Source organism: Coptis chinensis, chromosome 3 (assembly GCF_015680905.1).
Source record: "Coptis chinensis isolate HL-2020 chromosome 3, ASM1568090v1, whole genome shotgun sequence".
Classification (NCBI taxonomy): Eukaryota; Viridiplantae; Streptophyta; class Magnoliopsida; order Ranunculales; family Ranunculaceae; genus Coptis; species Coptis chinensis.
Window position 1 is genome coordinate 82144980 of NC_141458.1, and position 72089 is coordinate 82217068.

At 37.2% G+C, this 72089-nt stretch overlaps 2 protein-coding genes and 2 pseudogenes across 3 annotated transcripts; 2 read left to right on the top strand and 2 right to left on the bottom strand.

Annotated features, from left to right (window-relative positions):
- The first annotated feature begins 21777 nt into the window (after nt 1-21777).
- On the top strand, nt 21778-22296 carry LOC147511107 (heat shock 70 kDa protein, mitochondrial pseudogene; annotated as a pseudogene).
- Nucleotides 22297-27328: 5032 nt separating this feature from the next.
- On the top strand, nt 27329-32589 carry LOC147511108 (ras-related protein RHN1-like; annotated as a pseudogene). Its single transcript, XR_015219207.1, has 7 exons — nt 27329-27670; nt 29724-29801; nt 29895-30062; nt 30290-30338; nt 31656-31732; nt 32096-32191; nt 32417-32589. The product of XR_015219207.1 is annotated as a ras-related protein RHN1-like (transcript).
- Nucleotides 32590-36007: 3418 nt separating this feature from the next.
- Nucleotides 36008-41159, bottom strand: LOC147511109 (uncharacterized). Its single transcript, XM_086598363.1, has 5 exons — nt 40741-41159; nt 39183-39320; nt 37990-38697; nt 37060-37307; nt 36008-36774 (listed from the first exon to the last, which is right to left on the bottom strand). The coding sequence occupies exons 1-5, from the start codon at nt 41157-41159 to the stop codon at nt 36008-36010; spliced, it is 2280 nt and encodes a 759-aa protein (XP_086454489.1).
- A 6683-nt stretch (nt 41160-47842) lies between these two features.
- Nucleotides 47843-48683, bottom strand: LOC147511110 (uncharacterized). Its single transcript, XM_086598364.1, has 2 exons — nt 48141-48683; nt 47843-47980 (listed from the first exon to the last, which is right to left on the bottom strand). Exons 1-2 carry the CDS (start codon nt 48681-48683, stop codon nt 47843-47845), a joined length of 681 nt encoding a protein of 226 aa, XP_086454490.1.
- Between the last annotated feature and the right edge of the window lie 23406 nt (nt 48684-72089).

A 72089-nucleotide genomic window follows, 5' to 3' on the forward strand; every position in this document is an offset into this window, starting at 1 on the left:
GCATGGAAATCCTCCCTCATATATCTTTCTTGTGATCTGGCTGTTGGTTTATGTACACGTATTCCTAGATTTACTGCTACGTTAGCAGCAACTTAATTAGGCCTACGTTGTTCACTTCGAATGCTTCAGAAAATAATAAAATTCACGTAGTAATAAGTTCCTTGTGTGCATAAGATCTAATTTTATGCTTGCATGAGATTAAGGTCTGGTTCTACTAAATAATTTGAACATACTTATCGTAGGAGAAAATACGATAAGCATTTGCGTAAATTCTCACCTCCACAGAGTTCTTCATCTATTAATCAAAATCATCAAGACTATGGCTGACGAAAATCCACCAGCTGAGAAGCCCTTTAGGACTTCTATACTTCATTACAGGAAGGACCTTCTTCCTGCATCAAACTCAAGGATATTGCCGGTGATTTTTGAATCCTGCCTAACGTTTTTGGATTGTTACCTGTTTATCATGGTCTAGATCATGAGAAACCGTACAATCACCTCAGTAGGATTCAGCAAGTAGCCATAACATTTCACCATCATCCCGCCGTCTCTACCAATCAACTCTTGCTTAGGTTGTTTCCTTTCACATTAGCTGATAAAGCGTCAGTTTGGCTAGCAAGCCAACCGCCACAATCCATAGACACATGGAATAAACTTGTGCAAGATTTCATGCTACAATTTTATACTCAAAAGAAAACTATTGAAATGCTTCAGAAAATCCAATTATTTCATCAAAATCCTCATAAATCCTTTATGGAAGCATGGAGTCGATTTACTGATCTTCTTTTAGAATGTCCTCATTATCAGCTCGATACCGCTGTCCTTGTTCGTTCATTCTTTAATGGACTTTCCGATCATCAAAAAGAAACACTTGATATAATGAACGGCAGTTGCTTCATGGACAAAGGAGCTACTGAAGAGTATAATTTTCTTGAAAAACAAGCAAAAAGAGGTACACATTGGGGTACCACTGATTCTTCTAGGTCATCTAAGGATACTGTTACAAAAGCTACATCTATTTTTTAGGTAAAACCCAATCCCAAATTAAAAAATCTGATAGAATCTCACTAAAAATGTAGATGCCCTCGCAGTTCAAGTAAACGATCAACTCCCAAAATAGATCATGAACGTTAACACACCCCCGTGTGTTCTCTGTCTCAGTCCTGACCATCCTAATACTTATTGTGCCTCGTTATATGCCCCCCCCCCTCCCCAACAATCAGAAGAGGTAAGTGCATTCAACATTCCTAATGCACATTGGAGACAACATTCGAATTTCGCTTGGCGCCCGAATAACCAACAAATGGCTCCTCTAGGTTTTGCTAATCCACCCGTTCAACCACCTAACAACTTTATTCCATACCATTAAGGAAATAATCAGCAGTACCTGTAAGAACCGTTATGGTTTCATGTAATGATTTACAAACCACGCAAACCCATGCGCAGCGGAATAAAGGGTTCTCACGATTTGTTTAGGAATCATACCTTTGATCAACTGTGATTTCTCTGAGAATCCAAGCTCTACGAATCAACAACCTCTTGATCTTCTGTTGTATTCCTATCCTTAGAATGGACGTTGTGTGGGCAACGATCTACCAACCCCTTCTTTCTCTCTTGGCCTCTCTCACTCACAAAGTTAGAACCGATTTTGGAACTCTCTTTTCTTGAGCAAAACCTGAGTTTCTCTTAGTGTCAAAAAACGGACAAGAAAGAGTGGTTTCTTTTTATAGGCTACAATAGGGACCATGAGGATAAATTAGGGTTGGGCCTCCTGACGGGCTTGGGCTTCCCATGTTCACCCAGAACACACAGCCCAAGTCCGTCAACAAATGGCTGATTCCACTAAAGGTCATTGTTGCACTACTGCCCTAATCCCAAATCGTGTATTACGTTTATGGGCTCCATATTATATGCTTGTTGATCTCCCCGTGTTTAAGATATTGAATGCCCATTGATTAAGTCAAGTTATTGACAACTACATTAATCAACTTTTTATATCCTTGACATGTCGGATATAAAAAGTACCACTCAACCTCATTGTCATGTAGAATTAAATCTACCTGCAGGGTTTACATGACAATCTTTATGAGCTCCTCAAGGGGACATCATCAGCCCGACTTCCTGTGGGTCACGTATTCTTTCTATAATCAACAACATACCTTACATACAATGTCATTACCCAATCCATCTAGTTTGTTGATTCACAAATGAATCTCACTCATTGATGATTTAAAGCAATGTACAATGCACATAAGTGCCCGTTATTATATCCGGATTAAGAGGACAAACATCCATAATAACAGAGGTGTTTGTTCTCTTATATAGTCAGTATAAAGAGAAACAACCTCACTTGGTCTTGTTCAATACACACAAAGTGTACTAGTGTAATCCTGTAGTCAAGATAGACTAATACCATATTATACTACAACCGTACCAATGGTTTGTCTAAATCCATCTAGTTTGTGAATATTTACTTATACTTTATTAGGTACTAATTATATGATCTTCTGTGTGTCACCACACACCATATCATCTACAACATAAAGTATTAGACGCATGCATATAACTAATAACATATATAATATGCATAACATTTTCCCATATGATTCTCATTTAAAATATAAAGAATAAAAGTTAATACAAAAGTAATGCTTTTAGTATATAACCCTATCAGTACCAACAAAATCAAAATCAGTTTCAAAGTAATTCCAATGCTAATTATCAAAACAACCGCAGCCTTGTTCCAGCTAATCCCAATCCCGGCTATAATCAACAACTTCTCAGCAATAATCGTGAACTAGTACCTGTTGCACAACCTGCTCCACTCGTTACGGATAGGACAAACGAGACTTTCTTCGCTTACATGAACCAACAAGCTCAAATATTAACGTCTATCCAACAATCACTTCAATAATTAGTGCAAGAAAAAAGTCAGAAAGGCGTGTTTCCTGGACAAGTAGTTTTGAACCCTAAGCCAACAAACACTGCCTTTGAACTCACCAATGCACCTGGTACAAGTACTCCAAACCAGGGTAAGGTTCACGCAATCACTACTCTTCGCTCTGGCAAAACTGTAGACAATCAAATACGTATGCCAGATGACCACCCAAAGGTATCTAAAGGTTCCAATGAATATGTTTCCAATAATGAACCTACGATGATGGATACACCAAGTCCAACAAAGTCAACAACTCAAAAATTAGGAGACGAGCAAACGGACCCTTATGCCAAATTCCACCCTAAAGCACCGTTTCCTACCTATTTGGCAAAGAATAAAGCTGATGAAAATTTTGATAAAATTCGAGAACCTTTTAAGAATTTGACAATCAACTTACATTTTCTCAATACACTCAAACTATTGCCAAAGCATGCAAAGTTTCTGAAAGACATGTGCACCACTAAAAGGAAAACCAACGTTCCTCAACAAGCGTTCCTCACTGAACAGTTTCCATCCATCACCGAACACAATGGTATAGTCAAATACAAGGACCCTGGTCGACCAACAGTTTTTTGCACATTAGGGGACAAATATATGGATACTGCACTACTAGACTTAGGAGCTAGTGTGAACTTACTTCCATATTATTTATTCAAGCAACTAGGTCTTCATGAGCTTAAACCTACCACCATGACTTTGCAATTAGCAGATCGTTCCATTAAGTATCCAAAAGGCATTGTCGAAAATGTCCTTGTAAAAGTTCAAGACTTTTACTATCCCGTCGATTTTGTCATTTTGGATACAGAAGTTGCATGTGATTCCATTCCTATCATCTTAGGACGTCCGTTCCTAGCAACTACTAATGCTCTCATTAACTGTAGGGATGGTTCCATGACCATATCCTTCGGAAATCTTTCGGTCGAGGTAAATGTATTCAAGTTGATGAAACAAATTCCAGAGGTTGACATTGAAGGTGAGGTCAACATGGTTGACAACCTTGTGCAGGAATATTTAACAAACTCTTTTCTTGACGAGGAAGTACACCAATTTATTTCCTTTGGCAGGTCTGAATTTGATGTCGATGATTATACTCAAGAAGTAAATGTGCTATTAGAGTCAATACCACTATTTGACCCTACTACCATGCTGTCCAGCCACCTGGACGATCACCAATCTATTTTCTCCATAAAGAAGACTTTCCTCAAGAATCTTTAATACCCACTCCTCCCGCCCGTGACTTAAAGCATCTTCCTTTGGATTTAAAATATGTACATCTTGATGCAGATGGTAGTCACCTAATTATCATATCATCATAATTGAGTGACGATCAGGAATCCCGTTTAATTAATGTCATTAAACAATATCGTTATGCTATTGGATGGTCTCTCGATGACATTAAAGGCATTGACCCTAGTGTGTGCACCCATCGCATACATCTTGAAGATAATGTGAAGACGTCGAGTGAACCGCAATGTCATCTAAACCCCACCATGAAGGATGTGGTACGGGAGGAAGTTTTAAGGTTACTCGATGCCGGTATTATATACTCTATCTCTGATAGTGTTTGGGTGAGTCCAGTACACGTTGTTCCCAAGAAATCTGGCATTACAGTTGTGCAAAATGATAAAGATGAATGCATCTCCACTCGTATTCTAGTGAAATGGAGAATATGCATCGATTATCGGAGACTTAATGCCGTCACTCGTAAGGATCACTTCCTACTTCCCTTCATCGATCAGATGCTTGAACGGTTAACGGGTCATGCATATTACTGTTTTATTGATGGTTATTCATGATATTTTCAAATAGTCATAGATCCTTCTAATCAAGAAAAACTAACGTTCACATGTCCATTTGGTACATTTGCATATAAATGAATGCCTTTCGGCCTTTGCAATGCACCTGGTACTTTCCAACACTGTATGCTTCACATTTTCAGTGATATGGTTGAACGTTTTATGGAATTCTTCATGGACGACTTCTCAATATATGGTGATTCTTTCGAGAGCTGTCTATCAAATCTTGAAAAGGTCTTTACACGTTGTGAAGAGCAAAATCTCGTTATTAATTAGGAAAAATACCATTTCATGGTTAAAAAAGGAATAGTTCTAGGACATATTGTTTCGAAGGACGGAATCAAAGTCAATAAAGTTAAGATTGAAAAAAATTGCTTCCTTTCCTATACCAAAATCAGTTCGCGACATTCGTGCCTTTTTAGGACACGCAGGTTTCTATAGGAGATTTATTCAAGATTTCTCAAAGGTTGCTCAACCTTTAACCAATCTCCTGCTTAAAGATGTCGTATTTGATTTCACTTTCAACTGCAAACAAGCTTTTGAGACCTTAAAATCCGTCCTAACTACTGCTCCTATAATTCAACCACCTGATTGGTCTAAACCTTTTGAATTAATGTGTGATGCTAGCGACTATGCTATTGGAGCTGTCCAAGGGCAACGCTGAGATGAAAAGTCAATTGTCATTTATTACGCTAGTAAAACTCTCAATGAAGGTTAACGTAACTATACTACCACTGAGAAAAAGTTTATCGCTGTGGTATATGCCTTGGATAAGTTTCGTCCTTACCTAGTTGGTTAGTCCACAATAGTATACACTGACCATGTAGCGCTTCGTTACCTATTAGGGAAAAAAGATGCAAAGCAGAGGTTAATCCGATGGATTCTCCTCTTGCAAGAGTTTACTCTAGAAATTAGGGATAAAAAAGGTTGCGAGAATATGGTTGCAGATCATTTATCAAGACTCATCAGTGATGTCAATACGGATACCGAACCCATCAGTGATTCCTTTCCGGATGAACACTTGTATTCCGTCTTTTCATCTCCTTGGTACGCTGATATAGTAAACTACCTAGTCACCGAGGATGTCCCTTCATCTTGGCCTCGTAATGACCGAAAAAAGTTTTTATCCACTGTGAAATTTTATTTCTAGGATGATCCCTACCTCTTTAAGTATTGTTCCGACCAACTAATCCATCGTTGCATTCCCGACTGGGAACACAATGACTTGTTATCCTTCTGCCATGAACAATCTTATGGTGGTCATTTCAGTAGTAAGAAAACTGCGGCCAAGGTTCTACAATGTGGGTTTTATTGGCCAACACTGTTTAGAGATACACATGAGCATTGCAAAGCATGCACCCGCTGCCAGCAGCTAGGACGTATTACTCAACGCAATATGATGCCCTTAAATCTAATTTTAATTATGGAATTTTTTGATGTGTGGGGCATCGACTTCATGGGTCCCTTTCCAAACTCTCATGGCTTTCTCTACATACTAGTAGCTGTTGACTACGTGTCAAAATGGATAGAAGCAATGGCATGTCGTGCAAATGATCATAAGACTGTCATTTTGTTCGTAAAAGAAAATATTTTCTCTCGTTTTGGTGTGCCCAAAGCTATCATTAGTGATGGGGGAAAATATTTTTGTAATAAAATATTTGAGTTGTTAGTAAAGAAATATGGAGTCACTCACAAGGTGGTCACTCCGTATCATCCTCAGACCAGTGGCCAAGTAGAAGTCTCTAATAAAGAGATTAAATCCATTTTGAAAAAAATTGTTAATCCATCTAGGAAAGACTGGTCTCTGCGATTATCTGATGCCTTGTGGGCATATAGAACGGCTTTTAAAACACCTATAGGCATGTCTCCTTACCGCCTCATTTTTGGAAAACTTTGTCATCTGCCGGTTGAACTTGAGCATCGTGCTCTATGGGCCATTAAAAGCCTAAATTATAATACTAATACAGCAAGCGAGAAGCAAAAATTGCAGTTAAATGAGCTTGAGGAGATTCAGAATGATGCCTATGATCTCTTGAAATCCTATAAAGCAAACAAGAAAAGAGTGTATGACAAACACATATTGAGAAAAGATTTCAAAATTGGTCAAAATTTTTTGTTATACAGCTCAAGATTACACATTTTTCCAGAAAAATTAAAACCTCGATGGTCTGGTCCTTTCATTGTCTCTGCTGTCACCCCTTATGGGGCTATCTCTTTGAAAAATTTAAACGATGACAGCGAATTTCAAGTAAATGGACAACGCCTTAAACATTATCATGAGCTGCACTCTCCAGATGTTGAGAAGACTCTTCTCCAAGATCCAGTCTATAGAGACTAATAGATTCGCTAGTATACTTCCTTCCATGTGTTTAAAATAGGGAAAGTACACCATTAGGGTAGCCGGGCCCTCTTCTATTTTCTTTTCTCAAATCCCCTAGAGTGTATGGTTGCAACCGCCGGAACCTTAGTCCACAAAAACTCTATTCATAACTGAGTATAAATGTCTTCTGATAATCGAGTAAACGTGCCTTCTGGTAAACAATGGGTACCAAAAATTTCCCGTCCTTCCTTCTCTTCCCTTTACTATTCTCTTCCTCACAAACTTCAGCTAATCATTTGGTGGAAATCCCACCCATCTCTAATAGGAAATGGTCGTAGTACTTTTGCTTGTAAGCGACTTGCGTGTAGGATGGGGTGGTGTATGAATTGTCAAACACCTTTCTGTCCACGTCTTGAATTACTATCTGATATGAGCCGGTATAAGGTATATTTTTATTTGACACCAGCTCAGCAGGATAAACTTTGTCATCGCCCCGTTGCTCCCACAGGTTGGGATTCGTCTTGAGGATCTGACATTAAAAGACTCACATTCGTCTTGAGGATCTAACGTTAAAAGACTCAACATGTATACATTCGTGTCTTTTATTTTTCCCTTTGTACTAAACATTGTGCACAAAGAGAGTCATGATATGCATCATCGGTTGTTCCCTAATTCGTACGGGCAATGGATTCCACCAGGCCAACCCCTAGCAGTTGCTATTTGATTGCATTGTGGGGTAGTTTGAGGCTATATCATATGTACTAAGGGTAATATTATTACTAGACCATTGCACATTGGTCAGAGATGGTACCGTCCTGAACCCTAGGCCCCCAAAGCATAAAGGTTAAGCCATAGTTTGGCTGGATTGGGTTCGCTCCAAAGCCAACATGACAATTGCCTGATTTTACTATTTGTGGTGTTTCTTATGGACTTCTGGTGTTGTTAACACGTTCATCTCCCCTTGTAAATTTGTACATAATAAAAAATAAAATAAAAAATAAAATAAAAAAGTTGTGTTCTGTTCTTAAAAGACTTAACACCCCAAAATAAAATAAAATAAAAAAAAATTGAATGAGCCTTTGCCATATTCCATTGGATGACATTTTTAATGCCGATCATTTTGGCAGCCCATTCATTCCATTTGGAGTTGAAACGAATTGAGATTTCATGTTTGAAGTTTTCGGACCAATTCGGGACATAATGGGAAATTATTTATGTTATTAGATTATTGTATTCCTAATATAAATAGATTAGTTTGTTCCTTTATGCATTGGGCCTAATCTTTAGGCCCAACGGACTAATAGTAACTCCATCGGATTTATTCACTAGGCCCAACGGTCAGATATCCCAACGGTCAGATTTTCAACTATAAATCTGACACTCATCAAACTTCACTCATCCCATTCTCTCACTCTCCACAACTTCATCTTTACAAATTCTAACGTTTTTCAACATAATGGATCTGATCGAGAAATTCGAAAAGGAGCAACATGACGGGGTTTTCACAGTCATCCTGATAACAGTATTTATCGTTGTGATACTGTTAATTATGCATAACATCATCCAGAATATCTTATGTAATCTACATATCTATTTTCCTTTGTTGTTTTGTATATTAGTGTGGTGTGTTAAATAATTCTCAAACATTGGTACGGGTTACGTATTAAATGGAGAAGTTCCCTTTTTAATATTTGTGTGTATTAGTTGTATTTTTACCTTCTCATCAACATTAAAATATATATATATATATATATAATCAAACAATAACAAAGAAGCAAAACCAAGAACTCACAAAAATAATTCAATCTCAACTCATTGTGTTCTTAGAAGATTACACACGCTACAAGGTATGCCTAAAGCTTGCCGCACACATAGCTCGATTAGTCTATCCATCTTCCATTATTGAGGTATGATCATCAATTCAGAAATTACCTATAGGTCTAACTGCCATGTGAAACCTTCATCCGTATTTTTTACCATTAGAACACCTCATTAATTGTTTTTGAAAATCTGACATGAAAAGACATATTATGGATACCCATAGTTGCTGTTACATAATTATGTGAAACAATATCACATGGTTCACTTGTGTTTTCACAATTTAATTCTGGATATGACTACACTTGGCATCCTGATTCGTACAGACTCATATATTGGCTATAAATCTCTTCTTTTTAGCCAGTTTCTTCTCACGCATTCTTCAATATCCTTCCCTCACTTATACTTTCAAATGGATCAACCAAGAAAGATAGTGCACGAGAAAAACTACCTGAATTTTTTTGATGGTGGCCAATTTTCTCCTTATTTTGACACAGAAATTGTATGTCGAGGATGGATGCCTCTTCTATATCATGCAGAAGTAGCTTATTCCAGAGAATTGGTCTGGATGTTCTACCGATTTAGTGGACCTGAAAATGGAAAATTCTATTTCCATGCCTATGGACAACGATTTGAATTGACTAGGGAAATTATCTCCGACATACTTCAAATTCCAATGAATAACTCGGAGTTCCATCTTCCAGAGTCCACATTTGATTTTGTCAAAAATTTACTACGGGCCACCGTATCTCGGGGCGAAGTCGGAAATAAAAATCACGTTGTTCTTCAACGCTCTTTGAAACAAAATCAACAAGCTGTGCTCCACTGGTTGGGACACAATGTGGTGGGTACGTCACACCAATCTGAAGTCACCAAGCCTCAACTTTACCTACTTTGGATTATGCATAATCAAATGGATGATTTTTGCATTATCCAACACCTCTGGAACGCGATCACCAGGAAAACAAAAAAGTTAGCACCTCTGCCTACTTTAGTCATGAAAATTATGATGCGTTGGGGTTATCCAGCAGTTTCTCCGGAAATACCTCTTCAAAGAGCGGCCATTACTATACTTCACAAAGACTGTGCCGGTGATTTTTGGACTCCAGATACCCTGACAGATGAACTGGACCGACCAAAGCTCAAACTCTGTACATTTCTTTGATGAAAATGTCATGCAGAACATTTTTAATCCCATGGAAGGCATTCAATTTCTTCATCAAGGCATGAGGAAACTACACGCACGTCAGGAAATCCTCATCAAATCTCTTATGGATTTCCAAGAACGTCAAGCAATGCATGATGTTGAACAGGAGGACATCTTAGAAAATCATTCTCAGTCCTTGCAAAATCATGCTCTCCTAATGGAAAATCAAACTACATTCTCTATCAACCAGGGGGACATCCAGCTAAAACTCAGCCAACAGATTGATGAACTAAACAGTCTTGTGCACGATCTGAGTCTTCATAGTCATCATCATGATCCGTGACTTTCTTCTTAAAATAATAATAAAATAATAATTATAAATAAATAAATAAATAATCTAGTAAATTATTGCGTTTTTCGCTGTGTGCTATAATAATCTAAAATTTGTTGTTATCTTTGTATCTTCTTTTGTACGAAATGCCTACTAGGATTGTCATATTTCAAGTTGTGATATGAACAATTTTAACATATTATTTTAAACTTGATTACCATAGGTTCTATCTTCTTCCATACTCATTCATCCATCCAGTCAGACTTTATTGGACATTTTTCTTCTTACATACTTACCCATCTCTTTACTCTATCACATATGGCATCTTCATCAAACATGACACCTCCGAAACTCATTCCTGAGCAATCATTTCATGCTATGATGGATTCCAGTACTTATGGCCATCTTTTCTGTGACTACATCACTAACATCAGGTGGTCTTCCCTAGTTCTTCAACTTGACCAAACTTATTCTCCAAATTTGGCTACATACTTTTATGCTAATATGGAAGACACACCAGCATTCAACCATGCACATGGCTTCTTCTTAGACGGGTTCACAATCCTAGTTGGTGGCACACGACATATTTTTTGAACAACAGCTTGCCCTAACTTTGGATCTTCCCTATCACGAGCCGGCAGCCACATGGCATTATATCTTCCATAATTCTCCCCGTTCATTTCATTGGCCTGCTTTTCGCGCAGCTTACGGTGATAGTCTTGAAATTAAACAAGTAGGAGAAGGACCTGTGTACTGGTGAGACATCACCATTCCCTTAGCAAGCATGACCATGAATATGGGGATTGCGATGTTGTTTATACTCATTGAACATCATGGGAGATTGGCACGTTTCTACTGCCAATGAGGCTGCCTGCGTAGTATTCAATGCACTTGCTCAAGGTCATACATTATTTGATATCTTAAGCTGTGTTATCTCTAATCTGAAATGAGCTCGCACTGTTCGGGATCAGTATATACTGTTATCGGTAACTGCTTGCCAGATTATGAGGACATATTTCCCGCAGTTTTCAGCTACATTTCATGACTGGGTTAAGGTAGATTCTATGTGCCCGACAAACAAAATAATCCACTCATTGAGGTTTCGGCAATGGCGACGTCCTACTCAGTACCTGATGCATGTTCGTTGTTACCCAAACGATGAAAAAATGTTGGCACATTTGAACAAATCCGAAGAACAAGAATGGGCAGAAATTTGGCAGACTATTATCTTTTGACGTGATGCTAAGGAAATGCATTTCACTATAGAGGACGCCAGACCAACACATCCTACTGGATGGAAAATTTGAGTATGCCATTGTACATCTATCTAAACGTAAATAGTTATGTTTCGTGGGCTATTGTTTTTTTTACTTCTGTATAATATATTATGTTATCCAAACTTTCTATTCCAACAATCCAGCCCTAATTTTGTTCATGGTTCTCAGGTAATTTCTTTCTTTATCTATTGATACTTTGAGGACTAAGCATCATTCAGTTTAGGGGTGCTTTAAACCTATAGCAAAAATTAGGAACTTGTAGGTTGTATATAGTTTTTATTTTCTTATTAATAAATGTACTTAGTGACAAAGTCTTGTTTCCTTTTCAATGATGAAAATTGTCTAGAAATCTCACATTAGTATTCGAATTAGGATTTGTTTTTAAGAAACTTAAGATAATATGTACTCAATATTTTTCACATCTTTTCATAAGTATCCATGCACTGAGTATCATCGATTGTACATAGCAGTAAGTTTCTGAAACCCACGGTTAGTTTACTTAAACTATCAATCATGTGAGAATATAACCAAAAAGCCTCGATATGTGTGATATGTGAGTAATGACACAGAAGAGTAGTGTTCCGAGTAGAGAAAGTCACGTGTCTGCTTACTTGATCACCATCTGAACCCTAGGTGAGAATTTAAGCCATCTTTGGATCGACATAGCCAAAAATTCATACATGTTACAAATTCTGCCGCTAGTCACTTCACTGAACCTTTCATCAAACCTTTCATTTTCACCAAAAATTCCTTACCTATCTATTAATCCCAAATAAAATAAACTTACCTAAATGATAAGTATGAGAAATAGGATGAAATGTAGAAAAATAAAGAGAATAACTTGTCCCAAATAAAAGTCAGTTACTTGCTTCAGGAAAGAAAAATAGAATCATGTTCTTAAGCCTTAGGTAAAAAAAAATTAAAAAATTAAATATTAAAAATTAAAAATAAATAAATAGTTCAAAGGCTTAAGAGAAAAGTAGGAAAACTCAAGTAGAAGCAGGAAAATAAGACAAGGATTTATCTAGTGTAAATATCTTGAAGACCATATTCTCTCATAGTTGTCATTTTTTATTTTCCATTTTCATTTTCTTCTACACCATCACCTAAGCCCCACAATACCTAATAAAGACTTCTAGCTCAATTAGGAGTAGGATTGTGTGATATTAAGTAGTAGATGTGATTGATCGACCTCGGCTCCTCTGTTGTCATTGAGATGTGAGGAAAAGTGTGCCACTGCACACTGGAGTTAGCAAAACCTAAGTGGAAAAATTATGAGCGAATTTATGTTTCGACACATACCTGTGAGAACCCATTTAGGTACGCTCTCCAAAGGATCCAGAAATGGCTCTGCTAGTACTTTTCAATGTAAAGCTCACTGTATGCATGTTCATATGTAGATGTTTTAATTATTGTATGCATATTAACTTGAGTTTCAAAGGAACTAATCTTTGTTCTCCGCTAAGGAGATGTATAGATATCTTAGATTAATTTAGGAAACAAGTTTTTGTTACTGAGTCGTTGTAGTATAGATAAAGTTTGTGAGTATCTTCTCTGAAAAACTCTCACGAGGCTATAACTCGTCCACTAGGGAATTCCTATTAGTTTAAGGTCTTGTTGTATACGGTCAATACAACCGCACTTTGTGAAACGAGATTTAGTTAGGACTACACATTTTTTGCCACTTATCTGTTTTAATGTCTCTTCTTTGCTTGAGAACAAGCAAAATATTGTTTGGGGGTAGTGTGATAAGCACCTAAAACTATAATATTAAACCCCATTGAGACATATCAATTTGGTTAATCATGAAATAATTATATTTTCATAATTTTGCAGGTTTTCGTAGTAGACGCGAAAATATTGGTTAAACCTGCGTTAAAGCACGGGAATGATGTATATCTGAAGTCCTCCAAATTAGCCGTGGGAAGCTCAATGAAGACTGGGAAGAAAAGCGTCAACTTTCGGAGCTCATATCTCTTGAACCTAGACTCCGGTTTCGGCAAGTAAGTTGTCTAGATGATCAGCACGACTAGCTCTATCTCAGGCCAGAAATTGTAGAAATTGACGTCCGGGCCCACCAATAGACACAGCAAATTGACCCACTTTTTGGGCCCACAAGAAAAGATGAGTCATCAATCATTGAGCGTGTCAAGACAAAAGTGCCAAATTATTGGCACAAATGGATACCTTGCATGTGGTTAAATGATGTTTATCCAAAATAGTGAAATTTTGGCATGATTTGGTTTTTAAGATAAGCTTGGAGGAGGTGATTTCACGTGGGAAGAAAAGAAGAGAAAGCTTAAGTGTGGGCTGATTTTTGGAGTAAGTTAGCCACATTTGGGAGCATTAACTTTTTTTTTTTTTTTGACTCATTATTCATTTCCTTGTCTTGTAATTTAGTTTTAGTTTTTAGTTTGAAGTAAGAAAGCTTGTAATAATTTTAATGGTAGCAACTCTTGTGTTCTAAATAAAATCCCAATTTCTTAAGGCAAGTTAGCTCTCTTATTCTTCTTCTTGCTCCCTCTTACCTTAGCATAATACTTATCCCATGATCATGAACTAGACTCTCCCTTTATGGAGGGTTAATGATGCTCATGTGAGGAACCCCTTTTGTATTGATTTTCTAGTTAGTTGTTTAGGAAAAACAAACTAGACTTTATATCCTACCCCAAAATGGTAGTGGTGTAGAGTCTAGTTAGGAATTAAGTTGATGACTTAGATATAAGTCATTTCCTTGGTTTCTCATACTAGCAATATAATCTTAGAGATAAGTTGTATTGTTAGGGATCAAAAATACAATCTGATTAGGATTATATTTGTCTATGAATTCTAAAAGAATGTAAAATGCAATAAACTAGAGTCAAACAATAGAAGTTGTTTTCACATGAGGAGAACTAACTCTCCACATCTTTCTATAAATCGATTTTTACTTTGTTTTAGTGTGCATGTTACGTAACTTTAAAGAATCTAAAAAAAAACAACTAAGTAGTTTTAGTATAAAACAATCCCAATAAAGAACTTACTCACTAGTTCCCTAAGAGTATAATCAAGTTGTAGGTTGTCCTAGACTTTAGGTGGAACGAATTCCTACTCGAGCTAAATGAACGAAAATTCATGAGTAAGGAAAAGATTGAGTTTACACCGAACGGAGTAGAGAATATAAATTTCTAAGACCCGCAAAGGTATGAATATCAATACCCACACATAGTGTATATAATCATTGATGAAAGAGACATAATACCGGTTACCTCCATTAGAAGCCACTCTGGAGGGTCCCCAAACATTCGTATGCACATAATGAAGGATGCATGTTGTCGTGTGCTTGCTTGTACCGAACTTGACTCTGCACTGCTTGCCATAGACACAATGCTCGCAAAATTCCATACTTGATTTCTCCAAGTCTTTCAATAACCCTCGCTTGCACAACTCAAACAATCCCCTTGGGCTTATATGCCCAAGGCGCATATGCCACAATTTTGTGCACTCAGAATCATCACCACATGTACCCACTGCTACATCGTCTATCACTGTACTACCCAACAAAGTATACAAGTTTTCATATCTTTGACCCTTCATAATGACTAAAGAGTCACTAAGGATCTTTAGGACTCCACCATTTCCCATAAAATTGTGGCCTTTGGAATCCAAGGTACCAAGGGAAATGAGGTTCTTCTTTAATTTAGGAACATGTCTCACATCGGTTAAAGTCCTCACTACACCATCATGCATCTTGACCCGTATAGTTTCAATTCCTGCCATCTTACAAACAACATCATTACCCATCAAAACGGAACCTCCACTCAAGTTCTCATAGGTAGCAAACCACTTCCTATTTTGTTATTCTCAAACTTACCACTCATCTTGTTATTCTTTTTCGGGCTAGGGCAGTCACATAGATAATGCCCATTTTCCTTGTAATTGTAGCACCGTACATGTTTTAAAGGCTTTTTTGAACTACCCTTCCACTTGCTTGTAGAAGTCATCTCATTCGACATCACCCTCACCATCTTTTCTTTTGCTTCTTTATTAAACTTCTCTATTTCAAATCTAACATTTGATATCTTGGGAGTCTTTTTTGAAGTCACACATGTACTACACCAGAATTGTGGAATTAGGACCACCTATTGAGACATGCATTTCTGTCTTAAATTTAAGACGGGCATTTTAAGACCCAATCATGAGAAAACTTGTCGCGGGCCTTGACCCAAAAAATAGACGACAACTTCTTCTGTCCTTAATCTAGGACGAGCAAAATTGAATCTAAGTGTGTGTTTGTTATGATGGAAACACTATGGAAAGGAAAGGAAAATAAGAGTGGTCCACCTTTTCCATAGTTTATAAGGTGTTTGTTTACCCATGGAAAGGAAATGAGCTTTTCCATATGGAAACAAAATTATTGAAATGGAAAAGGTTTTGTGTCCTTAGCTAACCCCTGAAATTTTTGTGGAAAGGAAAGGAAAGGAAATAAATAGATAGGACTTACTACTAATACACCTATGACCCAACAATACAATTATTCATTTCCATAGCTTTTGCAAACAAACATGATTATTCCTTTCCCCAGTTTTTACTTTCCTTTCCCCAGTTTACCAAACACATACCACTTAAAATTATTTCCTTTCCATTCCATTCCATTCCATTCCATAGTGGACCACCCATTTTATTTCCTTTCCTTTCCATGAGTTAAAATTTAACAAACACACCCTAATTTTCTTTGAAGCTGTCGCCACTCAATTGAACCCTAGTTGCCTCAAAACTAAAGTTTTGCCTTCTTCGTCCAGCCTCCAAAACCTTTGTCTTGCTATTTTTATTTTTTTTTTTTTTTTTCTGAAACTTCTTCAACCCATCAATGATTTCTACACCAACGAAAGTATTCAAACCACACCAGCCGTAGTCTTCCTCCTTATCTCTTCTTCTCTTGGATCAGTGTACTTCATCTCCTTCCTATAATGCTTCGAGGTACGATTTTTCTTTCCTATTGATTGGAGACTCTTTATTTACTAGTTAATAGCATTTGGATCGATTTTTCTTTTAATTTTAGTTTGTTTGTGGGTTAGGGTTCAAAAAATTGGTTGAGCAGTGCTGAGAAATTGATTTTCGTGTTGGGGCTGACATGAAAATCCTCGAATGTGTTGGGTTTACACTCATTTGGTGCAGAAAATTCCAAGGTTAGCTAAACCCTCATTTTGTGTTTTGGTCTGTTACAAGTTTAAAGAATTCAAATACTTATTGAGTAATAGGATGTGATTCAATTGATGAAATTATGCGATTTGTGCTGGATTTCTCAAGGTCTCGTTTTTTTAATAATTCTCATTTCATTCCATTTAGGGGTGGACGGTTTGATATTTGTGTGCATCTTGGAAAGTCTGTATAATTAACTTTACAAGCATGGGGGGATGATTAAGATATGTGTGGCTACTGCCACTGTTTAAAAGATGGAATAATAATGACTAATCCATGTCTACATTGTTGAATTATTTATGACTGATTTACTGATCGATTTGTGCTGTTATCAAAATCAAAGATCAACCAATAAAAATGCTTCGTTTATTCAGATTGAAGGATTGAACACAGAGGAAGAAGTTGGTTATTATTAGGGGAAGCGTGGGTTATATTTATAAGGCGGTATGGAAGTCGTTGCAAATGCATTTTGGAGAAAGTTAATAGGCCTCATGGTAATAGTTATGTTTTTCATGTTAAGTTCAATTCAAACTTGCCTACTAAATCTATTAGAGAGATAGAAATTTCAAAGTAATGATTTGTTTGTTGGGATTTGGAAAGTGATTTTTGTTCGCACTTTGTATAGGAAATGAAGGTTTGATTTTCCAAGCAATATCTAAGGAAGATGATAGGTCCATTGTTTTTATAGAATTACCTTGATGATCTGCTCCTCAAAATTTGTACATATTGGTCATTAGTATGATCTTGGAGTGCAAAAAGTTGAATGAAATTACTTTGAAAAAATCATTGTGATGACACCAATGCTTTGAGGCCATTTTATGTTGCTTTGACACATTGGCCCACCTGTCGTCCTCCATTTTGTCGTTACAGTGGGGCAATGGAGTGAAAGCAACAGTGTGTGATGCCTAGTAAGGAATGTTCTTTGTTGTAATGTTTTGAGGGCAATATTTGTTTAAATTTTTACCCTTTCATTTGCTTGTCATATTAGGTCATTCCTATAATAGTCATTACAATGGATTAAGGAACAAGAAGTAAAATTACCATTTAAACTACACGGCTCTTGGCTATAGTTATATCAAAATATAAACCATTTGCATATTGCATGTGTGATAACATTAGACTTTAAAAGTCCCTATATGGCAACACATTCATGGTAATCACAAAATATAATTCTGTTTTGACAATCTACTGAATTTAGCATATATGGAATGTATGTTACTCATATTTTCATTTTTCAGTTCTAGTTTTATGATTTAAGCAAACTGTTGAATTTCACTGCTGGTTTCCTGAATAAGAATTTGAGAACACACTTTGAAGTCTCTTATACAAATGATGGACAAAAAGAAATGTAGGTAGCTCTTGTTTTGAGAATAAGAGGTTGTCTCCACCTATTCTTTCTTTGTTTTCAGATTCTAACGGTCACTTTTGGATCCGTGTAGAGTGGTGAGCACCTTGAAAGGTTACACCATTAAAGCTCTTGTTAATACGGTGGATTATTTAGATTCCATCACCTATAGAGTGATAGATCTCTTGGATGAAACGGTTGACGAAGTTTCTGGAACAGAGTTTTGAGTTTCTTGCATTGAACAGGTAATCTTTAGTTGCTTTCATTATTATTTAGTTGATATTAAATAGGAATAAATTTTATTTTCCCCCTCCCTCTCTAGTGAATGATGAATCATTGCCTGGTTTATTTGTGGCTGAAAACTATATTCCTAAAAACTATTTCACCAAGTATTGGACACAAAACTATTTTCAAGCTCTTAAATTTCTCCATGGATCAACTAGGGATCCACTGTAATGCTTTGAAGCAGTACAGATATGACTTCTCTCAACAATTTAGCTTAAATTAAACTGCTGTCCTTAGAGACTTTAATGCAATCCTACATTGGATTTCTCAACTAGCATATATGAAAAATACGATTTCGCAATCGAAACAGGCAAAAAGATAGAAAATAGCTAATAGCCCAAATAGATCGTAGATAGCCCGTGAAATCCAGGAAATCTATGAAAAATATGAGCATAGTAATCAACCTTAAGTGCATGCACACATTTGCTACATTACATGTGTATGTGTACACAATTAAATGGAAGAATTTTTATCCGATCCTAGTAACTTAACCTTGAGACCTGCCTGTATGCTAATTATATCCTTGCTTTAAATAAGTAATTCTAAATAATTAATTTAAGGAAGATTGGGCATCAGCATGTTTTTTATGCTTTCTCTATCATATATCATTGATGGTGATGAATTGAGAGGAACTATAAGTCTCGATATATGAGAATCACTCATACCAGCTTTGTGTTGACCCCGTTATTATGATTTTCTTACATCGAGGGTGCGTTCCTATTGGAGCGTGGAAGATGAGTAGTACTAGTAATGATCAAGTCGAGGTTCGTGTCCTTGTTGGAGAACCAACATTTTTGGACATTGTCCAGTTAGAGTTCGGCTTTGGATAATTTTCTTATCTTTTATATATTTGTTAGTTAACTTTTGAGTTATAAGAAACGTTGTAAAAGATAACAATGAGGGTTTGTAATATATTTTGGAAACTTGAGCAATGATGTTGTTCATGTAATAGATTTAGAGACATTTATATGTATCTTTGACTTATTGTATAGGTGTATTATAATGATCTCATTTTGTAAACTTGTTACTTAACTGTTTTGGCATTTGTCGAGACGGTTAAATAACAAAGTTCTCCTACTCAATGTCAAGACGTCATTTGTAAACTTGACTAAGGTTGACTAAAGACATTAGTTATCATCCCAAAATAGAGACGAGATTTATTGTCATTCCCGATTTATTGTCATAGACAAAAGGCGGTAAAGACTTTGTGAAGTAGACTAAATATCAGTCCATTTGTTTGTTATTTTATTGTAGTGATGTGAAAGCTATGGTTTGCAGGCTCAAGAAGATGGTTATGATTGGAGATGGTGCTACTGACCTCGAGGTAAGAGAATTCTTCCAAACCTCCTTTATACCCAGTTGGTGTTTGTTATAAAAGTAAAATACATGCTACCTTGCATATCTTCAAATTTTGGATACTAGGGAAATGAAATAAACAAACTTCTCAGTGGAAGTGGACTCTGATTATGTGGTACGGTGCATGATGGAAGCTTGAAACTACATGCTTTATAATGATTTTTGGATTGCATGCACTTGATACCAGTATATAACTCTATTTGCAAAGAGTTTTTGCCTTGTCATGTGTTGAAGGATAAATTTTTATTCTTTTTGGCAGGAGTTCTTTTTCATATTTAAGGTTGAAAGCTTATTCTCTATGTTGCAAGTGCTAATGAGGCCGAAAGACTCTTATTAGCTTAGTGTTGTGAAGCATTGTTTACTTCAGTGACAATGTCTTTGCTTAGGAGGTAAGCAATTAGCTACATTTCTTTGTGTCGAGTGGTGCTGGACTAATAATACTCCTGCCGTGTTGTTTGTCTCTGCTGGTTCCATCTCTAGAAAACTCTCAAGGTTGTTTACCATCATGAAAGGTTGTGCGATTCACATGCGCATAGGTGTGATGAAGATAGAAATTTCAAATTTCAAATTGTTTTTTCATTATGTTCTTATTCTGCTTTATGCTTTGAAAACTTAGTTGTTGGAAATCAAAAACTTGAGAACATTATAAATTTTGGAAATTATTATCAATGCATTATGTATTAATTTTTGAAATGTGTTGCTTTAGTATGTAGTTTGTATATAGTTGATTTTTTGATTTGAGAAATTTCAAATCAGGTAACAATTAGCAAGGTACGTGTCTAGGAAAAAATAGATTCTACCAAAAAAAATTATTTTAAACTAATACAACGGAGAATATTGTTGTTAATTGACTTTCCAAAAACAAAATGCGGTGAAAATACATGTCCTAAAGTTTGGACACAAAAGTGCGACAGTTGGTTGAGTTTCAGTTTTGAAAATAGATTGATAGATTGTTTTGGTGTAAAGGAAATTTAGGACGGTTTTACATGTCCTAAATTTAACGGCATAAACTATCTCATGTCTGTCGCAATTCTAATTCAACTTATCACGCTGTTTCTTGTTGTAAATATTAACAACAGGACTATTCGCGATGGAGTCTAGAACACTATCTCCCGTCACAAATCTCGATTTAGGATGGAATAAATCGTCGTTTTCGGCCATTTTTGGCACAATAACCAAAATAATATCTCACTCATGAATTTTATCGAACACTTTGTCTACGCAAATTTTGAGCACTATTGATTCTTCACAAAAACTCAAAATCCTAGGTTAGATATATCCGTTCTAATACCAATTGTTATGGATAAAATTAATACAGAAACAACGTTATCCATTACAAATAAATCAACCCTACATAAGGATTGATCATTCTCTCTATATAAGACTTCAACACCCTCCAAGTACTATCCCAACGCTTCTCATTAACAATTTAACAAGCATATAAAGTAAAGATAATAATGCAAAAGAGAATCAACTGCAAAACAAGAATATATCGTGGTTCGACAATTTGTCTACGTCCACACTGGCGAGTTCCAAACTTTACTAGATATCCAGAGTAACAGATTACAAGAGCTCTCAATTCACTCACAAAAAATGAACACTCAACTCACTAATTATAATCTCTCTCTTTATTTCTTTTGGTTAGTTTTGGTTAGCTTAAGTTTTTACAGATAAAACTTATATTTATACTGTTTCCGAAAATAGTCGAAGTCCCTTTGAAATACGATTGAAGTGCTTGGTGCCCTGGCCCGCAAAGTCGAGCACATGCGCAGTTTGCCAAAGAGGAGGAGCTTGCTTGCCTTTGTCGAGCATACTTAGAGCCGGTCGCCCTAACAACTGTTAAGCCAAAGAGAAAAAGAACTTCGTTTTTTTTTTTCTACGGAGGCTTTTTTGCTTTGTGATTTCCTCGGATTGATTAATAAGAAGCGCCTCATAGCGATCTTTGATCTTGGTGGTAGGAAACTTAATGTATCCATACTGGAAATGTCCAAAGGTTGGCTCGATATTTTTCATGAAAAACATGATGCTTTCTTGGGCGGGGATGACTTTGATGATGTCATAATGGAGTATTTGGTGAATGAGTTCCAAAGAATTGAGGGCATTGATGTTCCGGAGGATAAATTAATCCTCCTTCGTCAAGAAGATGAGCTGGCTAAGATAAACCTCTCAAATACATCTGAGGTCGTGGTCGACCTGTCTTATGCAACTGGTGTATCAGGCAAAAAGCTTGTGAAGATCACACTTACTAGATCAAAGTTTGAGACTTTGGTGAATCTTTTAATTGAAAGGACCAGAAACTTATGTAAGAGCTGTTTGAAAGAGGCTGGTTTAACAGCCAAAGATGTAGATGAGGTCCTCCTTGTAGGAGGGATGGCAAGAGTTCCCAAAGTTCAGGAAGTTGTCACTGAGATATTTGGGAGTCCACGAAGTGGGGTAAATGCTGATGAGGCAGTTGCTCTAGGTGCTACTACTGCAATTCAAGCTTGGTTGGTTTCGCAATGATGTTTGGGAGGATTTCCCCAACAATGTCAATTTCCCAAATGATTCATGCATTTCTCAAGGACATTGCCATTTCTCTTCAAGTAAGAGTCCACCGCTTTTGAATTACTTTTATTATCGTAATTTGAGGACAACAAATTAGATTTATTAGTATGAGACATAGACTTTCAACTGTTACGTATCGATCAATGGTAGATGAGAGTTAGATTTCAATATAATTTTGACTCACTAGGTTGGATCATAGTTCTCCATACGGCATTATTAGAGTTTAGAGCGGATTTCAACTTTATATTATTTCTTTTAGAATTGTAGAATACTGTATATCTCTAGCTACATCATAAGTTCATAACTGCACAATGAGGCCTTTGCAGAATCTCATGTGGTTTTGTGCTTCTACTTTACGAAAGATTACTAAATAAGAGAGTTTTGATGGACTCAAAACCACCCCTAACAAGGTGATTTATAGTGAAAGTTACAACAGTTCCCTTAACAATAGGGATATGATATACATCTTATCATAAACTCAACAATATTAAAGAGGGAGAATCTTAGCAACCAACGTGCCATCTTTTGAATTTGAGTTAGTAGACTTGGTCTAACTATCACACCCCTGCAAGCTAATGGGGCAAGGTCGCACCATAAGCTTGTTTACCAGTTTCTTGAAACGAACAGAGGACAGCCCTTTGGTAAACACATCTGCTACTTGATCTTCTGTGCAAAGATAACGAACATCAAGCTCTTTGCGATCCACTTTCTCACGTACATAGTGATAGTCCACTTCTAAATGTTTGGTACGAGCGTGAAACACCGGGTTCGATGCTAATGAAATCGAGCTGATATTGTCACACCAAATAATGGGCATTGAAAGGCAAACACTCAGATCCTTGAATATGGACCGAAGCCATGAAATTTCAGCCGCAGTGTATGCTAATTGATGATATTTAGCCCGGTCTTTGAAACGGTACATTGCTTCTTGGCACTCCATGATATGGGATTATACCCAAGATAAATGCAATAACCTCTTGTAGAATGACGATCATCTGGATTTCCTGCATAATTAGCATCTGAATATGCTTCTAAGCAAAGTGAGCCAAGTCGATAGAAAAGGCCTTGATCATGAGTATGCTTCAAATACCTCAAAATGCGTTTGACTACGGTCCAGTGAGTTGTGGTGGATTGGTGCATGAACTAACATACTTGGTTAACCGCAAACGAAATGTCCGGACGAGTGATTGTCAGATATTAAAGTGCCCCCACCACACTTCGATACTCACTAGGATCGAGAAAAGAGGTTCACCATCATAAAGACTTAATTTCTTGCCGGTTTGACAAGGAGAAGAGATTGGCTTCACATCCACGGAACTTTTTATGCGGCGTAGCAAATCTATAATATACTTGGATTGAGTCAAATATAAACCATTAGCATCTTGTACAGCCTCAATTCCAAGAAAGAAATTAAGATGACCCAAGTCCTTCATCGAAAATAGTCGGCCTAAACCGGTGATAAGCCGGAAATATGAGACGGACTATTTCCATTGATCATAATATCATCAACATAGATGAGAAGAATAATGATCAAATCACTTTTATGAAAAGTGAACAAGGAATAATCCGCCTTTAGATTCTTGAAAACCAAGTTCTTCTAAATAGTCCGAAAATTTCTTAAACCAAGCTCGAAGGGCTTGTTTCAAGCCATAGAGCGACTTATGAAGCTTGCACACATAATGAGGATAATTTGGATCAGTAAATCCAGGCGGTTGACGCATATAAACATCCTTAGATAATTCTCCATGAAGAAATGCATTATGAACATCCAATTGTCGGATGGGCCATTTGAAATGAACTGCGAGAGCAATGACAATGCGAATTGTCGAATGTTTTACAACGGGACTAAATGTCTCTGTATAATCAAAGCCTTCCTGTTGTTGAAAACCATTTGCTACTAGCCAAGCCTTGTAGTGTTCAATAGCACCATTTGACCGTCTTTTCGTCCTAAACAACCACATGTTCGGCAAGATGTTCATATCTGAACGAGCGGGTACTAGGGACCAAGTGCCATTTTGTTGCAATGCGTTGAATTCAGCTCCCATAGCATGTCTCCACTCTGCATGTTTAATTGCCTGGCTAAAACAAGTTGGTTCAACATTAGAATCATACATCACATGCATGGCATATTTGCGATTTGGTTTGAATTTGGGTTTGGAAAGTCCATTTGGCATATCCGGGATTTGGTTTGGAAATTCTATTTTGTCTCCTAGTAACCATTGAATGAGGTAAAGGTTCCGGGTGATGTTGTGGAGCATGGTCTTGGGTTAAGGATGTAGTGGGAATGGATTGGGATGTAGTGGCTTGATTAGTAGTGGAAGGTTGAGTAGTAGTGGAGTGTGAAGAGACTATGTCCATGGGCATTTGGTCGAAGGCTTTTACGGAGGGTGAAGTTATTTCATTTTTCATTTGGCTTTCAGTGCTAGTGAAAGGAGAAAATGTAGAATTTTGTGGAGAAGACATTGAAGTGACATCTGGTTCTATACGGGAGTTGGAATTCAGCATATGGTTGGTAGGCAAGGAAACCATTTGTATCATTGGTACAAAAGAGTCAGGGGAGACGCCCATGATTTCGTGTTAATGATCTCTTTAAAAGGAAAACAAGTTTCATTAAAGACAACATGACGCGATAAATACACACGATTAGTAATTGGGTCGAGACAACGATACCCTTGATGGTTAAGGGAAAAACCCATAAAAACACATTGTTTGGAGCGAAATTGTAACTTATTAGAGTTGTATGGCCTTAAATATGGAAAACAGGCACATCCAAAGACTCAAAGACAGTCATACATAGGAATTTTCTAAAACAGTTTTTCGTAAGGAGTCAAAATACGAGTAGGAAGCCGGTTAATTAAGTATAATACAGTATTGAAAGCATCAACCCAATAAGTGATTGGTAAATGGGCATGTGCCAAGAGGGTGAGACCTGTTTCAACTATATGTCGATGTTTCTTTTCGGCGAATCCATTTTGTTCAGGATGATCAGGACAAGAGGAACGAAACTAATTCCATTATTTGATAACAAGTTTTGGAAAACACGTTTAGTGTATTCGCCTCCCCCGTCTGATTGAAAAGCTTTGATTTTGGTCGAGAATAAATTTTCAACATGCAACTTAAATCGAACAAAAATATCAAAGACTTCATGTTTAAATTGCATAGGAAAAATCCATGAGTATATGGAAAAATCATCGACAAATAAAACGTAAAACTTCGACCCTTTAAAAGAAATAGTAGGAGAACACCAAACATCTGAATGCACCAACTCTAAAGGAAATTTTGTTATTGAATTCGACAAACTAAACGGCAATTTAGTACTTTTGCCTAATGGATATGAATGACAAAAAGAAATTGAAGTTGATCTTTTCAAAAGAAGACATTTATTGGACATAAGTTGTGATAAGGTGTTTGATGCGGGATGGCCTAGGCGAGAATGCCAAACTTGAGCACCAAATGGAAATATTACTAAATAAGAGAGTTTTGATGGACTGAAAACCACCTCTATCAAGGTGATTGTATCCTATATTTATAGTGAGAGTTACAACAGTTCCCTTAACAATAGGGATATGATATACATCTGTTAGAATATGTCAGTATTAGAATATGTCCAACATGGAAAGTCCCACGTTTCTATAAGTGTGGACATCCATATCTAGTAGTTTTTATTATCATGTTTGAGGTTAGTATAAGTATGTAACTCTGGAAAGAGAACAAATCTCTCTCAATATACAAGAACTCTAACCCTATTATTCTAGATTCTAGCCTCCTCTCTTCTAAATTCTTCTTCTTCTTGGTTTTCTCTCATTAGAATAATGTTACAACTCTCCTAACATCACCACTAACATGGAATTCTACAACATCTTATCATAAACTCAACAATATTAAGGAGGGAGAATCTTAGCAACCAACGTGCCATCTTTTGAATTTGAGTTAGTAGACTTGGTCTGACTATCACTTTAAAGTATTGTTGATGGGCATTGAAGTTCATATTATAGGGACATCATGTCTGCTTCGATATAGGAGAACTTGAATTTCAAACACTTTATGTTAATACCAGTGCACAGCATAAGGTACTGTGTTGCGCACGTCCTACTTTCGGATCCATTTATCTGGAAATGTGAACAGGGCAATCACTTCCGCCCAACTTGGCCATCCAGTCATGATACAAGAACTAACTACTTGCTCTTTATCACAATGCTAACCTCTTCTGAAAATGCAGTCAAAAAGCATGTCCTTAATGTGCCAAACTCAAACATTTGTGATGACTCCCTGATCTGTGTGGCTCGTCATGCATTACAGGCTAGCTGATCAGTTGACTCTTACCTAATTATTAAATGGACTAATAGTGGTAGTTCTTGTTGTTCTTACTGTCCCCTGGCAATGACTCTTAAGCTTAATGATGTTTTACTGTGCCTCTTTTAATAGTTTGTATAGGCGAAAGGTTGGTGTAGGTCCTTGTGATCAGGACCCCTGAATAATTATTCTTGACACCACTTATTGCCTTCAGTGTCAAGAAGATTAAAAATGTGATAAATATGGTACACGTTATTATTACCCAAGTCGAGAAGACTTAATTATGACTGATAGATGATCATACAAAGCCTTTTTTTTTATTTTTTGTTGTCTCAATGGAACCTCTAATTTAGACGATGTTCTATTTTGTGCAGATCCATAATTCAAGGTGCCGTAGAAGGACTGGAATTATTGCAGGGAAATTGTGACTTAGGAATATATATATAGTTACTGGTATAGGGTTGAGGTTAACATATATGGAAGTCACGAGATGTCTGTATGATAGGGGTTTCAAACAACTGATAACATTGTAATTGTGGTATATGATATTCGCGAACGTAAGAGCTAAAGCAATAGTTGCGTGTGAGGTGCGGAGTGTTGAGTGCACAGGACAACTGCTTTTGGTTCTACTGTTAGTCTGTTACATACAATTCTTATTTCATTTTTACGTTTGTTGAATTGTACGTGTCCTATGCTTGAGTATTATTCGAGCATAACATAACATATTATTTGGCAGAGTCCATCTCCGTCACGCCGTCCCCCTCTGTCTCTATCCCAACATAGTTTACGTACATGAAGTCATGAAGATAGGGACTGCTGAATCGTTACTTAGACTCATTGACGAGTCACTCACTCAGTGTGCATGCATGTATATAGCCAACACACACTCTGAACAAAACCCACCAGTCAACAACAAACTCAAGAAACAAACCTACCTTTCTCACTACTTTTTACTTATTAATTAGCTTCAAACATATCTCTCTCTAGTTTCTATCTAATGGCCAAGTCAGGAAGCAGCAAGAATATACAGGCCAAGCTGGTGGGTATGTCTTCCCCATCTTTTTGTTTTTTAATATTCTTTAATATGAATATGATCCATCTTTTAATTTTGGCATTTTTTACTTTGATCTTTGTATGGTAAAATATAATATGAACTGCCTTCTATCGATGCTTTATTAAATTGTATGAAATCAATCAAATCATAACTATTAAGACGTTTGCTTTTACTTCTATATATTAATCATGATCATCGTCTTTATCGAATATGGGTTGTCTTGAGTTAGAATCATGAACCCCATTTACGTTGGAAATATTCGTTGCTATTGTGAGAAAAATGAATTTGCACCTGACCCGATTTCCTTCATTTTTGAGACATTTGACACTGGATATGTACTTTAAATGGTAAAAATGAAACTCAAAATGGATTTGTATCGGCAAAGATTTTACCAAACTACTTAATTCTTGACAAGCTGTTTCATAACGACGATTTTGTGTTTTTTTTTGTTTCTAATCTCCATTTATTTATCTAAAGACTTGTAACCCCTCAATTGATTGTTGTTGTTTTACTGAGAGTTGGGAGGAATTGAGGTGTTTGAAGTTTGAGCAACTAAGATTGTGCTTTTTGTTTGGTGTTTGAAGAAACTCTATTGTCTGTCGCCCAAACCGAAGACTAGTTCGACACAATTGTCAATTTTTTTTTTTTTTTTTTTTCCTTTGTCTGGGGAGTGTAGGGAGGTTCCTTTCTTAGTCAGTTTTGGAAAGACTTTGCTAGTTTGGGAAAATGGTTTGTAAGGGAAAATCACCTCCTTTCCCTCTTGTGGACGTAGGCATACTTGTTTGGTTAGTATGCTTTACTTCATTGGTTAGGTGTTCTAGATAACTTCAAATTGTCCATGTCTTTTTTCTTCTGACAGAAACATTACTGCTAAATACTATGAGACGGTGTGTCAAACTCGCGAATCATCACCGAAGCAAAGAGAATAGAGGAAGAAAAGAAAGAGGGAGGGAAGAGAGAGTGAGGAAGAGATCAAAAGAGGAAAATCTAAAGTACAGATTTCTTCAAAGAAAATTGAAGGAGAAACAAATGGAAGAATTGAAGAGAAGAGAGGGGTTTCCTTCGGTAACTAATAACCTTGCTTCTGCTTTCGCCACTGGGCGACCTCTCCTAACTATTGCCCATTTATTCTGGAATAATCTTTTTAGGAGGGACAAGCCTATCCGATACAGGGATAAAAAGAGGGTAACAGGCATTGTAGGCGCGTTAACGCAACTTAACTGTACTTGACGGGTATAGTAGCCTCCCTGGCCTGCTGCCGGAAGAAGAGGAAATAAAACTAGAGTTTCTGGAAATGTTTCCAGAGTGTGAAGTTAATCCCATTTCATTTAGGCGAGAGGAAGTGTAATGGGAAGAGGAAAATGAAGAAAAAGAGAGAAAAGAGATATAAAAGAAAAAGATTGAATAGATTATCCTGAAGAAATTGAGAACATAAAGCAGTGAAGTGGAGCGAGGGAGAAGACGGGTTTTTTTTTCCCTTGAAGACAGACATCAACGCAACAGACAATGTTTTTAACCCCCCACCCCAAGAACACTTGCTTCGTTTGTTTGATCATGAGATCATATATGAAGCCTCTGTCTTTAAGAGAGAACTATCAATGCTTGATGTATGTGGATCTGATGATAGACTGAAGTTGAACTATGGAAAATCCACTGTTAACAGAAATTTTAGGAAACTGGAAAAATTGGGACTGAACCTCGTTGTTGAGCCAGAATTATTTCCACAAACACTGTCATCATGTCAGAGACTATTGAATAGATAGATCAGTGGACATAAAACGGCTATCTCCTTGTTGCTCATTTTTTTCCATTGCTCCTAATGTTACTAAGATGATAAGCTTCTACTTTAAACTCAATCCACGAAATTTAAACCAAAGGTCGGAATATAGGACTTTGACTTAGGTTCTGTAGATAATTTTCTAATTTCTGATTATGGATCATCAATTCTACTCCTAACGTTTTTTAGCTTGTGATAGTGGCACTTCCAAAAGCTCCGGGACAGAAAATCTAACCACTTCATATAAAATACTTCCTCCAGGTACTTCTTGGGGACATGGGAACTGGCAAAACAAGTTTGGTACTGAGATTCATCAAAGGCCAATTTTTCGATTTTCAGGTTATGTCTGTTTTCTTTTTCATCCTCTATATACATTGTACAGATAGTTGCATCATGTTCTGGTGAGAAAACCCTGACATAAAGAAATTTCAGGAATCAACAATAGGAGCAGCCTTTTTCACGCACGTATTGTCTCTGAATGAAGGTACCGTGAAATTTGACATATGGGACACAGCGGGACAAGAACGATATCATAGCTTGGCTCCTATGTACTATCGTGGTGCAGCTGCAGCTGTTATAGTATATGACATCACCAGCATGGTAAGCTGTTCGTCTATGAAAAACTTTTCTTGTTGAAATGACTTCTGAAGTACCCGTATGGGCAGCAGGATACATGTGTACTATAGTATTATATACGAATCTTAGTTGCTATGATCATTCTTTCACCTCACTCCAAAAGACACTCTCCGTGGCTAACTATGGCACTTTATATTTCGTAGTTTTTGTTGATAAATCTTATTGACCTACTATGTTGTCAATGGCCTCAGGATTCATTTGTTCGAGCACAAAAATGGATTCAAGAACTAAAAAGACAAGGTGACTCATTACTTTCAAAGCTACAATGCTACTTCTTCTTTTAATTTTTCTGGCGATGAAAATTTCATTGAGATCATTGGAATTTTCTCCATTTTCTTGTAAGTAACTAGTCACAAAGCGATGTAGTATTCATTTGTAAGCTAAGAAATTTGACTGCAATATTCACGAAAGGCACATTTTAAACCCATACAGAGAATAATTACAAGTTAAGAATTCAAAATGTGTTTTAGTATTCCACTCTGGTTTACTGTTTAGTCAAAAGCATAAGACAACACTTTGGACTGTTTGTGCGTTGTTGTTCTCTCTAACTATGAAATGATGCAACATGCAAGTGATTACTAAAAACAGGATGGAGTATAAGCGCTAAGTTAGCTACTGTAAACTACTCTACATATTTTCTTCTTTTTGTTCTCTTTATTATGAGCTTTTTCCTGGAATGCTAGACAAATATCACTACATCTTTGGATCATATCATCTCATTTACTAGCAAGGGTATTTATGATTGCTATGCAATCATCAGTCTTATCTACCGTCATAAATACCTCATTACTTGCACGTTTAGGTAATTTTAGCTACAAAAGTTTGACTTGATTAGTAACAAAGACAGTACTCTAAAGCCGGCTGTAAAATCCATCTTTTTTCTTGCTTGGTGGAGTCCGTCTAATGTCTATGTTTTTCTTTCCGTCATACTCTTTCTCCATCTGGGGAAAATTTTTAGGTGGGACAATGAAATCTTTGTGATCCTTTTGTTTAATTCAGGAACCAACTGAAAAAGATCTTGAAACCTCTTTAGACAATTTTCATGTTCAAGGTCATAACCTTCACATCTTCTCTTCAATCCTCATATATTTCTGCTGTAGTAGACATTACAAGGGATATCAGAAAATCATCTTGGTTCTTGTACGTATACCTTTTTGGTACATTTTACACAAAAGATATCCTACTAGTACATTTGATTCCACATTGTTAAGGTTTAAGCCCAATTGAAAACTTGGCAAGAATAAACTATTTTATTACTGGGGTTGAGGTACCAGCTCAGCCTGTCCGTTAACAGCATGTAATTATGTCTGCCCTTGTGATCGCCATACAAATACTATGGACGAGGTGTTTATGTAACTTTTTCTTTTTTTTTTTTTTTTTAATTGTCTTGTTCTCTTAATGAAATTTTTTGGGTTTCTATTGTCTGCAAGACTGGTCGTAAAACGGCTTCCTTTGCTCTTCGATACAGTTAGTGCATATACAGTCTGAATTGAAGTTAAAAGTAGAATATTAGTATTTTGATTTTCTTACATTGGATCTTGATTCGCACTATGTTAGGAAATCCAAATTTGTAATAATGGTGTTGGTGGCAAACAAGTCTGATTTGGAAACAAAAAAGACAAGTGAAAACAGAGGTACTCCAAAATCATTTAGCTGGTTCTATTTTATTTATGGTGTAATTTTATGTCCTTCTGTAATTTTACAAATTCACCGACACAACACTATTCTTGCATCTAGAACGATTATTAATATTCAAGGGCTCAGCAGTGAGCACTTGTGATGGAAGGTTAGCTTCCCAAGCATTCTTGGTTAAGTTATCTTTCTTTCTACGACAATGTGATTAGCCAATAACATGATTTCTAATTACTTCGTAATTACTACAAATTTATCTAATTCAGTAAGAGTGTAGGATTTAGGAACCTGTTTTTCTCAGTGTTTGTGAATTCCTTAATATTCTTTCCAAGGGTACCATTAAACTGCTCCATTATATCTTACAGAATGGCGAGCAATATGCTCTCAGGAAAGCGGGATGCTTTTCATGGAGGCATCTGCAAAAACTGCACAAAATGTAAATGATCTTTTCTATGAAATAGGTACGCTCTATATGCTTTTATAATTTTTTTCATAGAAACTTCAAATGCTAGATCTGTAAAACAAGCTATTTTTTCGTGATCTTATTACTTGAAAACCTTTTAACATCACCCTTCATTAGGATCTAGTGCTGCTGGGTATTATTTTCATTTGAAGCTTTCTTTTCATTCTACTGGTAAAAAATGATCCTTCGGCACATTGACGTAAACATGAAGACTTTTTTGCAGCAAAGCGATTGGCAAAAGCTAGTCCTTCACGCCCTACTGGCATGAATTTGCACAATGAAATGCAAGGAAGCCAGAGAAGACTATTTTGTTGCTCAGGTTGACGTAACTGCTCGATTTCCACATGTAATTAGCTCAGCCATTTTGATGCAATAAAACTTGCCAGTTTCATTGACTATTGTTTCTGCAATTTCCGGTATTCTCCACTGTAAGACTCGTATGAATCCAGAAACTAATTTAATAGGTAATCTCAGTGTAATCAAGCGCCTTAGGCGCAGTGCCCCACCTTGACCCGAGGAGGGAGATAACATAAAGTAGAAGTTTTTGTGCCTTTTGCATTTTTTTGTTGATAGCCAAAGCATAAAAGCTTGGCGTCTTATTAACTTTTACAGTTTTTTCGTTTTTTTTTTACAATTTTTGCTATACGTGACACATTTACACTCGATCCAATTGTTGTATAGTACAAGAAATTGTACAAATTTAATAAGTTTCATTTTAGAGTACACTCTAAACTTAATTTTAACTAGTTTTTGTTAAGTTGTATGGATTGAGATAAGACATAAAAATAAATTAAATGAAGTTTTACGGGATTCTAAAATTTGAATCACGTGTTCTATTTCATAAAGAACTCATTTGGCTCAATTCGATTGGTTCATTATTTTAGTTTATTGAAGTTGAGCTAGATTGTATTGAGAGATACGAGTTTTATTTTACTCTTTACTTATTGATTGAGATTTTTCTTTTAAATGACTACAATGGTTTCATGTTTACAATCACATAAAATTAATTTTAAAGTTTGGCTAAACAAATTAATGATAATTCATATCATATTTAATATTTATTTTATTTTTTATTTGATGTATCTATTTATTTATTACTACGCACCTCACTTCAATCAGGCGTTGCGCCTTAGATACGCTTTAACGCACCTTGACACACTGGGTAATCTCTTAAGGTGTTTACAAGGATCGATTGGCTAATCAAGACAATGACACTGCATGATAACCATTCAGTGTGACTGTGGATAATGCTATACTAACCTTCCAGTCTTAGGAGGCTTCTTGACTGTTCATAGCAGCCAAACATATTTCTCCGCATGGGAATTTGCTATAAACGAGCATACTTGCCTAAGACATTATAAATAAATTACCAAAAAAAGTAGATTGCAGTCTGAAATATGTGGGTGGTAATGAGTGGGGTGCTGCTGGGAATGCAGTTGTTGCATGTAAAGGAATTTGCTTGAAACGAAATCTAACAAGTCCAATTTGGTACTATACCTAAAGGAAAAGGGGAGAGATCCATAGACAACACTTTTTTATAAAGGTTATATAATCATTTAGAAATTTTGAAGATGCCAAAAGAAGGTTGTAAAATTTAAAATCAAAATCACATTTTTAAATCAACTTTTTAAAAGGATAGAGATTTCATAATGAATTCAAATTTTGTGGATATGATATTTATAGTGATAAGATCATACCCATAAAGTACTAGCTCTTAGTTCAACTTAAAAAAGAGTGTTGTATAAACTGTTGTACAAATGTAATTTATATGGATCCCATTCCAGCTTTGTATTTGAAACTTGTTTTCTTAAAGAATTGCATAGATGAAAAGCTGCGTTGCCTTTATTTTGTCATCAAAGTGGCCTAAAGACCAAAGCTTACTCCCACTACAGCATTCAGAAATATTTTTCAGTTCTGATTGTGAATGAAGTCTGACCCTTGGATCAATGTCAAGAGGACATATAACTTAAACCTGATCTTATTAACTGCCCCTAAGCGCTAAATCTGAAATATTGTCTCGAGAACATGCTTTGAGCCATGTTGACTCTTGAGCCACTTAAAAACTTGAAGTGTGTATTAAAATGCCAATTGAATAGTACCTAGTATATTTCAAGATGACTTGTTGGTAACCGAAGTACAGGACTTGAGAGCCATGGTTTGCCCACGATCAACTTTGCTGTCACTAATCTCTTGTAGCCGGCGTATTTAACGTTGAACCTAGTTGCTCCTTGTTTAGCCCTTACTTGGTAACTTGCGACTGTCTACCAACTTCTGGCTGCGTTTGGTATAGAAGAAAAAAGGATTGTTTTACGCAGCAGCACCCATCAAAAACGTCAACAGCAAAAAGGCAAATTCTTATCTTGAATTTATATCTTGTAAACTTGGACGTCAATATCTTCAGATTGTCTGAAGATTCAGTGTAAATAAATTTTTTTGAGGACAACATATCCCAAAACAGTTTTACACTACTACCAGAAGGTACACAAGAGTCCTAAAGGATATCAAACTTTCAGCAAATAAATTCAGGCTCAAGTTTTCTGAAACTGTTAGAGTATGCTCGTAGGTTTTTTTTTTTAATAAAATAAGCTAGGGTTAGGCAGACCCCCACCTGCATTAATCTCAAAGACGCTCATACAATGTTCCTATTGCATCATCCTCTACTAATCTATATAGTTCTCGACTTAACGGGGGACCTTGAAAAGTACAACTATTACAATTAGAGATGGTTAACCCAGCAAGCCAATCCGCTGGTTTGTTACACTCTCTATAAACATGAGCAAAAGAACAAAATGCAAAAGAATTAGCTAATTCTTTGATATGCAGGACTATGTCCAAACAGTACCAAGGGCTATCCACCACATTCGTAAGTATCTGTGTTGCCCATAGTGAGTCTGATTCCACTTCAATATCTTGTATACTTTCAGCACCTGACATCTGGTCAGTCCTAACTCAATGGCCTTGAGTTCTTGAAATATTACCGATTTCATCCCCGGACCTCGAGTAAGCTTCAACCATCGTTCCCCGTTCATCTCGAGATCACGCCTCCATGTCCACGTGCCTAGATCGTTTAACGCAGCCCCATCGGCATTCAATTTATACCTTTGTTGGTTCGGGGGTTCCACTGGTTCCATTTACTTACTTTTGTTTTGAACTGCACGGATACCGATCGACCGCACAAACTTCTCGTTCTCCGGTGTTTCGAAGTTCATCGATCCGAGTTTGTAGATACACTCTCATTTCTCTCGAGTGTTCTACTCAACACCACCGCCTTGAGGCTTTGCAATATTTTGAACCTTCTTGTGTTTCTCTCCTTCCATATTGCATCCATGGAAGCACATATGAGTCTTTGAATAAACATCGCTGTCTTATCCACCCTTTCTACATACTCTCAGAAGTGATGACCACTCCCTATTGGAGGACCTTGTATCAGACTCAATGCCCAAGACAGATTTGATACCTCTCATAATTTCCTTGGAGTAGCTGCATTCAAAGAATAAATGGTTTGAATATTCTCGACTTTGGTTGCACAAGCAGCAAGACGAGTGGCTGATGATCTTCTTTTGCACAAGCCTATCCTGAGTCGGTAGGCTATTAGAAAACATTTTGCCAACATGTGAACGAAAGTGCCTTGGCAATACTAACTTACCCCATACCATTCTACGCCATCTTACTCGAGGACCTTTGGAGAGCCAGAACTTTATATTATATGGCGGCGAGAACTTCCCATTAGGATTTGGCTTCCATATAACTCTATCCACCATCGGATGAGAGTTAATGGGAGTATTCAAGATGTCTCTCTCGAGTGCGGTGTTATTCAAGTCCTCTTTGTGTTGCTCCATTTTTTCTCCCTGATCAACTGGCTAACCTTTGCATCCAGCGGCAATTGAATCTCAGCAACTGCATGCGGGTTGTGAATGAGAGGACTCGACTGGCACCAAATATCGTGCCATAGCAGAATAGAATCACCCGATTCGCGATCTTTGTATATGACAAACTTCTTTACCTCATCCCTGCTCTTCAAGATACTCCTCCATGACCAAGCACAGTCATTTGGGACTTCCATTGTCCAGAAAAACTTATTATGCAACAAATTATTCCAGACCCATTCAACCCAAACACTTTCTTCCTTAGCTACTATTCTATACACAAGACCACAGTATGCCCCTCTATTCCAAAGTGACATATTCATAATACCCAAACCCCCTTCCTCCTTTGTCTTGCAAATGGTAGATATGCTGGCCTGATGATGACATTTCTTAAGTTCTACACCATTCCATAAGAAACGTGCACAAACCTTCTCTATCTGTTCTATCACAGTTTTTGGTATTATAAATGTTCTATACCAATAAATAGGCATTGCGGTGAGAACAGATAAGATAAGCTGAAGTCTACCTGCATGCGACAACATTCTAGCTTTCCAGTCCTTAAGTTTAGCTGTGGCTCTGTCCACCAATGGTTGGCACTCTTTAATCCCAAGTCTGCCGGCAAAGAGAGGTAAGCCCAAATACTTTACTGGAGGTCTAACCAACTCTACTCCCAAAATCGACGCCAGATTCTGAGCCTCATAACCACTAATGGATCCTGTCATGAGAGTAGTTTTATGATTGTTGATATGTAACCCAGTTGCTTGACCAAATAGATGTAAACAATCCTTAAGTCCTCCTCGATAGACTCCTCTTCCCTCTACAAAAGAACAAAGACATCATCTCGAAAAAGCGAGGTGTGACAGGTTGGTTTTCTTACACTTGGAATGAAATTTGATCTGTTTTGCATCAATCTTCTCCTTTACTATGCTTTCCAACACCTCCATGACCAGTACAAACAAATATGGAGAAATAGGGTCGCCCTGTCTCAATCCTCGTTTACCTTGAAAAAAACCTTCTGGAGCACCATTCACAAGAACTGAGTAGGTGGGAGAACATATACATAATTTGATCCACTTCCTTAGCTTCACAGGGAACTGAAATCTCCTCATCATAAACTCTATCGTATCCCAGCTGATCATGTCATACGCCTTTCGGATATCAATCTTCACTGAGCACCTTGGCGTTCCATGTTTTCTTTCATACCCCCTCAGAAGCTCATGTGATAAGAGAATATTGTCTTGAATGTATCTATCAGGGATGAATGCCGATTGGTTCAAATGCACTAAATCATTAATACATATCTTGAGTCTGTTGGTGATGATCTTAGTGACGCATTTATATATGGTGTTGCACAGAGCTATCGGTCTGAAATCCTCTACCTTAGTAGGAGTAGTTGCTTTAGGTATAAAGGCGAGAAAGGTAGCGCATCGCTCTTGGGAGATGATAACCGCTGAAAACATTTTTTTCTTGACTTGTGAAATCCTTACCCACGATCTCCGGCAAGCCTTGAAGAAGAATGGATTAAAGCCATCGAGGTCCTGGCACTTTAATATCCTCCATTTCAAACAATGCACTTTTGACTTCTTCATCTGTGATTTCGTCTTCTAGTTGCCTAGCCAATGGTTCAGGAATAATATTTCTTACCTTCAAACTCATAAAAAAGATTCCTCCTTCATCGGGCAGATAGACTTGTACCCAATAGTTGGGTATAGTACTCAACTATTGTCTTTGCAACTTCATTCGACCTTTGATCAGTGACTCCTTGGTCATTTGATAATGCCCATATTCCTTTTCTTCTTTGTTTTTTCTCCTTTATGCGTACCAAGAAATACGTTGCACTTGTCCCCATCTTTCATCCACATTCCTTCACTTTTTTCTGCATATCCACCGCCTCTGCTCTTGCTAGAGTGTTGTATCCGCTCAAGCAAACCCTTTCCCTTTCTCCGAGGAAAAATATTTCCTGAGTCCCCTCGTAGTAATATATCGCACATCTTGTAGCTCCTGCTTAGCTGTTTCTACCCTTTCATGAAGATGAGAGAAATTTGCTCTGGCCCATGGTTTAAGCTTCTGTTTTAGCAGTTTCAGTTTCTGGATCAGCACATACATTGGATTATTGTATATAGCCATAGTCCACACTTCCGCCAGTATGTCTTTGAATTCTAGTTGATACACCCAGAAGTTACAGAACCGAAAGGGAGGAGCTTTTCTTGTATAATCACTCCAACTCAAGAGCATTGGTGAGTGATCAGAAACCCCATAAGGTAGGTACTCAGCAAATGTGTACGGAAATGAAGTAATCCATGCTTTATTCACCAAACATCTGTCGATCCTAGACATAATACTTCCTATACCAACTGATTTATTCCACCATGTAAAGAAAAATCCAATGGAATTTAAATCTGTCAGTCCTGCATTTTGAAGGCATAGGATGAAGTCCTGAGCTTCTCTCGGGTGCATGGAATCTCCTCCTATTCTCTCATTAGCACATAAAATATTGTTGAAGTCTCCTGCCACACACCATGGACCCTGCACTGAAGCACTTACATTCATAATATCTTTCCATAGACCCAATCTCTCGCTGAATCTATTACTTGCATACACCACTGTGAGAAAATACTCTTCGTTGCAAGGCTTGAATCTGACCTTACAATGAATATATTGAGCTGACTCAGATAACTTCTAGACATTCACTAAGAATGGATCCCAGCATCACTAGAGGAATAATTACTGACACTACTCCATCGAGGACAACATATGTTTCTAATAACATCAAACTTCTGTTCCTTGACCTTTGTTTCCAACAAACCAAAAATACAAATCTTCTTTTCTATTCTAACCTTGTTTATCTCCTTTGCTTTATGTACATCATTTGTTCCTCGAATGTTCCACACACTTATTGGGGCTATCATTTAGTGTTTTTTGTTTTTGGAACCCTTGGGCCTACCCCTACTCCGCTTGCCATGACCATTCTTTTTGCTACTAGGATTATGCTGTTCTTTCAGCTTACTTCCTTCCTTCTCTGTCATAAGTCCAGTCTCAACTTGGTTCGGTTAGATCATTCTTATGTTGTATAGGTGTATCGAATAGCCCGGTATTTCGCGGTGACTTTATCATCGAAGTCACGGGGTCTCCTCCAATCGACAAAACATCCTCGACATTTCACCATCCCCAATTCCTTCTTTTCTTCTTATAAAATCCACCATTTCTTCCTCAAACTCCTCCATAGCAACAGAATCTTCTGGATTGACAAAGTGCTCTAACCTGTCCACATAAGGCACCACGCCTAGGTTCAAGCAGAGTTCGACATCACCGTCTGCAAAGCTCCATATATCCGGTTGAGCTTGATTTTGGCTCAGATCATTATCTCATTACATACATCTCCCGCCAATAGGACCATTTTTCTCTATACCATTGCTCTCCTCTACCCCACCACCATCGTAGTAATCTGGTTTACCTCTAGAATTGCGGTGTTAACCGATCCTTCATTCAGGCCATTACGGGATTTTCTCGATATGGATTCCGGGTTCTTGCTCACCGATTTCTTCCATTGTCGTTGCACCCATATTCTTTTGTGGAGCCCCGCATTGTGTGTTGCGGGGCTCAGTAAAACTTGGAACTCAAACACTTTGCGTGTGAGATGGCCAAAAGCCTTACAAATATCACACTTCTTGGGAACCCAAGAGTACTCCACCCGCATTGTTCTATTATCCCCTTTTTCCATCTCAATCTCAAAGGACAAAGGCAACTCGAGGTTATTTCAACTTCAATACTGGACTCTTGCAAAACTAATTCTCTTTTTGATGCAGTAGCCTCGTCCATTAGCAATGGTCTACCCAATCGACCGCCACAACACCAAGACCCTCTTCGACCATAGTTCTTTGGGTACATCATAAAGATTAACCCATATTGGTATGCCTTTGATTGTTTTTCTCCTCTTCTCAACATCCCGTGACCATGGTGTGACTATAAAACAGTTTCCCGCCATGTAAATGGGACCTAATTCCATCACATGAAGTTTATCCTCCTCATTTGTGAACTTGAAGTAGAATAATTCGAAGTCGCTATCATATCAAATTCCCTTTTGTTTTCCATTTCTTAGCTAATACTTGTTTCACAAACGGAAAAGACATTCGATTTTCTAAAAAGAAACCCACTAAGTAATCCCGCCACATACTAATGCCTCTCGAAATGATATCTTTTGGTATAATTGTAACTCCATTAATAACCTCGGTTGTGTAATCTTTGCAGAGGGTAAAGTAAAGTTTTTTTTACCTTTGTTGAACAGTGAACTCCATGAATTTCGTTGGTTTGGTTCAACTTCACCGCTTCTTTTCGATTCTCTCGGTAGAATTTCAGATGAGATTGGAACACTCTGCAATCTTCGGAAGTAATCTTGAGGGGAAACTCTTGATCGTTTACTAGAGAACTATTCATATTTACTTCCACTGATGAACTTACACTGTTGTCAATGAAGGATTTTACCAAAAGTGGAAATGAACATGAAAAGAAAACGGATAGGAAAAACTCTACCTAATAAAGTTTGCTATTCTAGGCAAGAATTGGAGCACTAGATCATCCCGTTGCAATTTAAGCAATTTCACTTCAAGTCGCACCTAAAGAGGTCCCCATTGAAGGTCCCCATTGAAGGTCCCCATTGAACCTTGGTGTTTTTTACAATTACTCCGAATGGAATAGATTACCCCTAGCAATTGCTGATTGACTATCACAATGGATACATATTGCAGGCATTGGCTTTGGCCACATTGGAATATCCTCCACAAAATGGCGTAACCATTCTGCTCCTTCTCCTGCTTTATCTAAAGCAATAAATTCTGACTCCATCGTGGATCGAGCAATACACGTTTGTTTTGAGGATTTCCATGAGATGGCCGCACCTCCAAGCATAAACACGTAACCACTAGTGGATTTCAACTCCTCGGTGTCAGATATCCAATTGGCATCACTATAACCCTCAATTACCACTAGATATCGAGTATAGTATAAACCATAGTTCAATGTATATCTCAGATATTGTAAAACCCTCGCTAATGCTTTCCAGTGTGGTACACCTGGATTACTAGTATATCTACTTTCGGCCATTTTTACGAAAGTATGCAATGTCCGGTCTAGTATAGTTCATCATCTACATGAGACTGCCTATTATTTGGGAATACTCTAACTGAGAAATGATCTTACCGTCATTTTTACACAAATGAAGGTTACGATCCACAGGTGTTCTTGCTGGACTACAATCGAACTTATTAAATCTCTTAAGCACTTTCTCAATATAATGTGATTGAGATAAAATAAGTCCTTCTGATGTTCTCACTACTAAAAAAAAGACATATTATGACGGTTGTTTTTTATCTATCTTGACGGCTTTGCTAAAAACCGTCAAGATAGGTGTTTTAATAATATTTTTATGACGGCTATTGCAATATTATGTCGTGTATGACACAAGCGTCAAGAAAATATAATAATTTTATGATATTATGTCGTGTATGACACAAGCGTCAAGAAAATATAATATGTTTATGACGGCTATTGCAATATTATGTCGTGTATGGCCCAACTGTCAAGAAAATATGTTGATTTTTTTTTTGATAATTTAAATATATATTTTATGACAACTATTGCAACATTATGATGTGTATGACTCGTCACGAAAATATTATGATTTTATGACGGCCACCATAATAAACCGTCAAACACCTTTCACGCTCTTGGACCATATTCAACCGTCAATAACTAGACAAAAAAAAAGAAGAAAACCGAACATTAGAAAAGGTGAACCTTCACGATTAAACAAACCTAGAACTGCCTCGAAAACTAAAGCGTCAAAAAGAGCCAATTCTTTTTTTTTTCCGATTCAAAATGTCGTGAAACAAAAGAAAAGGTTGAAATTTCAAACACCCAACCTCTCCCCTTATCGGTTTATACTCTTCAAACCTAATTCACCTCCTTCCCTGGTCTCCGATAAGCTTTTACGGTTCGTCTCCTCCTTTTTTGCTCCTCTCTCAAAACTAAAAGACCGCCGTAATGCATCACGAAATAAGTTAGCAAATTGACCAAGGAATCGAGAGATTCAGTCCACCAAACACGGCCCTCTATTGCTCAAACCCAATTCCATTTTTTTTTTTTTTTTCCCCGATCAAGTATCCACCCATTTTCATTTTCCTCACGAGTTTAGAAAATTTCATTATTCATACTAAGTGCATCCATCCGGTCGTTCATTTCCTTCATTTGCTCATTTACTCGGGAATTTTGAACTTGAATTGAAGACATCGTAATATACCACTTGGGAACGAGGTGAAGGAGCCGCAGAGAATGATCAAAGAGGGGCACTTGAAAATGTTGAGGCCATCTTTGCTCTTCACACGACTTATAGATGGCCTAGGGTGTTGTTGCATCGAGACCCGTGTGAATTCTTAGCGGGATGTGGAGCCTTCAAAGCAAAATTAGTGGTAAAGGAGGTCATGCAGCAATTCCTCATGACACTATTGATCCAATCTTGGTGGCCCGGTATCGCGAATTAATTTTTCTGAACATTGTTTCAAGGAGACGGACCCTTTGGATTCTCAGGTAATGTTAGTACTACATTCAAAGTATTTCTTGGTTTCTTGTTATGAAGCTAAACATCTATCTTGAAAGGATTTTATACAAGTCAAGAAAAACATAACAGTTCTATTATTGTCTCATACTAATCATTTGTGGGGCCGGTCGAGTGATTCGGAATCATTGCAATGAACTTATTTGGTTATATTCCAACATCATAAATTCATGAATTATGATGTGCTATTAGAGTACAAAACTGATTTCCTTAAAACATGCATCTACTTGGTAATAAAAATTAGGCCAAAACGCATGGCCAAAAATTAGTTGGATTTCAAGACAAAAAATGTGCTGATAAATCCACTATCTGGTGAGAGAAAGTATTATTAACCTTGGTCTCATTGCTCGTGTATTCGTGTCTTGTACTCTTATGTCTCTTGTAAATTGAGAATGTGCACATTGGTGCTGCATGGTTTAAGAACTTGAGGTGCATTTCACACTCGGGGTTTCTAAAACAATTACAGGACCTGCCACAGAGTCAATGTTGTTACCTTGGTGAGGGGAGGGGTTGGACTTGTGCATTACTAAGATTATAAAATAGGAAATGGGGAGAAACCTCTTTATATTGAGGAGATTTCTGGCATACCATATATTGCCTACATAGGAAGAGTTGTAATTTGATTTGTAGTTTCAATAGGTAGTAAACCGGCAAAAAGTATAATGTTTATTCCCTCGAGTTAACAGATTCTCTCCTTGATGTATAACCAATTAATGTGTACATACTTAGAGCCCGTGAACACGTACACTGCCACTGTGTTATTTTTAGAGCTCCTTCCAAAATGGTTTTGAATGCAATCAACTACAAATTTAGATTTGTTAACAATATTCCTCGACTATTTTTGACTTGCTTGTTCTTCATAATTTTCCGATCTTGGATGATGAAGGAATAACTTTAGGTACCTCTTGTAGGATCCAAAATTTCTTGAGAACTTGCAAACAAATAAATTTGTTCTTGTTCATGGAGAAGGGTTTGGAGCATGGTGTTGGTATAAGGCATTGCTCTGGCTGGAGGAAGCGTGTCGATTCCCACCGCCATAGATCTCTTGGGATCCGGGATCGTCGAACGGATCTGAGCAAAGATATCAACCTTGGCTGATTACGCTAAGCCCCCGATTGATTATTTATAGAACTTACGAAGAAGAAAAAGGTGTGAGTGTGCTAGTGATGGTGTGATCCAGATTATTCTTTCATATATTTTGTCCGTAATCTTTTTGGATAGTATTGTGATATCTGCAGTTCTTCCTCGAGGTTATTTTAGTTGGTCACAGGTTGTGGAGGTGCAATCATCTCATATGCTTTGGAGTGTTGCCCAAAAAAGATTTCAAAAGCAGTTTTGTTCATTGCTACAATGGTTTCGGATGGGCTTTTTGATGTGTTTTCAAGAGGTATGTTACGTTTAATTTCTTATGTGATCATAATTAAAACCAAAATATGGTCGCGGAAGATGATACACATCTTTTTCTTTAGCTTGCGTTTCACCACGGGGGCGACTCTACTTGTGCTTTAAGTTAGTAACTTAGTACAGTCAAATGTCAATCATATATCTTTAACCTAAGAAATAAAATTTACAAACCCCTACCGGCTTTTGATCGAGTCCAAGTAGGACAAGCACTGTGGGACTCATACAATGATACAAGTAATCGGGTGGGTCCAAATTCTTAACGATGTATCGGCTAGTATGTCTCCAGATGTGTAGTATCTATTGTCTTCCAAACTTTCAGTCAACTTGGATGACGCATTACCGGTAATAACATATTGCTCTAGGAGTTAAATGTAATTCCAAGCCATAACAAGTTTACTCAGGATGAGATCAAAGGATTGAAATACTTAAACTCGTCATATTGTTAGGGGTCGGATCATACACATAAAACCAAACTCCTTAGTGCTTATCGCATAGAGAGCTGAAATTAGAAACAAAATTTCACTCAAAAGAAGGTATTGGATCGCAAAGGACCTAAAGTTTTAAATATCATAACGATATTTAATATATACTTCTAAAAATTTGCATTTGGGATTCCACTTTAAATTTTATCTTCTAGTGGGATTAAATTTACTTTGACGACATCCTCCCCAAATTGTCGAAAATTTTATCGATTGTGCATTGCATGCATGGTTTGTTCTAGTTACCAATGCTAATCGGGTTCATTCATATTAGCCCAAGTTTTTCCACTAGACATTTCAAATTATGGAGAACACAGATTCAACACCATCAATGCATCTCTCCATAGGTCTAATTTCTTTACGTTTTTTTTTTGGCTTGGTAATTTCTTACGTTCTTTTCGTTTGCATATTAGGTAAAGGGTTATTTGTGTATCTGGTCGGATATCCTCAGTAGTGGTGTAACGTTTAGGGCTTAACCAACATGATTCTGTCATAGTAGCGTTGATCGTGATCTCTTTCATTTAGTAGTTATATGATTATTTTTTAGTTTACTTTTAAACAAACTAACACATTCTTCTTCATATTGTTTTTTAGGTTACAAGTGAGGTAGCATGGTAGCTTGATTAAGTTTGTTTGAGATGGATCGGTTGATTAGCAATTTGTTGGATGGGTTATATAAATTGCATTATTGTTAGATTATGACTTGATTTTGAATCAAGTGTTTGAGTTATTTAATTTTTTTTTCTTCTGAATAAATTATGTAATATGAACAAGTTCTTGGAATGATTTATGTTGGTAATAAAAGTATGATTCTTGTTTCCGTAATGGACTTAAGTTGTCAAGGTGTATGAATGCATTGGGTTTATAGGAATTTCCAGATTTACAGGAAAAAAAAACGAATAAGTTATGACGGCTTCCAAAGAACTGTCGTGTTACATACCAATTCTTGACAGTTTTTAATGTTAATTTATTGACGCTTTTGTTTCTCATAGTGACGCTTAAATAAAAACAATCATAAAGAAGGTTTATTTCTTGACGCTTTTTTTAGTAAAACTATAACGGTTAAGTAAAACATGTCACACAAAATGATCTAATTATGACGTTTATAAATGAATTTTTGGCATATTAAGTTTGAGCATTAATGCAAAACTTCTTGAACCGTCATCAAAATTATGACGCTTTTGGTTAACTTTTATGGACGGGCTCTATAATGACGGTAGTTTTTTTAATGAAAAAATGTCATTAAACCTGTTTCATGACGGCTAAAAGCCGTCATCACAAGTCATTTTTTTAGTAGTGCCTCTAGTGATTTTAATCCCTAGTATAACATCTGCAATGCCTAAGTCCTTCATTTCAAACTTACTACTTAACATTCTCTTTGTAGACTTTATGATATCCTTATTACTACCCATGATAAGCATATCGTTTACGTAAAGACAAACAATGACATAGGCATTATTAATGCATTTGATGTAGACACACTTGTCACATTCATTAATTCTAAATCCATTTGACAACATTATATTATCAAATGTCTCATGCCATTGTTTTGGCGCTTATTTTAATCCATAGAGGGATTTCACAAGTCGACACACTTTCTTTTCTTGACCTTTGACTATATATGAAACCTTCTGGTTATTTCATATAAATCTCTTCATTTAGTTCACCATTCAAAAAGGCGGTTTCAACATCCATCTGATGAATCTCAAGATTATATAATGTCACAATAGCAATTAACATTCTAATGGATGTTATTAACATTCTAATAGATGTTATTCTCGTTACAGGTGAATAAGTATCAAAATAGTCCAAGCCTTATTTTTGCCAAAATCCCTTGGCAACAAGTTTGGCCTTGTACTTTTTAATGGAACTGTCGGGTTTCATTTTGCACGTGAATAACCATTTGTAATCTATGGTTTTGTTTCTTGGTGGAAGGTCCACCAATTCCCAAGTATGGTTTCGTATAATGGACTCAATCTCACTATGTATTGCCTCTTTCCAGTAAGGAGCTTTCGGGGTAGAAATGGCTTCCTTATAGGTTTGAGGTTCATTTTCTAACAAATAAGTCAGAAAATCAATACCAAAAGACTTAGAAGTCTTCACTCTCTTGCTGCGTCGAGGTTCATCATCGTGATCCCATGAATCATTATTTTGATTACTACTCGATGCCATATCATGATTTCTCCTATGATAACTCATATCAAGAGTTTGTTTACAGGGAAAAATATTCTCAAAAAATGAATCATCTCTTGCTTCCAAAATGGTGTTCGCATGTACATCATTAATTTCAGATTTATGCACAAGGAAGCGATACACATGGTTATTGTTTGCATAACCTATAAAAATGCAATCAATTGTTTTATGTCCTAACTTAGTCCTTTTAGGAACTGGAACAGCCACCTTTGCAAGGCACTCCCATACTTTTAAGTACTTGTAGGAAGGTTGTCTTCTTTTCCACATTTCTTAGGGTGTCTTGTTAGTTTTCTTGAGAGCGAGGCACTTTATTTTAGTATATAATTTGCAGAAAGTAATGCCTCCCCCCACAAGTTCTGGGGCAAAACCCGAACTGTTCAACAATGCACTTAGCATCTCTTTCAACGTCCTATTTTTCCTCTCAGCAACTCTGTTTTGTTGTAGGGAATAAGGTGCCGTTGTTTGATGAATTATTTCGTGTTCGGAACAAAATTCATCAAAGATTTGCGAATCATATTCGCCACCTCTATCGGTTCTTAGAACCTTGATTTTCTTAGTTGGTTCTCAACTTCATTTTTGTAAAGTTTGAACTTCTCTAAGGCTTCATCCTTACTACTAAGCAAGTAAACATGGCAGTATCATGTAGCATCATCTATAAAAGTGACAAAATACTTTTTTCCCCCTCTTGTTTGAACAAATTTTAAGTCACAAATATCACTTTGAATTAACTCTAGGGGTTCTGAGTTCCTTTCAACAGATTTGAAAGGTAATCTAGTAAATTTTGACTCTACACATACTTCACATTTAATCTGATTATTACAATTGAATGTAGACAATAGATTTAGATTCACTAGTCTACGCATTGTAGTGTTATTAACATGGCCTAATCTCTCATGCCAAATTTCATAAGACTCAAGCACATAAGCAATATAATTATTATTAATAATAGAGTCGACAGATACATTCAATTTGAAGAGCCCACCGCTCCAATATCCCTTGCCCACAAATAAACCCCCCTTAGTAAGAACAAACTTGTCAGACTCAAACACCAACTTGAAACCCTTCTTGCTCAACAAAGATCCTGACACAAGATTCTTTCAAATATCTGGTACATGAAGTACATCATTAAGAGTGAGGTCTTTCACAGAAGTAAATTTCAGCACAGCCTTCCCATGTCCTTCAACTTTAGAAGTAGAAGAGTTCCCCGTATAGAGAAGTTCACCATGTTCCACCTTCTGATATGAAAAAAAAAAGATTCATGTCGGAACATATGTGGCGAGTAGCACCAGAGTCTCTCCACCATTCGTTGGAGTTGTTAATGAGATTAACTTCAGAAACAACAGCGGAAAGGTACATGTCGGAAACATTTGCAGTGATTGTTTCCACTTAAGTCACGTTTGCTTGAGCCGCATTGTCCTTTGTCTTGTCCTGTTTATCCTTAGCACGATGTCCATATTTGCCACACACATAGCAATTCCCTTTGAACTTTTTGGACTCGTTGCTTTTGGGACCATCATCAGATGCCTTTCTCTTTTTGGAGTTGGGTTTTGGCTTACCCTCCACCATATTTTCCTTGTGCTTGACAGAACTTCCACTCTTTTTCTCAGATGAGCGGTGACTTTCCTCTACCTTCAACTTGATAATCAAATCCTCAAGCTTCATTTCCTTACACTTATGCTTCAAATAGTTCTTGAAATCTTTCCATGCTGGAGGCAATTTTTCAATTGCAGCAGCAACTTGGAAAGATTCACTCAGAATCATACCTTCTGCATGAATTTCATGCACGATTATTTGAAGCTCTTGCGTTTGATGAATCACGCTTTTAGAGTTGACCATATGGAAATCCAGGAACCTGCCAACCACAAATTTCTTTGTGCCGGCGTCCTCAGCCTTGTATTTCTTATCCAATGACTCCCATAACTCTCTAGTGGTTTTCATCGGACTATAGACATTATATAGAGTATTGTCCAGTCCATTAAGGATATAATTCTTGCAAAGAAAATCACCCTATTTCCAAGCATCTAATGCACCAATAGCATACACATTTGTTTCATACTCATTGATAATTGGTGAATCTTCTCGCAAATTTTTTGAAGTTTAGAGTAGTCAGGTAAAACAACATTTTCTGATGCCACCTCTTAAAATCATTCCCATCAAATTTCTCAGGCTTTTCTTGATGGTTCACAGGAACATTCAGTGGAGTAGGCATGCTCACTCTAGATGCATTAGTATCTTTTAAAGCATTCACAGTTGATGCCACAACGCCATTAGTCGACGGGATTCTTTTCGTTATTCGACATTTTCGACTAATACACAAAAACAGACCAATTAATATATTTATATTCTAAACCGTATATCACAAATATAAAACACAAGTTATTGTCTTAAGATTGTTATAAAATAATAATCCTTTATATCTATTTGTGATTCTACACACACACTACTGCCTCACCACGATAGTATACACGCACAAGATGAATAGAAATAGATAATGACACTACTGTTTCTTTGGAAAAAATAGTAATAGGGAGAGAAGGAGAATGACAATAAAAAAATATGTAAGTGTCTTCTAGCTTAGTTGGTAAAACTTTTGGGTGATGATATCAGAAGTCTGGGGTTCGAACCCCGCTACACACTATTGAGTTATTGATCTCATTTAAAATAGTAGTTTTATCTACGAATAAGCGATGAAACTCAAATGTAAGTAAAACTAGAACTATTCTCTTGCTTATATATCAAAGTAATCTACTCTCTATCAATGCAATACGCGTTTAGAGTAGAGAATTGTTCCACTTCTAGCTTCGCTTAGAATATAACGTTTCTTAGTTCGTGTAAGCTAACAAAGTCGTGAGAGTAATGAAATTGAAATTAACTACGATGGTAATTCAACTAATCAAGATGCGATAAATGAAATGACAACAATTTAATACTAAATTGACAGTATGAGGAGGAATTAGGAGAATTTGATTCCACTTTGATTTGACTCAATTAACTAACGAAGAATTTGTCGTAATCTGAATTGAAATGTTTTCGCATAATAATTGGGTCTATCTAATCCCTAATCATTCATGGTAATCTCTACCAACTAACAATCAGCATGTGAAGCAATCAAACCCATTCTCATAGAGAACTAAATATTTTTTAGAATGGAATAGATTACTACGACGATTTCTATGCTAATAAAATCAAGTTTCATCAAGGCTTCCTCAAACCCCTCTACCCTCTAATGGAGGTTTTAGCCTTGAATCATTGCACTATCATTTCTAACACAAGAACAATAAGAACAAGCCATTTGATATAAGTAATTTAAACTTTATAATTCTAATAGAACAATAGTTTAAGATTCAAAATGAATTAAAACTAAATTTAAAACTAATTTAGAACTAAGATTATGAATAACTAATTATCAATTTAAGACAAACTAAATCTATGAATCAAATATTAAATTAGAAATTAAATATTGAAATATAACTAAGTATTTTATTCTAAAACTCAAATCTTGTTCTAACAACTAATTTGATGCTAATTAACTAGATAAAAACTTAAAATGGATTCTTTACTAAGTAAAACTAAGTTTTGATTCTACAAGCTAATTTCTTGTTCTAAAAGCTAATTTCTATCCAAAAACTAGATCCAAAACTAGCTATTGGATAATTGACTAAGTAAAAACTAACTAGCTTAAGAGCTAAGTCTTTGTCTCTTCATATGGAGGAGACAAGATCAACAATTTCGTGCATGGGCTAAGGAGCCATATTTTTGGTTAGGGAAAATCGAGCCCAAAAACCTCATTGCTTCATCCCACAAAGGGGGGTTTTCAGTTGAAATGACTTAAACAGACTTTTGTTTACTTTTGCTCCTCTTATTGGGTCAAGGCTTAGACCAATAGAAATCTCTTTCCGAGCCGGTCATTTTGACATATGGTAGGCCCAATTCCGAGGTTAGAGTCCAAATATACGGCCTTCGGAAGTTCTACTGACTTTTGTGCTCTATTTACGCCCGCGTTGACTTTGACTTTTCAGCTTTGGACTGGGCTTTTAAAAGGCTTTTCTCCTTGAATTTTGACCTTTAATCATAGAACTTCTTAGCCCTCAACCTTTGCTCCTTTATCTCGCCAAAAGGGGCGTATTTTCGCACATATTCGACTCTAATGCCCGTAATACATATGAACACGATAATAGCAGTACTAACTCTTTACTTATTAATCACATAATTGGGTCTAAAAGTAATATTGTTAAGGGGTTAAAACTACAGTTTTGGGCTCTTATCAAACCACCCCAAAAAGCATTTTCTTGTCCTTAAGCAAATATGAGAAATCCAGAATAAGTGACCAAAAGTGGAGTTCTAACTAATCTCGTTTCGCCGAGTGCGATTACATTGACCATATGCAACAAGGCCTTAAACCACTAGGAATTCCTTATTGGACGAGTTATAACCTCATGAGAGTTTTCCAGTGAAGGTACTCACAAACTTCATCTATACTACAACGACTAAGAAATAAAACTATAGTTTCCTTATTTATTCTCAATATCAATCCATCTCACTAGCAATGAATACAGAATAACCAAGTCAAAACCTAAGCTAATATATGCATAATAATCAATTATCTACGAATAAACATATATACAATGAGTAATGCTATGTAATGCACTAACATGTCCATTTCTGAAACTTTGGAATAACGTCCTTAAGTAGGTCCTCGCATAAATGTCAAGACAAAAACACTCGATTTTTACTGCTTTCGAGTTTAATACTCTAGTGTAATGCGTGGCACACTTTACCTTACAATCTCAATGACACACAAGGAAGTCGAAGTCGATCAAACACATCTGCCACTTACTATCACACTAATCTATTCCTAATTGAGCTAGAGGTCTTTATTAGGTGTTGCGGGGATTAGGTGATGGTTTAAGAATGAAGGAAATGGATATTCAAAAATAACCAGTCTGAGATAATAGAGTCTTCATATTATGTAACTAGAGTAAACCTTGTTTTACTTTGCTTCTACACTTTGTTTCCATCCTTAGCCATTTTTTTTCTTTTTCTTTGGCTTTTGACTCATTTGATTATGTTTTTGGAGTTCTAACTCTTTATTTTATTTTATTATTATTTTATTTTTATTTGGATGGAACTTCCTTTTCTTATTTGAAGCAACTAACAAATTCTTGATTTCAAAGGTCTTTCTCTTATATATTTTTCATCTCTATTCTCAGACTTATTCAAAGAATGGGTAGGCTGATTTTTATTTTTATTTTATTTTGTAAAAGGGTAAAGGATTTGCGGGTTATGAAAGGCTAAAGAAAGGCTCAGAGGGCTTAACTAAGCGGAAAATAATTTCATAAGGTTTGAATTTCTGGCTATATCGATCCAAAGAGGGCCTAAATTCTCGCTTAGGATATGACATAGTGATCAAGCAAGTGGACGTGTGATTTTTATATCCGGAATTTACTTCTCCCTTGTGTCATTTCTCAAATATTTCACTAATATAAGGCTTTAGGCTATATTCTCACAGGATTTGTAGAATAAGTATACTAACCTAGATTTCAGAAACTTACTGTCAATACAAACGTAGATACTCATGCAATATATTTATAGAAAGATGCAAAAATTATTACCTACATATTAACCTAAGTTTCTAAAAACTATTCTAATGCAAAAGCTAACGTGAAACTTGTAGATTATTAAGAGTATAGAAAAAAAACAATACTAATATTCCTAAGTGTATAACCAAAACTTTTTATTTATATTTTTGATTTTTTTACTAGAAAACAAGTGCATATTATACATATCTATATCCTAACAGATGCCTTAAATTACGCGTATTTCTATTACACCCCCAAAAAAAAAAAAAACATGCTTTGTCCTCAAAGTATTGAAATAAAAAGGGTAGAAAAATACCATGGAAACGCGTGAAATTTTGGAACATCTGCAAAACATAGTTAAAACATACTAATATAGATAAATAAAAACAGACGCAACTCTATATGAGTTCCACCCGTTATGGGGTTATAAGAAGTAAACCGCTTGGGACATAAGCGCATTACCTAACAAAAATAAAACTTACCACTTATCCAAAGATTTAGGTGTCATCAACCTCTTCTATAAAGAAATGAGGTTCCTTCGTATCCTGCCACACCATGATGATTTGCCAGGCCTGTCTCCGTGTATCATCTATCCGTGCTAACCTGTCAAGTGTTACTCGGTCTGATGGGGTGTAAGGAGCAACCAAATTAGGTTGCACCCGCCATCCCGACCAAGTCATAACTTCGAAATGAACGAACAACGCAATTGGTGGTCTCATGGCCCAACCCAATCCGTGAACTGGGTACATAATTCAGGTAAACAACCGTGCATGATGCGGCAAACCAAAACAGGCATAAGAAGATACGTATGCCTTATGCTATGGGCTCTCGCTAGACTAGCCACTAAAACTCACGGGAATGTCGATAAGAAACGTCCCTCGCTAAAGCAAAGGAAAATGTCACCAGCTATATTATTTGAAGAAGTAAACCGTCACTCCCCTAAAATATTCATCAGGATAAATAACATGGTGGTGCCTACGTTCAGGGATAGGCTACCAAGGGCTATTTTATATTGCCCTTGGTCCATTACACGAAACACCCCTAAAATATGCATAGTTATAGAGGTATGCATTATTGGTCATATATCCCCACGTGTTTGTAGGATCAGGCAAATGTATTCCCACAACCAACGCTACCAAAGACTTGCTGAATTCCATTGTCGTGTCATTAACTACGACAGAGAATTTTTGTTCTCCATCAGGTTGACAAAAGAATTTAGCATTATTATAGAAATATGCAGTAAGTTGAGGTGAATACAAGTCGCCGGGACTTACGGTAGATGCCACCATCCTAAGCGCACGATCCTCTCGCCATAAGCGATCCTCTATGGGTCTCGCTTCTAACAAGTCTTGAAAAGACTACTCGGGTATATTTGTAGGAGATGTCATCACAATAAATACTCTCTAGAAGTGCCGCAAACAACCCGGAAAAACTAACAAAAAATCAAAAATTAAAGTGGTCGAAGAAGATCGCGGGAAAGGCTCTGTCTTGGGCGAGGTCCAAAGAAGAGAGCAGGGGTGCGCTCTGAATTGGCCTTAGTAGGCGTAGGCACGCCTCTGGTTTTGCTTTCGAAGTTCCAGAGGCTTGATCTTCAGCGCAGGCTTGGCCTCAGGTACCTACTCTGGCGGGGATGAAGTGAAAAACAAAAGGAAAAATTTAGAGGTTCAAAGTGAGAGATGCAAGTAAGGGGTGTGGGTTGTGGGAGAGTGAATCAAGTATATATAGGGTTTTAGTTTCTAAAATGAATATCAACAAGTTGCCAAAAAATTTTAAGGCAATTGCCGGAAACAAAATATTCTAAAACCAAAACGGAAACAAGTTAGGTGCATATTCCGAATATAAACCAATAGCTTTTTGGTTTATTTCAAAATAGCATCTTTCTAATTCTATTTATTGAAATTCCCTTCTACAACAATATCTAATCTTAACCACACCCATATCGGCAACATTCCCAACAACTCATATTTCCACGATTTGCAAGATTTAACTTCTAAAATGGTGGACAAGATAAAACAATGCTAAAAACAATAATACCATCCCCAAACACTTGGGAAGGTGGGATTCATTAAAAATCATCGTGATGTTTACACAAGAACCAAATTAAATTAAAATAGAAACTCAAATAATAATTAACTACAGAATTCAAATTTAACTACTAAATTTAACAACTCAATATCCAATCTACTAAAAGCAATAAAAACAACATCAAAACAACAAATTTCCTAAACCACTAGCCACGAGATGAAGATGGGCCCGAGTCATCCTTCCTTCGGCGACGGCGCTCATACCTCACAGACTCCTTTGAAGAAGAACCCCCAATGGGTGGCATGCATTATAGGATTTCCACTCGGAATCGGCGTTGTGCCTCCATAAATGCCCTCATCTCTTCCCAACACTCATCCTGGCGCTGGAAGTCCATCTCCACAGTCTTCTGCAGGTTCACATGTTCATCATGAATGGAAACCTGCCTATTCCGCAAGTCTTCACATATATGGTTCAGGGAATGCAAACCACGATGTAGCACCGACATGCGTTCCATATCCGAATTACAGTTCTCCAAGGCATTGACATCAAAACATGTCGTGTCCTCCTCATCATCCGAATCACCCTCTTCCACAACCCTTTCTCCTGGCAATCTCCAAACTTTTACGAACATATCCCGTATAAGCAATTGCATTTGCATGCAACTTCAACATCGTCCACTCAGTTTTGGGTTTCTCACCAGAAGACAACATAATCTTCATAATTAAAGTAGGAAAGAGTGCGGTACTTACTCCAATTCCTCTAATTATAGTGAACAAGAAGTCAATGATGCAAAAATCATACCTCTGTTTCTGTAGTATCCAGAGTACGTGCAGACAGTTCAGATCGATCTCATTGAACTTCTCTTTCCTAATGACATTCTTACCAACCCACTGAGCTACAGCCAGCTGGTTGGTTCTTAGTGACAACTGTCGGACGTAATGCGATTTCACATTGTACTCTCTCTCCACAACATTGTCTTTCATCAATGCCTCTACCCCGCCATATTGGGATTCCTGCACGGTGGCTACTAGCTCGCATTTTGGTATAATGCCCAGAACCTCAGTTATAATCGAAGCATGCACTTCTCTCCTCGCACCATTCGACTTCACAAAAATCTTCTTCCCCTTGATTTCCCGCCTCTTATAAAAATTTAAAACCAAATCCTCGTGGTAAAAATCATCCTCTGTATACCATAACCATTGCCAATCCCTATGTTTCATCTCGCCATCGTAAAACGGTGCAAACTGTTCCGTTTTGAAAACTTGTTCTGGAAGGATTTTGCATTTTTGGGCCATTGAGTATTGGAATTCGAAATGTGGGTTTGAATAAGGTGGGGGGAGAGGTGTTGAAACTAGATATCAAACTTTGGTTTTGAATAGTCGCTTGATTTAGGCAAAATTTTTGAATATTTTTTTTCCGAACTATTGGATAGAGAATGGATTTGGAGAATTCGGTGTGGGTGGGGTTGTTTGAGGTGGTTAAAATCAATGTTGGTGAAAATCGGTGGTTTTTTTTTTATTTAGGTTTTGGTTCGTTAATGGAGCTTGGAGGCATGAGGAGGAAAAAGAACGCTGATGCCTTCTTGGGTTTTATTGTGGATTTGGGCCCGGGCCCAAACAATTTTGAAATACCCATTTTGTCCCTATGTGCACAAAAATTAAAATTGAAATTCTCGACTCATTACTGGTCCGATTTTTGCGAATGAGATATGAAAACAATCAGGAGAGAATTTCCAATACAATGATCCATAAAACACTCTATTCTAACTATGGTTGACATGTAAAAAGGTGGAGAATATCTCGAAGTGCATGAATGACGTAAGTTATGCGAACAAATGAAATCTAAATTTATAGATAATATCAACCCAAATCAAAATACGATTTAATGGAATAAGCAACAAAAATGGAAAGTTGAGCAATCAAGGATAGGAAGACCAATATCCCACCCCCAAACAAATTTTATAGAACAGAGTTTAGAAAATTTGTTTTAAATGTGGGTCTTTTAAAGTCAGATTCCCGAGACTTCTAGATTACTATTTTTATGGTTTTAAATTTTTTTACTTATTATGTATAAGATTTAATATAAAGGAAAACAATAAGCAATAAAGACGTAAATCATTCCATAGATAAACATGACTCAAAAACCGAGAAAACATACGAGAGTGGAAAGCGTGAATTACATTAAACGTGGACTTAGGATCTAGTACTTACAGCCACACACTCCAATAGGAGGGATCAGTTACCTGAATGGTGCACTTACCAATATATGGAAGTGAAAGGAAGTACATGATAAGAGCCCAAAACTGTAGTTTTAACCCCTTAACAATCATACTTTTAGACCAATTATGTGAATAATAAGTAAGAGTTAATACCGACATTTGTTTTATGCATTTCGGGCTTCAAAGTCCATTATGTGCGTAAATGTGCCACTTTTTAGCGAGATAAAGGAGCAAAGGTCGGTTGCTAAGGAGTTCTGTGATTAAAGGCCAAGATTCAAGAAGACAAAGCCTCTGTAAAAGCCCGGCCAAAAGATGAAGAGTCAAAGTCCACGCAGCGTAAACAAGGTGCACAAAGTCAACAGAATTTCCGAAGACCATATCTTTGGACTCGGACCGGAATGGGGCCTACCTTATGTCAAAACGACCGGCTCGGAAAGAGCTTTCCAATGGTCCAAGCCTTGACCCAATCAGAGGAGGAGAAGTGGACGAAAAGTCTGTGGAAGCCAACTGCAGCTGAAGAGGCCTTTTGTTTGAAGAATTGGGTTTGGGCCCTGATTCTTCGGCCCAAAGCATGGCTCCAAGCCCATGCACGATTTTTGGATCTGGATGTATAAAACAAAAGCTTAGCTCTTTGTTAATGGTAGATAGTTAGGTTAGAAAATAAATTAGGTTAGAATAAGAAAAGTAGCCATTAAACCTTAGTTCTAAATCTAGTTTTAGATTAATTAATTAGTTTTTATTCTTGCCTTAAATTCAATTATTAAATTATTGTTGTTGATTTCATTAGATAAATAAATTAGTGTTCTTGATAATCTTGTTCAATTTCTTTACTTAAATTAGTTTAATTCTTAGATTCAATAGTTGTCTTTATTAGATTGAAATAATTCTTGCATGAGTAATTGCTATTAAGGTTTAAATTTAGCAAGTTTCAATCTTTATATTATGTTTAGTTTAGATTCAATGGGAAATGTTAGTTTGATGACTCAAGGCTAAAACCTCTATTAGAGGGGTTGATGAAGCCTTGATGAAAACTTAGTGGTTAGTATAGAATTGGTTGTAGATTCTATTCCACTCTAGAAGGTCGTGTTTAAGCCATGAGAATGGGTGGGCGACCTCACATGCTAGTTAGTATTCGGGTAGAAATGCCACCTAACACTAGGGATTAGAACTCAAAATTCATTTGTAAGAACATGAGAATTGAGATACAACATTCTACGCTTAGGTTGTTAAGTTGGATTCGAGGTGGAATCAATCCCCCTAATTCCTTATCATAGAGTCCAGTTAGTATTTCGTGAGTTGAATTATTATATCTTGTTAGTATAAATTGAATCCGTAGTATAATCATAGAATAGATATTTCACATAACACATCACTCTCTCACCATTGTTCTTTGGGTTTGTTCAATTGAATTTGTTTAAGTCTTGAGGTTTAAGAGTGGAACGATTCCCGTACTCTATATATTGCATGAATATACATGTGAGAGTAGGAAATAAATTATTGATACGAAGTAAGAATAAGGTTAGAGTAATCTAATTGAGTTTTACGGATTATCAAATGGCCGCTGCCATCTTAATCTCGTTCAAGACAAGAATTCAATTGCTTAAATCCAGGGGCAATCCCCCATTCTCTACCCACCCACCTTTTTAATTTTCATTCTTATTTTTGAATTTTTTGAACCTGTTCAATCGTTTGGGGCATAGGGGCTGCGGATTCACAGAGAAAAACACTGCGGTGAAGGTATTTCTAAATTTTCGAAAATTCTGAAAATATTCATACATAATATTTAATGTGTTGTTGATTTACTAGAATATTTTCAGATTTTTCAGAGTTGGTTTACCTTGTAAAAAATACGATCTTTACAGTGCTGCATTTCAGTTTTCACACCGTATGTTCTTGAAAACAGACGAATAAGGTTACTTAGGGAGTTCTAAAATTCTATAATTTTTACAGAAGTATCTATCCTAATCCAGGAGTTTGTAGTAAAAATTTGATGAGTTTTGATTTGTTTTGACCTCCTAAATAGTAGGGTGTTTCCAGTGTGTTTCTGCAGTGTTGCAAACACTTAATATCTGAAACACCAGCCAATAAGGAGAGGTTGTAGAACTCCAATTGCTCTAAATTTTTACAGGAACAACTAGGATCTGTTAGAGTCTCCAGTAAAAATTTGGAAATTTTTGAATTTGTTTTGATGGGTTAACCATTCGGTTGTTTGTATTGTGTCCGAAAACGGTTTCGCAAACTTTGGAGGGCTGTAGAGGGACTTTCACAGCTCCGATCGATCTGAAATTTTTCAGGCTACTTGATAGAAGTCTTAGCAAATTACTGTAAAAATTTCAGATTTTTGGAGTACGATAAAAGGCCTAAAACTTGAAAACCCTGGAGCGCGACCCGCCCCATGTTGAAGCGCGACCCGCCCTTAAACATCTGTAATTTCAACTTACCTTAAATGGCCCGCGCCCAACCCCGCGCCGCCCTACAAGGAAAATTCATCCGAACAGCCCAATTTTCATAGGAAAATGCATATTTCTATTCCTTAAAGTTATTAAGTGTTTCTAACTTGTTAAATACACTTGAAATCGGCAGATACAAGACGCTTATTCAGTTTAAGCAAGGAGGCATTCAGGTGCTTCTTCTTTCACTCCTTGTTTCTTTGTCGAGGAGGAGTTTTAATTCTAGTATAATCGGGCTTATTTTCTTAAAACGAAATACCACACGCCTATCTAGAAATGTATGCTTAGAATTGTGGTTGCATATTAATTGCCCTATAATATATTTGAAAACCAATATGGCATATCAATATGTAGACCAACAATCATATGATAATTATGCAAACCCTTCACCATGTTCATCTTGTGGTAGTCCCGACCATTGGGCTTCTCAATGCCCATCATATCAAGAGCAATCTTGTAATTATTATGGGAACCCTTCACCATGTTCATGTTGTGGTAGTCGATCGATCATTGGGCTTCCTAATGCCCATCATATCAAGAGCAATCTTGTAATTATTATGGGAACCCTTCACCATGTTCATGTTGTGGTAGTCGACCATTGGGCTTCTCAATGCCCATCATATCAAGAGTCCGAGCCTACTATAGGATATAATAATAATTATGAGCCTCAATTTTCAAATTTTTATAGTGACTCATACAATCAAAAATTTCCTAGTCATCCAAACTATTCATGTAATTCCACCAATAACAATCAACCAACCATTCAAATTTCAACCTAACCCATCACAAGACGACATCAACTGTGAGTCACTCAAACGCCAATAACTATGACTATCAAACACCATACCAACCAGACCCACACCACCAAGCTTCACCAATTTAACAACATTCGATGAAATGATGGCCCAAAACAAAATAATACTTCGTGAAATAAACCTAAAACCTAAAGATACTAGGTTCACCTACGGACATTTCTACCATGCCGTAGATCGACACTATTCCCATAACTAACCCAGTCCAACCTAGTTCACACCTACCCTACATTTCATGAACCATTACCTTCCCAAGACCCCCATTAACCATGATATTAACTCCACACCCCACTGGATGAGGAAATTCTTGTAGGCGACTCTTTAGGACTAGTTTCAAATGACCACTAAACTTGAGCGATGTCTCCGAGGAACTTCCCAATCGATCCACCCGATGATGAATATAATGATTACACTTTAGAAGATATTTATAAAGATGTGACGAAGGAAGAATTTGATAACTATTGACATTCTCGTAATATGGACCCTCCTGTTGAGCATGTCCAGGCTTTTGAGTTTGCAAACCGCACTCGGCTGGATGATGTCTCGACACATTCGAATGAGGCCATTGAGGATACTTGTAGTGTTTTAGAGGAAGAAGGTGAGGACATGGAGATTAACAAGTCAAATCTAAGGCATGAACAAGTTAATGTGCAAGAAAACGAGGAAGTTACATCTTTAGAGCAATGTGAATCTCAATTCAGTTTGGCAGCTGAGGAAATAACAATAGAAGAAATAGAGGAAAATCTTAAAGATAAAGCCACGAACCACAACCTTGTGGATTCAGCTAAGCCAGATGTAGAGTTCTTAAGAGCATGTGAGGATCCACCACCCGATGAACCACTCACCAACCACCATCCACTGAAGTTACCACCTCCTATAATCCAACCATCTACCACAACTAAGCCATCCATTCACCCACCATTTAAAAGGAACCTCGATTTTGCCCTTGAGCCAATTGCCACCGGAGACCATCCATAATTTTTTCAACCCTCACAGGTGAAGAGTTTTTGCCTAGCACACAATCTCACGAGTACCCCATTCGGTAATTGAGAGACAAGCTCGACCGAGTGTGTAGAGAAACCTAGTTTGTCTTATTTTTCCTTATCCGAGCTTCATGAAAGACATCATGATCCACACTTCATTCCCTTCTCACCTAAAGTATCGCTTAATTCATCTTTTTGGTCATTCCAACTATTTAAAACAATTACAACATGATGGTTTGCATATGTTCTTTGATAGGATGCATAAGTTTTCATTCCTTCGCTTACATGTTTGCTTCCAATTATACAACATTATTCCGCGTTTTGGGGGGTGCATTTAGTATCATGTTTTTATGGCTAGACCCCCAACTCTTCCGACTATTTGTTTATAGTTGACCAATGATCATCCACTTTCTGCCACCCCAGTTTCATGCTTGTTTGGGGTGTGCACCTCTAGTGGAATCTGACGTAAAATGACCCCACATTAAGTCTCGGGAATCTGACTTTAAAAGACCCACGTTTTAAAACAAATTTTTACAAACCTGTTTTCAAAAATTTGTTTGGGGGTGGGGTGTTTGGTTTTTCCATTCTTGATCACTCAAATTCCTATTCTTATCCCCACCTCACTCCCTTGAAGAGTAGCTAGATTTCTTCTTGTTTGTTGTTTTGATGTTGTTTTTTATTATTTTTAGTAGATAGGATGTTACGTTGTTAAATTCCGTAGTTAACTTTGAATTTGGTAGTTAAATGTTGTTTGAATTTCAATTTTAATATAATGTTGTTCTTTTCAAATTGTGCATGGATTTTATTGTTAATCCCACCTTCCCGAATTGTTTGGGGGTGGTATTATTTATTATATCATGATTTGTAGAAGATCATCCATTTTAGAGTTTGTTTTGGAGTGAAGGTTGAGAATATTGTCGAATTGGCATACCTATGATTAGATGTGGTGGTAGGATGAAATCTAAGAGAGTTTAGAAGTTACTAGTCTAAATCCAAAGATGAAAGATATTAGGGTTGTTATAGAATCAAGAATATGAGTTGTTTCCGTTTTCGGGTTCGAAATTTTATTGTTTCCGGAAATTGCCTTTAAAGCTTTTGGCAACCTACCCATTCGTTTTAACAATTCAAAACCTATATAAACTCCCTTCTTTCTACACTAACAAACCACAATACATTCCACCATCATCCCGCACCATCCACTCCAAGTTTTTTTCTTTTTCATCTAAACTCCGGTTTCAGCCCTTTCTTCAGAAGCGCCCGCCTTCGGCATTCATCGAGCTTACCACCCTTCACATTTTTGAAAATTTAGTCGAGCGACCGCCCTCATCCGAAGCGCCGACCCGCCATCATCTATCGGACCTAGAAAACCACGCCTTCAAGCAGAGCGACCAGCCAAACACTGGAATTTAAAACTTCAGAGCGAATTTCGCTTTCGACTTCGTGGACCAGAAAAATTCCAGTTTTCACGGGTAGTTTCCAGATCATTCACAGCTATTCCAGAGCGTAATTTTGAGATGACATCTCCTACATTGATACCGAACAATCTTTCAAGATTTGTTTCAAAAGCACTACTTATGGTGCTTGGTTTGTGAGGTGATCACACATGTAGTCGGACCGCTTATGGTTCTTGCAAGCATTTGTTCTTGGACTTGCCATGCCCGCTGAAATACAAGACCCATGATGCTATTGGGTAGATAATATGCATGTCTACACTTATTACTTTTTGCATGAGGCTTATGGGTCCGACATTTTCCGTGTAGAGGACCAAGGGACATATAATGTAGCCCTTGGTAGCTTGTCCCTTAATGTGATAATGGTAATGTTCTTTATCATGCTAAACATATTAGGGTAAGTGACATTTTTTTTCTTCTACGAATGATGCCACTTGGCGATGTTTTCCTTGCTTTTAGCTGAGGAATGCCTGCTATATGACCTTCCTAAGACCTTAATGTCTAGTTTAGCACAAGCCCATAGCATGAGGCATAAGTATCTTCTTATGCCTATAGTAGTTTTGTCGTATTATGATATGTTTCTTCCCCTTTTTTGTGCCCGCTTTCACGGATTGGGTTGGGGTCGACATTGTGAGACCCACCAATTCTATTATTCGATCTTTCCATGCAATGACTTGGCAAGGGTGGAGGATACAACCTCATCAGTTGCACCTTACACCCCATCCCACCAAGTGGCTTTTAACCGGTTAGCATCCGTAGATGATAAATGGCGCAAGCTTGGCAAATTATAATGGCATGGCAGATCTTGAAGGAACCTCACTTCTTTATAGAAGAGGAGGATGACGAAGTAAACGCCGGAGTGGAGGTAAGTTTTTTGTTTCAGCTTAGTGTCCGCTTTTGTCCCAAGCAATTTAATTGCTTAACCCCATAATGGGTGGAACTCTTATAGAGTCATACGTCAGCTTTTTTTTTTTATTTCCTATATTAGTATGTTCTAACCTTTGTTTTGCAGATGTTCCGCAATTTCACGCGCGTTTCCATGGTATTTTTCTACCATCTTTATTTAAATGCTTTGAGGACAAAGCATGCTTCTTGTTTGGGGGCATAGAAACACGGTAATTAAGGCATCCGTTAGGATATAGATATGTATAATATGCATTTGTTTTCAAGTTAAAAATTTCAAAAATATAAATAAATAAGTTTATGCTATACACTTAGGAATATTGGTATTTTCTTTCTCTATGCTCTTAACAATCTAGAAGTCTCAATGAGCTTTTGCATCGGAATAATTGTTAGAAACTTAGGTTAATATGTAGGTAATAATTTTTGCATCTATCTATAAATATATTACATGAGTATCTATGATTGTTAGAAGAAGTTTCAAATCTAGGCTAGAGTACTTATTCTACAAATCCTGTGGAGAATATAGCCTAAAGCCTTATATGAGCTAAACATTTGAGAAATGACACAAAGGAGAAGTAAAACCGGATAGAGAAATCACACGCCCACTTTGCTTGATCACTATGCCATATCCTAAGTTGAGAATTTAGGCCCTCTTTGGATCGATATAGCCAGTAAATTCAAACCTATGAATTATGTTCCGCTAGCCCCTCCGAGCCTTTCTTTAGCCTTCCATAAACCACAATTCCTTTACCCCTGTTACACAAAACAAAAACAAAAAAAAAAAGAATAAATCAACCTACCCAATTTAGAATAAGTCCGAGAATAGAATGAGTGAAGAAAGAAGAAGAGAAAACCTGTGTAAACAAAAAATTAGTAGTTGCTTCCAGAAAAGAAAAAGAAGTTTCCATCCAAGAAAAAAAAAAAATAGAAATAAATAAAACTCCAAAAATAGAATAAAAGGGAGTCAAAAGCCAAAGAAAAGAAAAAGAAAAATATGGCTAAGGATGGAAACAAAGTATAGCAAAAGAAAATAACAATGTTTTCTAAGTTACATAATATGAAGACTCTATTATCTCGTGACTTGTCCTTTGAATATCCATTTCCTTCCTTCTTAAACCATCTCCTAATCCCCGCAACACCTAATAAAGACCTCTAGCTCAATTAGGAATAGGTTAGTGTGATAGTAAGTGGTGATGTGTTTGATCGACTCGCTTCCTTTGTTTGTCATTGAGATTGTAAGGTAAAGTGTGCCCATCGCACACCGAGTAGCTTAAACTCGAGCCGAAAAATCAGAGTGGTTTTTGTCTTGACATTTATGTGAGGACCTACTTAAGGACGCTTATTCGAAGTTTTCAGAAACGAACCTGCTAGGCATTTCATAGTATTTCATAGTATATATATTTGTATCATAGATGATTGATTATTATGCATATATTAGTTTAGGTTTTTGACTTGGTTATTCTTATTCAATTGCTGTATGAGATGTATAGATAGTTGAGACATGAATGAGGAAATAATAGTTTTATTTCTTAGTCGCCAGAAGTATAGATGAAGTTTGTGAGTACCTTCATCGGAAAACTCTCACGAGGCTATAACTTGTCCACTAGGGAATTCCTAGTGGTTTAAGGCCTTGTTGCATATGGTCAATGCAATCGCGACTCAAATAAACGAGTAGATAGAACTCCATTTTGGTCACTTATTCTAATTTCTCATATTTGCTTGAGGACAAGCAAAATGCTGTTTGGGGTGGTTTGATAAGAGCCCAAAACTGTAGTTTTAACCCTTAACAATCATACTTTTAGACCAATTATGTGAATAATAAGTAAGAGTTAATACCGACATTTGTTTTTATGCATTTCGTGCTTCAAAGTCCATTATTATGTGAAATGTGCCACTTTAGTGAGATAAAGGAGCAAAGGTCGGTTGCTAAGGAGTTCTGTGATTAAAGGCCAAGATTCAAGAAGACAAAGCCTCCAGAAGCCCGGGCCAAAAGATGAAGAGTCAAAGTCCACGCAGTAAAAAAAGATGCACAAAGTCACCAGAACTTCCGAAGACCATATCTTTGACTTAGACCTTGAATGGGGCCTACCTTGTGTCAAAACGACCGCTCGGAAAGAGCTTTCCAATGGTCCAAGCCTTGACCCAATCAGAGGAGGAGAAGTGGACGAAAAGTCTGTGGAAGCCAACTGCAGCTGAAGAGGCCTTTTGGATCGAAGACTGGGTTTTGGGCCCGATTCTTCGCCCAAAGCATGGCTCCAAGCCCATGCACGATTTTGATCTGGATGTATAAAACAAAAGCTTAGCTCTTTGTTAATGGTAGATAGTTAGGTTAGAAAATAAATTAGGTTAGAATAAGAAAAGTAGCCATTAAACCTTAGTTCTAAATCTAGTTTTAGATTAATTAATTAGTTTTTATTCTTGCCTTAAATTCAGATTAAATTATTGTTGTTGATTTCATTAGATAAATAAATTAGTGTTCTTGATAATCTTGTTCAATTTCTTTACTTAAATTAGTTTAATTCTTAGATTCAATAGTTGTCTTTATTAGATTGAAATAATTTCGCATTTGAGTAATTGCTATTAAGGTTTAAATTTAGCAAGTTTCAATCTTTATATTATGTTTAGTTTAGATTCAATGGGAAATGTTAGTTTGATGACTCAAGGCTAAAACCTCTATTAGAGGGGTTGATGAAGCCTTGATGAAAACTTAGTGGTTAGTATATAGAATTGGTTGTAGATTCTATTCCACTAGAAGGTCGGTTTCGCCATGAGAATGGGTGGACGACTCACATGCTAGTTAGTATTCGTAGAAATGCCATTAACACTAGGGATTAGAACCCGAAATTCTCGCCATTTGTTAACGGAGAATTGAGATACAACATTCTACGCCAGTTGTTAAGTTGATTCGAGGTGGAATCAACCCCTAATTCCTTATCATGAGTCCGCTTAGTATTTCCGTGAGTTGAATTATTATATCTTGTTAATATAAATTGAATCCGTGAGAGTATAATCATAGAATAGATATTTCACATAACACATCACTCTCACCATTGTTCTTTGGGTTTGTTCAATTGAATTTGTTTAAGTTTGAGGTTTAAGAGTGGAACGATTCTCAGACTCTATATATTGCATGAATATACATGTGAGAGTAGGAAATAAATTATTGATACCGTAAGAATAAGGTTAAAGTAATCTAATTGAGTTTTTAGGGTTATCGCGACACTAAACAACAACGGGTCAGTCCCCTCATAGACAGGGTCCTGTAAAAGACTTTCTCCACATCGGGGACATTAACCGTGAAAATGTTTTAACCGCTAGCCATTAACTTGAAAGGTATTGTTGTCCTTGGATTTACCAAGGTGATTGCCCCCGGGGGGGTGACTTTTAGTAACTAGAAAAAGGACCGGACTAACGGGTTTTTTAATTTCCTAGAAAAAATATGCAAACGGGAGTTATAAAGCAAGACCTTTTGACCAACCACAAACTCTTTGGCGCAAAGATTTGCTTATCATGAACATGTTTCATGTTAGCTTTATAATCCTTCTCATGAGATCATAAGAATCGCTATGGATTTATTCAAGCTCATTCAATTGCAACTTGCACTTGACACCGCCATCAAAATTGAAGTTAAGGCTTTTATAGTCCACATAAGACGGTGCTCCAATTCAACCCGCAAATGACAAGGTTTCCCAAATACAAGTCCTAAGGAGACATACCTATAGGAGTTTTAAAAGTAGTCATATAATGCCATAAGGCATCGGTTAGACGCTTAGACCAATCTTTCTTATCGATTTACAGCTTGTTTCTAAGATTTTTGATTTCCCTATTAGAAACTTCTACTTGGCCGCTAGTTTGTGGATGATAAAGGAGTTGCCACCTTATGTGTAACTCCATACTTTTTAACTAGAGACGCTAACAACTCTGCAAAAATGTGTTACACCATCACTAATGATGACTTTAGGAATGCCAAAACCGATAGAAAATGTATTCCTTAACAAAAACACAATTGCCTTTATGGTCATTGCTACGCACAAGCCATGACCTCTATCCATTTAGACACGAGTCCAATTTACAAGTGTAATATATATAAACCTATGGAAACAGAAAAAGTCCCATGAAATCAATGCCCCATACATCAAAAATTTCTACCACCACCATGATTGATTTAATGGCATCATATTACGCTTTTAGTGATTCACCCTAGTTGTTGGCAACGAATACATCGCCTCGCAATGCACTTGGGCATCTTTAAAAGGGGTAGCTAAATAAAACCCACGCTGTCGAATTTTAGCAGCCTATTTTCATACCACAATTAAAATAGCCACCACACTTTTTGTCTTGCAAAATGATAGAACCTCATTATATTCCCACCGGGAATACAACGATGAATAATCCGATCCGCATAATACTTAAAAAGGTGGCTCATCCCAAAGAGTATAGCTGAACTTTGGCCAAGAACTTACGCTCATTTCTTTTGACCAAACATCAAGAATAATATCAGAAGCTAAATAATTAACAATGTCAAAGATACCATGGTGTAAAAAAATAGCATATAGATGCTCATATGGAAAGAGTCGTATGGACTTAGAATCATTATTATCGCCATTTGTTAGTCTAGATAAGTGGTCGGGTAACTACATTTTCGACCCTCTTTGGTCCTTCATTTCTAAGGTGAACTTTGGCAGGAGAAGAATCCATCGGATCAATCTCTTTTAGCATCCTCCTTTGCAAGAAGGTACCTAAGGCTGCATGGTCCGCGGTAAACTTAAGTCTTAGTACCAACCAAATAAGGATCACTAAACTTATCTAAAGCATAAACGATAGCCAAAAAAATTCTTTTTCCAGAGTTGTATAATTCCTTTGAGCATCGCTTTTAAAGTTTTACTAGCATAATAAATGACAGCTGGACTTATTATCTAGTTTTTGACCTTAACACAACACCAACGCATAATCACTAGCATCACACACATGAGTTCGGAAGGTTTGACCAATCGGGAGGTCAGATATATGCTAGAGTTAAAGCGGGCTTTTAAAGTTTCCAAAAGCCTGTTTACATTTATAATTGAAATAAAAATGGCATCCTTTAAAAGCAAATTAGTTAAAGGCCTAGCTATTATTTTGAAAAATCCTTGATGAAGCTCTATAAAACCCCGTATGGCCTAGAAAGGCTCTAATGTCACCATTTAGCCATGGGTATAGGTAGGATGCTATCTTATCTAGTTTGGCCTTTATCTCATTTAGATGCCATCACTAGATACAATGTGATTCTAGCACTATTCCCTTTTCACCATGAAATGACATTTTTCCCAATTTAAAACTGCGACTCTTTTCTTCACACGCGGTCAAAACCTTAGACAAAGTTAGACAGTAGTCGGAAGGAACCTCCATAGATAGAAAAATCATCCATGAAGTGCTCTACTATGTCACTAAATATATGAATCATACACCACCGAAGGTACCGTGAGCATTACAGGCCAAAAAGGCATTCGCTTTATAGGCGATGTTCCAAAAGGACATGTGAAGGTAGTCTTTTTTTGGTCATCAATATCGATAATAATTCTGAAAATATGTGAGTAGCCATCTAAAACAATAATAAGCGGACCAGCTAGACGCTCGGCATCTGATCTATAAAGGGTAACGGAAAATGATCCTTTGTGTCATGGCATTTAAACATCTCAGAATCAATACAGTCCTCCATTTTATGTGGGACACGCGTGGAAACATATTCACCCTTAGCATTAAGAACCATGGTAACCCTTTCGATTTCTTAGGAACTACATGAATGGGACTTTACCCATTCGCTATCTGAGATTGGGTATATGATACCCGATCGAAAGTAAACTCGTAGCATTCTTCCCCACTCACCTCTTTCATGGCAAGGTTCAAGAGATTTCGAGGTTCGTGGAGAAATCTTTGTGATTATCCTCCAAATGGATACGATGAGTGCAAACATTAGGTCAATCCCCTAAATGTCGCCTAGTGGACCAATCCAATCCATGAACGATGTTCCCTAATTACCCTAATCAACCGCGGCTCTTCATCCGCATAACAGAGAAGATATAATTAACGGATGACTATCATCCGATCAAGTTGAATATTTTTCAACCTCAGAAGGAAGAGGTTTAAGGACGTGGGTGGGAGGTATCGATAAAGTTTCGGGTGGTTCCTTATCTTGAGTAGGAAGACTTTTTAGGTAAAGCTGTGTCTCAAACCCTAGATAGAGTAAATGTATGGTCTAAGGTAGGTGTAGACTGGACATGGCATCGACTTCCTGGCGTAGAGTCATCCTCAAAATTTAAGATTCCAAAGGAAAGGAATTTATGCATCCGGTTTTCTCGAATGTTATTAAAATAGTCTTGAGCTAAGCTCGATCATGCTAACCCCCCCATCAGACATGAATCTAGTGACTGCTTTCATCATTTTAAAAACATTGACCTCAATAAAAGATGGCCAGCATACGGATATCGTAATCATCGTAATTTATAAGCAAAATAAAGATGCAAGTCTTGGAGAATAAAGTTCGGCCGTCTTACCATAAGAGGTTCCCAAACCCGGCGTATGTGATCACCTCATCGAGAAACCAAGCAAGTAAGTAGTGCTTTGGAACAAATCTTAGAAGACTGTTCGGTATTATTATGGGAGATGTCATCTCAAAACTACGTTCGAATAGTTGCAAAACGATCGGTACAACGAAAAACTGGAATTTTTCTGGTCCAGAAGTCAGCGCTTCGAATAGGCTGGCGGTATCTTTGTATTTTAAATTCAAGTAACTTAGCTGGGCTTAAACTTGACTTGGCGTGGCCTCGAACAAATTTTTCGACGAAGTGTAGAGAGCGAGCGCCAACTAGAGCATGGCCTCCGAAGCTGCGATTTTGTGAAAATGGAGGCAAATTATGGGAATCGCGGGTGTGAAGGGTGAGTGATGGGGTTTAGGTGTAAGTGTGAGTTGTGAGGTAGATTGTATCAAGTTTATATAGGTTTAAAGTTGCTAGAATGGATCGGAAAGTTGCCAAAACTAATTCACGGCGGTTTAGAAATCCTAAAATTTCCAAACTTCGAAGCGGAAACAACTCATATCCCGGATTACGATTCAAACCAGGTATCTCTTATTTGGATTTTATGATTGAATGTACCTATTTAATCTAGATTTCATCCTACAATGATTCTCAATCATAGATAGGCCTAAACTCCATATTTTCACCTTACTCGCGAAGAAATTCTAACTTTAGGGTTTTATAAAAATCTGACTTGAAATGATAAAAACCACCCCAAACAAGTTGGGAAGGTGGGATCAATATGAAACAAGCACACATCTTGAAAATAACCCCTTATATTATAATTTTCATTCGGAGGTCCTTTCACTTACAAAATTCAAATTATGGAAATAAAAGTTACATTACAATAAAAACAACAAAAAGTAAAATAAAACAACAACTTATAAAACAAAAATAACTACGACTATCTCCTCCTCATCCCTCTAAACTCCTGCGCCCGTTGGTGGTGAGGGGCCACATCTCTAGTGGTGGCTCCGGGCTCCGGAAGGTCCGAAGCGATGGTTCCTTCGCCCGGCGACGCTCATGCCCTCGTGATTTGTGTCCTCGGAGGAGAGTCCGTATGAGGTGGGAAGCGTCTTAGCATATCGCTCTAAACCGGGGCTTCCATCTCGACCCTGCGCTGCTCCATCTCTCATCCTCCCTGCAGGTGCGGATCTCGAAGTTGTGATGAATGGTCGCCGCTGTCGAAGTCCGGAGGTCTGCAGAAGAGTGTTGAGTGAACGCATGCCCCTATGAAGCATAGTCATGTTCAAAGATTAGACCAACACCTCCGGAAGGCATCCGTATCAAAGCAAGTCCCATCCTCCTCATCCTCCTCGAATCATCCTGCTGTCCCCGGCCTCCTCTTCTTCTTCCTCTCTATCCTCCAGCCCTCCTCCATACTTGTTGGGCACACTCCTATAGATCGCAGGTTACGGTGCGGGGTAATGTAAATCTTCTCGGATCACGGGAGTTGCTTTCATCTTGACATGATCTTAGTAATAAGCCACGGGGAGAGGTGCCAAAGACCTTCGAACCCCTAATAATGTTCGGCCAAAAAACTGCGGGATGCAGAAATCATACTTCGCCTCAGGAGTACCCATAGGGCGTGGAGGCGGTCGGACCGATGTCATCGACCTTGTCCTTCCCTAGGACATTCCGACCAATCCGATCGAGCTGTAGCCGGTTGGTTTGGTCACGAGGGATACTGGCGAACCAATGGGAGTTTGGATTGTAACTCCCATTGATGGCGATGCGCCCATCGGCGGCTCTACCCGTCAAACCGAGGATCCTGTAAAAGTGGCATCAGATTGATTCTAGGCGGAATGCCTAGAATCTCTCCAATGAGGCCGTAGTCAACTCCGCTTCTCTTCTTCGACCATCACAAAAATCCTACTCCCCTCCAACTCCACAGTGTTGTAGAATCGTCGGACCAAGTCGCCCGTGGTAGAAGTCTTGGTCGAGTACCGAAGACTATTCGATCTCTACTAGCCATTCGTCACCGTAAAAGCGGCGCGAAATGGTCGGCGATGAAAACTTGCTCCGGTATGATTGGCGTTGAGCCATCTAGTGTTTGGAATGGGTGAGGGTCTAAATATGATGTGGTGGTGGTGGATTAGCCTTGACCGACCTAAAGAACGATGGTGGTGGTGATGGAGTGGTGGCGGCTGTTACACCAATTTTATAAATTTGGTGTGGTTTTTAGTGCTTAAAATCGGTGGGGGTTGTGGTGGTTTGGTTGTAGAAGATTTGGGTTAGGATTTGATATGGCGTGGGTTTATTGGATTTTCTTTTAAATTTTATTTTTGCTAGGGTTTTGAACTTTAAGCTTGGCGTTAATGGCGGTGGAAGATGAAGAAGCGATGAACTGTTCGTGAGAAGGTAAAAGC

What these genes read in the sequence shown, in the direction of transcription:
- LOC147511109 (XM_086598363.1), bottom strand. Translation starts at nt 41,159, where the DNA reads ATGGCCGAAAGTAGATATACTAGTAATCCAGGTGTACCACACTGGAAA. An exon ending in GGTAATCTATTCCATTCGGA is followed by an intron (nt 39,321 to 40,740) that starts GTAATTGTAAAA and finishes TTATGTGGACAG; the next exon opens with GTTAGAGCACTTTGTCAATC. An exon ending in TGTCGATTGGAGGAGACCCC is followed by an intron (nt 38,698 to 39,182) that starts GTGACTTCGATG and finishes TTGTAAGGTCAG; the next exon opens with ATTCAAGCCTTGCAACGAAG.
- LOC147511110 (XM_086598364.1), bottom strand. Translation starts at nt 48,683, where the DNA reads ATGAAAACCACTAGAGAGTTATGGGAGTCATTGGATAAGAAATACAAG. An exon ending in ACAATGCGGCTCAAGCAAAC is followed by an intron (nt 47,981 to 48,140) that starts GTGACTTAAGTG and finishes TTTTCATATCAG; the next exon opens with AAGGTGGAACATGGTGAACT.